Source organism: Suncus etruscus, chromosome 9 (assembly GCF_024139225.1).
Source record: "Suncus etruscus isolate mSunEtr1 chromosome 9, mSunEtr1.pri.cur, whole genome shotgun sequence".
Classification (NCBI taxonomy): Eukaryota; Metazoa; Chordata; class Mammalia; order Eulipotyphla; family Soricidae; genus Suncus; species Suncus etruscus.
Window position 1 is genome coordinate 99,762,358 of NC_064856.1, and position 72,089 is coordinate 99,834,446.

Sequence of the window (72,089 nt, forward strand, 5' to 3'; positions counted from 1 at the left end):
ATAGTGTAGGGTTTAAATACTTGCCTTGCACTGACCACTGACTCCAGTTCAATTTCTGCACCACAAATGGGCCCTGAGTACTCCCCAGGAAGGTCCACAAAAGTAGAGCCAGGAATAAAACTTAGCATCACTGAGTATGGCCCCAAATAGATAAACAGAATAATAATTAGTACATATAAACGTTTTTTAATGATGGTAGTAAAATCAAACATGTACTAATGAGACTTTCAGCAACAAATGTACAATTATGCGTAACATTTATAAGAAAAAAACTTTATTAGTCTAAATTCAATATCAAGCCCTATGAGCTTTCAGGCCTAGGAGTAATTTCTGACATCAGAACCGAGAATGAACACTGAGTGTTGCCTCGTGTGGCCCCAAACTAAAACAAAACCAAACAAAAAAAGTATGAGATAACACTTTACCTGTCTAATCCCAAATCCAAACAAATTAAAAGTCAAATTTTTACTTGTATCTGAATTCAGTCTTATTATTAGCCTATAGTATTGCAGTTATTGGAAGATAATTTTATTCTAGCAACATATTATATTTAATTTTAATTTTTAGTATGCACCCATAGGAAATTTGACTCAGTACTTGCCTTTTAGGGCTGACATGTATTAGATCTCTGGCACCACATATGGTACCTCAAGCATGCCAGGGGTAATCTCTGAGCAATGCCAGATGGGACTTCAAAACAAAGAAAAAATAATATTGCTGTTTTGATCAATTAAAAATAGTAAATTGGAATAAGTGTTTTTTACCTTCTAATTTTTGTTTAATGTATTTTATATATTTATTAATATATATTATATTATATATTATATATATTATATATATTATAATAATAGTCTAAAAATTCTATTAGATTACTAGAAACTATGATGTTTATGATTTATTCTTTACATTGTTTAAAATGCAGGAGTGATACATTTTTAAAGAATTATAAATTTTATAATTTGCTTTTAACAATAATGAACATTATACCTAGATAGCTACAATTCCATTTATTAGCCATATTGCAGTAAGCTTCATTTTGATTTAGTGGAAAATGTGATGCTAAAAATTCTCAGTGATACATTTCAGTTAGTTGTTTTGAAAGTATCATGCTTTACAATTTATGCGAGATAGGTATCCCTACATCAGTTTTAAAATATTGAAAGGGGTCAGCATGATAAAGAAAAAATGACCATGACTCTTATAAATCTTGATTTGGGAATCAACTTCGAATGTATATAAATGTGTATCAAACATACAACCTTACTAGAACTTAGAATACCAAGATATCTTAAATTCAACAGGGAAACAGCTTTAGAATGTAGAGAAAAAAAACAACTTTTATGCAGCAGTAAAAATGGACTGTTGCACACATTTTTTCCCCTTCAGTCTCACAGCTAGGCCTCCCATATGAACACATTTTCATTTTTCTGGAACTAAAAGAAAGTGCAGCAGGCAGGCAAGGTGCTTACCTTAAATGCAGCTAACTTGCTTCATTCTTTGATACCAGAATATGGTACCCTGAACACCATAGGAATGACCCCAGGGCCCAAAGTGAGCACTTATGATGTAGCCCCAAAACAAAAACAAACAATATATATTACCTGTTTTTTTTTAAATAGCATTACTTCCTTCTGTAATTGACTTTATCCCCACAGCCAGTGAAATAAATGAAACATTATTGTTAGTGTGTTTGGTTATATCTCGAAACATTATAAAATAAAGAGAAATGCCAAGTGGTTTCTATGTCTCCCCTAAAAAAACAAACTTAAAAAAATTTTATTTTGTCACAATCAAAAGCATCAAGTTAACTGATCTATACTTTCTTAACATCTCTATAAATTCCCTCCTTTAATTTTCAAATGTTTTGCTTTCTTTCATAAAATAAAACTCATCTTTTAGAGTGTTTTCATTATAATATAATGATATATCATAATGCATTCTGTTACCCTATGCAATAATACATATTTAGTAAATAATCTTAGAATGTCTCTTACCTGTGAAGTAGCAAATGTGTAGTTAAGTTTATTTTTTATTATAGTACCTTTATATTGCTTATATCTATTTTCTCTACTATGATAAAGCCCACAGGAGATGTCCTCATGGGCATTTGTCCCAATTGCCTTTTGACTCAAAATAGCAACCTGAAAGTGAATTCAACAATTAAACAGTATGTGGTTTCAGAATAATTTACAATGAAAATGTAGAAAAAAAGACATTTTAAGAAAAAAATATATTTAGTGTCCAAAAAGTATACACCAGAGTTTTAGTACTTGCCCTGCATATGACTGATCTTTCTTTATTCCCTGGCATAGGATATGTATGGCCCCTGGATCATTTCCAGGAGAAATCCTTGAGCACAGAACCAGGAATAGCACCTAAGTATCACCTGCCTAGCTTGAACACCTCCCAAACAAACATCAATCTATCAAACAAAAATTGTTTTGAAAACAACTAAGTAATCTTAACATTTAAGTCATAATCAAGAGAAATAGGGCCCAGAAAGATAGCACAGCGGCGTTTGCCTTGCAAGCAGCCGATCCAGGACCAAAGGTGGTCAGTTCGAATCCCGGTGTCCCATATGGTCCCCTGTGCCTGCCAGGAGCTATTTCTGAGCAGACAGCCAGGAGTAACCCCTGAGCACCGCCGGGTGTGGCCCAAAAACCAAAAAAAAAAAAAAAAAAAAAAAGAGAGAAATAATACTCGCGTTTCAGGGCTGGAGCGTGGTGCAAGCAGTAAGGCTCCTGCCTTGCCCTCTCTTGCCTAGGACGGACATAAGTTGGATCCCTTACATCCCATATGGTCTCCCAAGCCAGGAGCGATTTCTGAGCTCATAGCCAGGAGTAACCCATGAGTGTCATGGGGCATGGCCCAAAAACAAAACAAACAAACAAACAAAACAAAATAAAAGGAAAGAAAGAATACTGGTCTTTCATGAAGCTCTTTGAGAGTCATTTCCAAATCCTGTTAATGTCAGATATTATATATCATAAGGTAGGTAAGTATGATAAACCATAATAATGTAAGGGCATGCTATATCACTTAGAGGATCTAAGAGACAAAGTTATAATCAGAAAACCCATTATACATCTATTCAAATAATACATTTCTGTGATTTATTCTGTTGATTTTGAGTTTGGGTGCACATCCAGTGGTGCTCAGATTCTACTCCTAAAACAGTGCTCCGGGACCATTCCTTATGTTGTTTGGGTAACCATACAATATTGCACATTGAATCCAGAACTCTAATATGAAACATATGTGCTCTAGTGTAAGATAAATCTCCCCATCTCCAGCACTACACAGCACTTCCTAGAATTGTTTCTATTACTAGATGTCCAGTAAACAAAGATGCACTTTTTTGGTGTTATATCTGTTGTTAAATCCATAACTATTTTAGGCATTGAACCATTTGACAGTGCCCAGAAATGGAATTGCCAGCACTGATCTGTCCACCTGACTCTGACTTGGGTCATGGGGATATCTCTGGTTGATATAAAAACTAGTTGATCAGTTTTTCTGACTCTGAATCTGTAGAGGTGATGATAGTGAGCTCACCATCTTTGCGACTAGGATCTTTCTGGTTTAACGTTGTTAAGAATTCAGAGTTGAAGGTAGAGATTACACAATTGAAAATAAAGCAAAGAAAGATTTTTATTCCTTTTACCAACAACTCCAAACTTTCCAGCCAGGACCACCTTTCAGAGAGGTGACCTTGCCTGGGGTCACAAGTCAGTTTATATAGGGTTTGCACGGGGAAGTTCATATTCGGGAAATAGAAACAGCTTTAAATGGTGTCTTGGGTAGGTTGCTCAGATGCCTTAGGCAGTTTGGTGAGATGGCTTAGGTAGTTCCTGGCTAAGGTAGTTCCTTGAGGTTTATAATTGGATCTTGCAATATGTCACAGAAAAGCAGACATTATTCTCAAGAACAAAGAACTATGCTTCAAGTTATTTCCCTGGTTTGGAGGCCTTTCTCTGTTTCATAGGCCAGGGCAACTCAGGGCCCTTCAGAGTACCATAGTGAATGATAAGTTATCAGCCCTAGAAAAGCCTTTAGATGAGAATTTATCATCACTGGGAAAGCAATCCCCACCCCCCTTTGAATTATATGCACGGGAGAATCTCTAGGGATTCTGGTACATACAACCCAAAGTGAGAAGTGCAGGTAGATGGACTAGAGAGCAACATGAAGCCATTCATAAGTGGGCGCCATGTGCTCTGATATTTATATTCAGTCTAGCTCAAGGGGGCCTAATTATCATGGTGATTATCCACCAGAGGATCAAGTTATTCACCATTGTTGAAGTCTTCTTGGGCCCCTGGATCTGTGTATGGGGCAATAGATGTAAAGTAAATCCCCAACACCAGATTTCCAGTCCCAGGTGAGCTTGTCTGAAGCAAAGTTATGCTCAAATTAATAAACCAGGCCATCAAGAGAGAATCATGGTGTCAGGTCACTTTTGCTTCACTGTCTCTCTTTGAACCAGCAGAACCCCAACTCTCTCTATATTTCCCAGTACAAAATTTAACTGGGAGGGGGAGGGTTGAGTAATATCCAGGTAGATTTTTACAAGTCAAAGGATTATGTGAAAAGAAAGAAATTTGGAAAATGCCTTTGCTCTGGGCAGGAGTGGAATGTAAAATAATACTCTTCAAGACATCTCACTTACAAAGGCTCTGTGATTTAAATAAATAATGGTGCAGAGAAATAGAATAGCAAGTATGGAGCCTCCCTTGCATGTGATGTACTTGGGTTAAATCCCTGGCGTCACTTACCATATTTTCCAACGTCTAAGATGACTTTTGAAACAAAAAAAAATCAACCGAAAATCAGGGGTCGTCTTATCTGCCGAGTATACCTCGAAAATTATTTCTATATGCTGCTAAAAGAAAACAGTCTGGATATTGCCACGAAATGAATTTTCCAACTCGATCCTGCACCAATCACTGCAAGGCTTCTCGGACTGCCTCTCTAACTCAGCCAATCCAAGCAGGCTTTTTATGCATTCAAATTAGACAATGTTCTGGACCCGAATCTACACTGTCAAAAGCCTGCTCAGATTGGCCAGAGTCAGAGAGGAAGTCTATTACAGTAGAACATTTAAACCTTTGCTTGTTGTGATTGGCTCACTGTGGTTATATACAGTTGCAGGACAGGAATGTTCTGTCTTATACAGTGAATATATGCCTAAACCTATGTTAGGGGGTCGTCCTATACGTCCGGTCGTCTTATATGCCTGAAAATAAGGTAAGTCTCTTGAGTCCCCGCAGATATGATCCTTGAGCATAGAACTAGAAGTAAGCCCTGAGCAGATTTAGCCCTCAAACAAAAAAGAAACAACTTATTTTCAGAGCAAAGAAGTATGTGTAAAAGACAAGATCTATTTAGATTTGAGAAAGAGCAATTAAGTAAAATTATTTAAAAAGAGAAAGATAAATGTCAGAGTTCTAATACTGAGATGCAGATAATAAAGCAAAACAACAAACCGAACGAATAAAAACTATCCTTGGGCTCTAGCCATAGCACTGTGATTATTTGACCAAAAGCAGAAAGGTGCATTGAAAGAAAAAGGACCCAGCACTTTGTGATTGAGAAATATTAGTACTGTGATGGTAGATGACAAAGAAAACTCAAAAATAGGTCCCTAAAGGAAATATACAGAGCATTTTGACTAAATTACAGAAGTAAGCAGTCACTATTGAAATCATAATGGAAAATAAGATAGGTATTAAGATAAATAGATTTCAAGTAAACAAACAAAATATAGAACAAACAAAATATAGACCTAAGAGTATTCTCTATTTTTAAGTGACAAAAGTTATGACCCATGAAAATATTTGACCCTAATCTAGTTTTAACTCATTGCTCATCTTTAATAGTTGACATAGATCAATAAGATGATAAACAAATACAGAAGCTTTTAAGAAATGAGCTTGAGCCAGAGAGAAAGAGTTCAAAGTGTTAGAGTGTGTATTTTACATGTTTTATTCCTACATGGACCTCCAAGAATATCCTGGAGAGAGCAAGATCCTGTGAATAATCCATGAGTACTGCTGGGTGTTTTCCACGAGTTTATAAAATTTATGTGCTATATAGATTATTTATTTATTTACTCACTTCTAACTTTGATAACAAACCCAGTGGTGCTCAGAGTTTACTCTTGACTCTGTGCTCAGAGATCACTCCTGGTAAGGATTAAATCCAGGACATCTACATGAAACACAGGCTTCTACTTGCTATACTCCACCAAACCCCACCAGATTTTTTTTTTAATTATTTAGTCATTTTATTAAAGAAAATTTCTTTGTGGTGGGCCTCCCACTGATTCTAGTCCAGCAACACTGGCAGTTCAATGTCAGGTTGCTGGGGTGTCTTTGTGCTGGCAGTTGTATAAACCAATCAGAAATTCTAGGAGACCTCTTGGGTTTCACTATGCACTATTTGGGGGACTATGTGATGCTTGGTATAGAACTGTGGTTATCAGCATGAAGGGCATATACCTTGACTCTTTAATGATTTCTCTGGGAGTAATGCTCCTGGGACTACCTTTAATTAATTTATATTTTATTCAAAATTAAACTCAGTATCAGTGGTGTTCAATTTTTATATTCTACTTTGCTTAATACTTTTGTTTGTTGTTTTTTGGGCCAAGTTTGGTGACTCTCAGGGCTACTCTGGGCAGGCTCAGGGGACCATATATGATGTCAGGGATCAAACGCAGGTTGGCTGCGTGCAAGACAAATGCCCTATGCAATATGCCATCACTCTAGCCCCTTTTAAAGCTCAGATGCTATAACCATAATTTTTATTTTACTATTTTTGTATTATTAGATATAAAGGTGAGAGCTATATGAATTCTTCAATCTTTTTCAATATGAATACATGATAAGATACTATTTTATAGATTATCACATAGAGTTTTTCCCCCTTACCCACCACATAGAGTTTCTAAGACAAATAAACCCTCTATAGATCTTCAAAAGTTAGTCTTCCTCTCTTCCATATTTCAAGTTTTAAGTTTTTCCAGAGTATATAATTAATCTGTAAAATACTGTCCTATGGAATCTGTACTTTATATCATATATTCATTTTCTATCTCTTTTTTTGTCAAGGAGCATAAATTTATTTCTATATTACTTAGATGAGTACTTTCAAATTTAGTTATTTTTATTAAATATTTTTAAATTATGCAGTTTCTTTTTTTCAGTTTGTTATTTTTGTGTACACAAGTCTGAAAAAGGTAAACAAGTTTTATTTTCTACAAGAGAAAATTTTGAGTTTCAGTTAATGTGTATTAATTCAATAGCCCAATGTATAGGTGGGATTATGTCTTATGTCATTAAATTCATTTTCCTGTCTTAAGCATACCCTTTCTTTATTAGTGATTATATTATTATTTAAGTACTTTATAGTATTATTAATGATAGGGTGTTATGCATACAATATTTCCATTCCACCAGCAGAGGATTCACTTTCTTACACCATTATCATAGTGTCTCTCTCCATCCCATCCCTGTATTCTACAGAGGTTAATGATCATTTTATACCAAAGTCTAAAGTGATTTAATATAAACATTTTAATCACACATTTCATTGTTCCCAAAAAGTCACTTGTTTACTGTAAAAAAATTTAAATTCTCTTGCTATTTTTTTGTCCCAAAAGAGAATTATGTTTTTTTCACCTTGAAAGTATCCCTATGGAGTTGAAGAAGAGCTCTATAAGCAGATAAAAGAGTTTGAAGACTTACTGTTCATAGTGTGCCTTAATTGAGCAAGCTGTTTATTTCCCAGGTAAGTGGGGGGTATATGTGATTTATAAAACGTCAGAAACTAAAATCTTAGGTTTCTTTACTAGAGTCTGTTATTTTTTAATTTTCATCTGTGTTAACTCAGAACTGAATTAAAAACTGCATAGAAAAATTATGGGAATATAGCATGTATAACAGAAAATATCTGCATATTTAAGTAAAATTATGTAAGCTAAATTTTTTATTTATCTTACTTAATGAAACTAATTTTTAGATTAAAGAAAACAGATAAAGTCCATATTAGAAAGTCATATTAGAAAATCATTGTAAAGATAAATATTTTGTTTTCAACCAAACACTGGGCATTTGCGATCATAAATTTGAATTTCACAGAAGTATATTAATTATTATAATTATAATTAATATAATTAATTAAGTATATATAATTAATGTGTATATTTAACTTAATTACTTACTAAAGATTAATTTCATTATAAAGATGTTAAATTATAAAGATGTCCTATGAATTTTATGTAAGACATAAAATTTTCTTACGTTTGATATAACAAATGAATGAACTTTATCAATAAATAAAAATATCTTAAAGAATAAAACATAAATCTAGAATTCAGTCTGACTAATCACTAATTATGTGACTTTGAAATAATAATTTATCAGACTAGTTATCAGTTTTCACCTTTCTAAAGAATGCTGAATTAGCTACTAGGGTAATAGACTATACAAATTAAATGACTATAACAAAATTTTTAAGTCTTGCTAGCCACTTCAAATTCAGCATTGGCTCTCAAATTTTCTTTTTTATATATTCCTTATAAACTTATCCATGTAGACACCTATCCCTTTATACTTTTTGACTTTATGATAATTTAACAACTTATTTTGTTCTTTCATATTAGTCCCAATTTTGTTTGAAAACTTTAACATGTCTATCAATAAATGTGTACTATATTTGAGGGGGTCTTTTTCTCAAAGTGAAATAATTGGGTATAATAACAATCAATCAACATTTTCTTAATGTGACTTGGGAGGTACTTGAATGGCATTTATATACTTCTGCAAGGAGGTAGAAACAGTGTTTGATTTGTCTATTATTCTTTCAGTTTCCAAAAGCAAAGTCATAATAGTTATAATATGACATGATTTAAATGAAAAAAAAAAACCTTTATTATTAAATTACCTCCTTGTACTGCATCTAAAATTATAGAAGAGTTATGCAAAAAAATTAATGATATAAGGGAACTGTAAGTACAGTAATATTCTACTAATATATCCCAAATAAAAATAAAGTGAGAGGTATCTATTTGAAGTCACAGACTTTAATCTTATGAGAATGAAATTTAATATACACTGATTCATATAGAAATATTATGTATATCTATAAAAAAGAAATATTTATGGCTTGAGAGAGAAGATAGTGAATAGAGAACTTGCTTTCCCATAACTGATTCAACTCAACTACCCTTGAGTCCTTCCAAATATGATCCCTGAGTAACAAGCTAAGAAGCCCTGTGCTTGGAGCTGGAGAGATATCATGGAGGTAAGGCATTTGCCTTGCATGCAGAAGGACTGTGGTTCAAATCCCGGCATCCCATATGGTTCCCGAGCCTGCCAAGAGCAATTTCTCAGCTTAGAGCCAGGAGGAGTCCCTGAGCACTGCCAGGTGTGACCCAAAAACCAAAAACAAAAACCAAAAACAAACAAAAAAAAAGAAGCCCTGTGCTAGGCCAAGTGTAACCTAAAGTCAATATTTTACAAAGCAGATATTACCTCCTAGTTTGGTATGTCTTTATTTAACAATGTCTTAAGGAAAAAAAGATGACTTTATTATTTTCTTCTAATCACATAGAATTAAGTTATATGTATTTGCTTGAGATATTCTTGACAATTTAATAACACAATTGATTGTATTTTTTAAATTTTATTTCAATTATTTATTGAAATAACATAGGTCTACAAGAGCATAAATATTACATGTTTTATGTGTGAAATATTTCCACATGATAGCTACCATCAAAGTGCCTATATTCGTCAATCAAGGACCAATCTACAAATTAAAGCAAATCATTCATTTCATAGTCCATTACTTCTCTCTGTTTGGAAAAGTAACCTTAATCTGTGCTAGTGCCTTGGGATTTGCTTTTATTGTATATTGTATTTTCTCTTAAGTTGTTTATATACCACTCATAAATGGGTTATTTCTGTATTTTATTCCTCCTGATTTATTTCCAGCAAAAGCCCCTAGAGTTAGAGGCAAACATCCCATAATTTTAATATCAATGATTTATCATTGAGCACTTTGTTTGTTTATACAATATTGGCTATTTTCAATAGTGCAGTAATGAACATAGATCTGCATACAGTTTTATTAATCTATGTTGTATTCTTTGCAATGCTATCTAGGAGTAGGTTGCTAGATCATTTGACAGTTCTATTATCATTTTATTTTGATATTTCTCAATATTGTTTTCCATAAATGCTGAGTTAGTCACAGTCTAAGCAATGTTAAAAAATTCCATGTTCTCTATAACTTTCCATTATAACACACACACACACACACACACACACACACACACACACTTGCTGGTTCTGTACTTTTGTAAATAATCCATTCCCATTGATGAGATTATATATCACATTGTCATTTTGATTGACTTTTCTCTGATAATAAAAGATAATGATCATTTTTTTGGGGGATCTACTGAAGCTACTCCTGGTTCAGTGCTTAGGGATTACACTTGGCAATACTTGGGGGAACTGTGCAGTGCTAGGAATTGAACTAGGGTTTCCATTATAAAAAGTAGGGATGCAGTTATTGGCTTTCCACACAGCCTTAATCATGAGCATTCTTTAATGTTCTTGTTGACAATTTGTACGTCTTCCTTAGAGAATTCATTGATCAGCTTCATTTCCTATTGTTTGATGGGGTTGTTCATTGTTTTATTGTTGAATATCGTGCACTCTTACTATGTCTAATATTTATCTATGGTGTTTAAGATGTATCAAGGTGTTTAAATATATTAATTTTAAAAAGCAAGAGCTGTGATACTGAAAAAAATGTTTCCCACTCTTTTGTTATAATTACTTTTGCACAGTACAGTAGAGTTGATGTAATTCCATTTATTTTCATATTTGTTGCTCTTGTTAATGAAGTATAGTTAGTAACATGCCTTTGAAGCCAATATCACAGTGATATGCCTATAAATAAAATATATTTGAATGTGTCCCATATACTTAGTAATCACAATGTTATTGGAAAATTGTGCCTAAAAATATTGGTCAATCTAGATATTATTTAGTTTAGGAGGATAGTTAATGGTTCAAAATATTCTTTTACTGAGTCAGGTGTTAATAGAATTTTAAAGTCTGATATAATGCTCTATACCTTCCACAATTTCTCATGTCAGACTGAAGTACAAGTAATAATTGTGATATCCCTGAATTGTCTCCTGCCTTTTCCAATGAAATGTATTTGATATTAAATTTTGTAGTAGACCACCTAGTGATAAATTTCTAAATTCACTCACATATTATATTAATTTCTTTGCCATTTTTCTCCATCTCTACATTTATTTTTTCCTGCCACATTTAGTAAATATTTTTACATATAAAATAAGAAAATGATAGGGTATTACAAAAAGAAACAGAACCTAATAGACAGGAAAACAGAGAGAAAGGGATAATATCTTATTAAGGAAATAATTCTTGTGATGCACCAAAATTCACACACATTTATTGACTATTTAATATTAATATTTAATATTAATATTAAACATTTTTAAATGTTCCAGTTCCTGTGAATGATAAATCATTTATTTCTCAAATATACTTTGGCTTGCATACTCTGAAAGTATAAAATAGTATTACATGCTGAAATTTAGACATGCAATAACTTAGTTTTAATCATGAAAAATTTCTGTTTGTTTTTTGGAGTCTCCATACCTGGCTATACTTAGGCCTTACTCCTGGAAATATTCTCAGGGATCACTCCTGGTTGCATTTGGGAGACAATATGATGTTCAAGGGATCCAATTGTCATGGGGAGTTTTATTGCAATACAAGTTACCCTTCAATGGTTTGTTTGTTATTCTGTTTACTTTAGTCATATTGTAAATTAATGAGAAACTATCTTTTAGAATAGAAACATTGCTAGAAACTAAACGCTAATTTTTAGCAAATGCAACAATGTGCTATTTTAGCAATACATACTATAAAGAATGTTGTTATTTATTAGTCCATATTATTTAAACATATTTTTAATAATCTCATAATCCCTTTTCATGACTTTATTTAGACATCATGATCTACAAAGGTGTTTATGTTTGCTTCAGATACTCAATGTTCCAAGAACAAAACTCACCTTTTGTCAGCCATTGTCCCCAGTTTTTCGCTCACCACTCACTCCTGCTCCATTAACATCCACAAAATAATTTATTCATAGTGCCTTCTACAGCTATATGCTAATAGAATTATTAGCATTATTAAAATACTGCAGTAAAAGAAAAAGTTTGAACGTTTTTTCTCTCACACTAGATTCAGTTATTGTCTGAGAATCTATTAATTTAGTTAGTTGAGTTTTCTGTGTTTTTTTTTCAATTGAGCATAATTGTTGTTTATGCCAATTTCCCATCTAATTTTGTGTGCTCCTGATAGCCTATCAGTATTTTTGAATTTTTAAATGTCACACCAGGAGCTACAGGTTCTGTAGAACAGGGATGATTTTCAACCAGTCACCCCTCCCAGAGGGACTCAACAGTTTTTGAACCAAAGACCTATGTATCTGGAATATTTGGCTTGACATCTCTGCAAAAATTAGTCAAAAGTTTGGGCTATTTGTATGGTTTTCATGACTATGGGATAAGGGTGCTGCTGCAAGGGGCTTTGGCAAGGTGGGGACTCAGCTTGAACCTACCTGAGGGTACCCCAATATTGTTATCTCTTCCAAGATTAGTGGTAAAGCTGAGAAGTTGGACTATTGCTTACATAAAGTGGCTCTGGGTTGTAATAATTTAATAATTATCAAAACTAAACATATAAACAATATGTTTATTATTTGACTCAAAATATACTTTAGGTATTTAGGGAATAATGTATATATGGATGGAAAAACATTCACTTTGAAGTTAAAATATGAGAAAAACATTAAGTATAAAAACTGCAGATGCCATGGGGCTGGGCGGTGGCGCTAGAGGTAAGGTGCCTGCCTTGCCTGCACTAGCCTTGGACGGACCTTGGTTCGATCCCCCGGCGTCCTATATGGTCCCCCAAGCCAGGAGCAACTTCTGAGTGCATAGCCAGGAGTAACCCCTGAGCATCACCAGGTGTGGCCCAAAAACATAAAACAAACAAACAAACAAAAAACTGCAGATGCCAAAAACTTAAAGAATAATAATAATATAACACAGAGAAAAAATACAAAACATTGCTCTGTTTTGGTTTATTTTTTTTTTTTTGCCCAAGAATAATATCTGTTGTATGATGTTAAGAAAACAATACTAGCTAAAAACTAGGACATAGAAAGCTTCTTTTCTACTCCAAATGGAAAAATGGAACTATAGACCCACAACCATTTTTTTACTTTTTCTTTTAAACTGAAGTAATTTTCTAGGTTAACAAGATGTTACAGTGGATAAGGTAATTACTGTGCATTAAACTTACCAAGGTTCAATCTCCAAAACAAATGATAGTCTCCAGAGTTCTGACAGAAGTGATTTCTGAGTGAAGTGTTGGGCATTAACAGTGTGGTCAAAAAAAAATCTCAAAAACATTAAAATTAAATAATTTTTAACATTTTATTATTAGACCACAAATTAGCCTTTAATAAATATGTGTAATAGTCCATCAGTATATTGCATGCTTATCATGTCAAATCCAATATGTTAATGTTCTATTCATTGATACTTCTGACATTTATAATGACATATAAAACAGAAATATTATAAAAATATATATTTTATATAATATAATTTTATTAAATATAATATAAAATATATATTAAAAAATAAATGTGCTTGTATTGGTATATGTTTAACTTGACAGATTTAGTTCATAACTGAATAAAATAATATCTCTAGTATTTTTATGCAGGTCAATGCATTTGCTTGGATGCAGATTTATCATCGCTACCTTCACCATCAAGAATTTTCAGATAACTGTTAAAAAAACATTTTTTTAAATGTTCTCTAAAATTTAAAACTTAAACTGAAATGTCAGGAATGCCATTAGATGTAAATTTACGTAAAATGCAGTTGAAAAATGGTAGTGAAGTCACTGTGTTTATATTGATGGGCTTCACAGATGATTTTGAGATGCAAGTCTTACTATTTCTACTATTTCTTGCAATCTATACCTTTACACTGATAGGAAATTTGGGTCTGGTTGTGTTGGTCATTGGGGATACTCGACTTCACACTCCTATGTATTATTTTCTGAGTGTTTTGTCATTTTTGGATGCCTGCTATTCCTCAGTTGTCACCCCCAAAATGTTGGTCAATTTCCTATCAGAAAATAAAGGCATTTCCTATGTTGGATGTGCAATGGAGATGTTCCTTTTTGTGACTTTCGGGACCACAGAATGCTTTCTCCTAGCTGCAATGGCTTATGATCGCTATGTAGCCATCTACAACCCTTTGTTGTATTCAGTGAGCATGTCACCCAGAGTCTATGTGTCACTCATGATTTCTTCTTACATTGGGGGCATCATGCATGCTTCTGTACACACAGTGGCCACATTCACTCTCTCTTTCTGTGATTCCAATGAAATTAGGCATGTCTTTTGTGACATCCCTCCACTACTTGCTATTTCTTGTTCTGATACTCACATTAATCAACTCTTACTTTTCTACTTTGTGGGATCCATCGAGATAGTCACCATTTTGATTGTCCTGGTCTCCTATAGTTTCATTCTGTTGGCAATTCTGAGAATGAATTCTGCTGAAGGGAGAAGAAAAGTCTTTTCTACATGTGGTTCTCACCTCACTGGAGTATCAGTCTATCATGGGACAATCCTCTTCATGTATGTGAGACCAAGCTCCAGCTATGCTTTGGATCATGACATGATAGTGTCAATATTTTACACCATTGTGATCCCCATGCTGAATCCCATCATCTACAGTTTAAGAAACAAAGATGTCAAAGAAGCAGCAAAAAGAGTCTTCGGGAAAATTTGGTGCATCAATAAAATATATTTTTCATATTGACAGTTAAAGTTGAAAACATAATGAACTATGATCATTGTATACTTATTAAAATTTAAAAGTCTTTGGTTTATTATTGTTTATTAATTTTAACTTTCTATACAAAAATTATCATCTCTATGAGGAAGTCTATTGATTAAAAATAAATAAACAAGAACTGGACAAGATGTAGAAAGAGAACTAACATTATTTAGATAATTTGATTGCCAGATAAACTCATTGCTTAAATAATAGACAAGAAAAATTTGGTGTATATACACAACAAACTATTTTTAAACTTTAATAAAAAGAAAATTATCTTACTAATAGTCACTTTGCAATATTTAGAGGTTATAATATTTAGTAAAATGAGCCACATACAGATAAATACAATTTTAATCATTTCTGGAATATAAAGTAAACAAATGCAGCTAAGAATGCAAAAAGGGGGGGCAGTATGATAGCACTGTGATAGAGCATTTGCCTTTCATGTGGCCGATCCAGGACAAGGCTTGATTCAATCCCTGGCAACCCATATTGTCCTCTGAGCCTGCGAGGAGTGATTTCTGAACACAGAGCCAAAAGTAATAACTGAGTGCCACCAGGTGTGGCCAAAAAAAAATGAAAAGAATGCAAAATGAGGGGCTGGAGCAATAGCTCACGGAAGAATGGAGTTTGCTCTGCATGTGGCTGACCTGAGTTTGATCCCTGGCATCCCATGTGGTCTCCCAAGTCTACCAGGAGTGAGTTTTGAGTGTAGAGCTAGAATAAACTCTGACCAAAGTCAGGTGGGGCCCCAAAACCATAAAAAAAAGGTAAAATGAGGGGCTGGAATGGTGGCGCTAGAGTAAGGTGTCTGTCTTGCAAGTATGGTTCGATCTCCAGGCATCCCATATGGTCCCCCACCCCAAGCCAGGAGCGATTTCTGAGTGCATAGCCAGGAGTAACCCCTGAGTGTCAAATGGATGTGGCCCCAAAAAACAAAAACAGAAAATGTAAAATGAACTCCAAGTTCAACATATACTTAACAAAAAGGAAGAGCAGCATGGGTTGGGTATGGGTATAAATCAAGGAAAAATAAATTAAAATCTGGTGAATAAGAGATTTAAACATATAGTGAAAACGTTAAAGTGATAGTTGCCCATACTGAATTTTAATATAAAAATATTAGAATAAATTAGAATGTTTTTATTGTATGTCAGGAGCAAATGAATAAAATCCCATGTGTTGCCTGTAAGAGGCTTGAACATAATTCTCATTACCACAAGCTCCCTCCGCTCCATATGGAGCAAGGCCTCACCAGTGCACAAGGGGTAGCTTCTAAATGGTTCCTAAAAATCCCACTAAAAGGTTCCTAAAAATGTGACAATATTTATAATGTAATCAGATTGGTGATGCACTGATTATCTTGCTTTTTCATACAAGAAGGCAACCCAGTTTCTATCCTTAATACCGCCAACGGTGTTCTGAGCATCACTTGAAGTGATCCCTGAGCACAGGTTGACAAAGAAGATCTGAGCAGCACAAATGGTGGCTCCCAGACTATCTATCTACATATAATTGAATATTGCTTCAATTTAAATAATACCAAAATAATTCCCAGATCATCTACCAATGAAGTTTCCATGTGTGCAGAATAAACTATCATCCATCTGTTTCTTAATTCATTCTGCCCTCCACCTTTATACACACATAAGCATGTTCATAGGTATATAAATATGCTGATAATTGTAAGATTATCAAATGCCGTATTTCCAACCTCAGGTGCTGAATAAGGATCACACATAATAATACAAACCAGGCTGAGGGTGAAACATGTATATTCTGTAATCTTCTACTTCATATGAAGAGCCCCTTGCCTACAAGAATGGTCATTTTTATTGAGTACAGAGACCATCCCCAGGTGGGAGAGTAAGGACAGAGTAAGGACAGATCCTTACTGGCTATCCTGAAGTTTACATGTAAGACAATCTCTGTTTTGGGGTAAAACCAAGTTGTAAACAAAAAGATACAAAGGAACCAGGGATGATCTTTGTTTTTGGTGAAATCAAGTTGTAAACAAACAAATACAAAGAAATCAGGAATGATTTTTGGGTAAAATAAGGTATAACTTAACAATATATAACTTAACAATACTCATACTTTGTGTGAGCTTCCATAAAATTATCTCTCTCTCTCTCTCTCTCTCTCTCTCTCTCTCTCTCTCTCTCTCTCTCTCTCTCTCTCTCTCTCTCTCTCTCTCTCTCTTTTTTTTGTTTCTTGGGTCGGGGTTCCTCCTGACTCTATGCTCAGAAATCACTCCTGGCAGACCAGGGGAACTATATGGGCTGCCGGGTTTCAAACCACCATTCTTCTGCATGCAAGGCAAATGCTCTACCTCCATGCTATCTCTTCGGCCCCGATATACTGATATTTTCTACATCACAATTTATCTTACTATTCTTACATCTAGATGTCTAAAACCAAAACAAAGAAATAATTCTTTTTTTTCTTTTTTTTTTTTTTTTTTGGATTTTGGGCCACACCTGGTGACGCTTAGGAGTTACTCCTGGCTATGCGCTCAGAAATCGCTCCTGGTTTGGGGGACCATATGGGACGCCAGGGGATGAAACCAAGGTCCATCCTGGGTCAGCTGTGTGCAAGGCAAATGCCCTACCTCTGCACCATCACTTCAGCCTCAAATAATTTATTTTCTGAGGTCCCTATTTTTTCACTAGTAGTTATCTCTTTCTTTTTCTGTTCTACACAGTCATTTCTTTATTTTTGTGTCCTGATTTTTCTTCTTATAACATCTGTCTTATTAACTAAGACCAAGCTAAATATCTAATTTTAAGTTCATTATCTCTACAAAATTTCTATCACCAAATAATGTTGCAATATCATTTATAACAAGTTAGTCTTGGCATAAATAATTTTATACATGAACATTTTATTCAAGTAAAGGTACATTCTTTAAACTGCATACATGTACAGACATGCAGATATAATATACTACTTTTACACAAAATTTACATTTGATTTAAAATATATTCTTTTAATTTTCTATATCCACATGAATAAAAACCAGACTACCATAATTACAATTATAAATGACGTGATAACTATGTTTCATCAACTTAAGCATACACCACCCAATCCTTAACAAAATCCTTAACAAAACCAATACCTAAGTTTCATCAACTTAAGCATACACCACCCAATCCTTAACAAAATCCTTAACAAAACCATACCTAGGTTATCAACTCACTTTCCACTGTATCTTGAGATCTCTGCTTTGCCAGCCATCACATTATAGCAAATTCAAGAACAAGATGTATTATGTCCAAATTCATGATGTTATTAGAATGCTAATTTTTGAAATATGTTTTATTACAGTTTGGGCATTGAATCCAAAATTATTTTATCATAAAATATAAGTGATTGGCAAATTGGTTTCTTCCACAGTGACCTCAATTCCATTTGAAGGGTTCTTCCTAATATCTTGGTCCTGACTCAGATAGAGCTGTTTGATACCACAGCAGTTCCTAAAACCCCTCAGTGCCCACTTTAAAAAGTGAAGTTCGGGGACCGAAGAGATAGCATGGAAGTAATGCATTTGCCTTGCATGCAGAATGTCCGTGGTTTGAATCCCGACATCCCATAAGGTCCCCTGAGCCTGCTGGGAGCGATTTCTGAGCATAGAGGCAAGAGGAAGCCCTGAGCGCTGCCAGATGTGACCCCCCCCAAAAAAAAAGTGAAGTTCAGAAAATATTTATAATTGGGTTCATGATTCCTCCTGCCTCCAACAAACCTCAATTTCATTTCAAAGAGGTGATACATTCAAAGCTAATTTGGAAGGCTTACATTTTGCCCTTTATTCCTATATGACTTTACTAACAGATGACAATTTTGAATATAAGAATATATTTAAATTATAAGAATTCCAAAGGCATTCTTTCTTAGAAAATAAAGAAAACATAAGACAACTTCCTCATTGAGGGATATTTAAATGTAATGAAACTTCAACAGTACAAAAGCATATTTTATTGCAAGATATTATTCCTATCTCCACACACAATATTTCCACATTCATTGTCTCCTTACTGAAAGTTTTTACAAACTGCAATACATAGGATTACTTTCTACTGATGTGTTCATTTGAACAAGATGATCATTGTTCATTAAATAAGACGAGCATATATAAGACAAATGCCTTTCCTGCTGTGCTATCACTCTAGCTCTCTAATATTTTTAATTATTTTTAACTATTGTAACTTGAAGAATATGGTTATAAAAGTGTTAACATTTTAACAGTTATCTTTTGATGTATAATTTGTATACATCTTCACTGAATTACTCCATCCTTATCCTGGACATTTGTAGTCAACCTCTTTTATACCCCTTTTCTCTTCAATGCTTAGAAGTTTAAGAATTTTGTTTTCTTGTTTTTTGGTTTTGGGGCTACACCCAGTGTAGCTCAATGTTACTCATGGCTCTGCTCTCAGAAATTGCTCCTGGCAGGCTTGGGGGACTATAAGGGATGTCGGAGATCAAACCCAGGTCCATCCTTGGTTGGCCATGTGCAAAGAAAAAACACACTACCACTGAGCCATCTCTCTGGCCCCTAGAAGTTTTAGTTTTGTTATCCAAGGCTATTTAATTTTGTCATTTGATATTATTTTATGTTTTCTTTCTTGGTGTACCAAAGATAAGTTACTTTGTTAAGTGTTTGTCTCTTTTCCTCTGATTTATTTCACTTAAAAGGATGTCCTCCCGTTCCATTCATGCTAATTGGAAGATTTTATGTTTTCTTACAGTTGCTTAATATTCCATTGCTTATACAGTTTGTACCTTCCTTAGTCATTTATCTGCCACCTAACATGAGCATAATTGGCCTAAAGCTATCAGAAACTAAGGGATGAGAAATATTGTTTTCTGCTTCAAACAACATATTTTTACTCTAAAATGTTGGGAAATAGTACTTTTTTCTAAGATGTAACTGTACATACCCAAATGACACCTCATATATATATGTACACACATATATACATATATATATATGTGTATATTTCTATCACCACCAGCTTTGCCATGTGTAGTCCCTTGTTCACCTTCTAAAGAAAAGTAATTTTGTGCATTTTTTAATATTTTTGTTTGTTTTTGAACACACCAGTGACGCTCAGGGGTTACTCCTGACTATGTGCTCAGAAATCAGTCCTGGCTTGGGGGACCATATGGGTCACTGGGGGATCAAACCCTGGTCTGTTCTAGGTTAGCACATGCAAGGTAAACACCCTAACACTGTGTCACCACTCAGGCCCCCTTTTTAACATTTTTAATTCTTGTTATATTGATCCAAAAGACTATATAGTTTTCAGAAATTAAGTTTTACCTCTCTTCAAAATATATGTCACCAAATCACACCTAACACCAAAGTATCAATATCTCCTCACAAGTCATTAGGGTCATTCCCTCTTTGGGTCACTTTCTTACTTCTTCTCTTTATATTTTATATATATATATATATATATATATATATATATATATATATATAATACTTTAGCTTTATATTCAGAGTACAAAAAAGTGTTTTAATTTTTCTTTGTGTGTTACCTTGTTTTGTTTTACACTATCCCATAGGGAAATTATCTGATAGTTTTTATTCTCCTTCTGTTTTGTTTTACTAAATTTGACCCATCCAATATCATCAATTTCATTCATGTACTGGCAAAAAGGCAAGATTCATTTTTTCTTCAAACTAAGTAGCTTTTGTTTTTGGATTTTGGGCCACATTCAGCTATGCGCAAGGGGGTTGCTCTTGGCTCTGTTTTCAGAAATATTTTCTGGCAGACTCAGGGAATGATATGGGATGCCAGGAATCGAACTTTGGGTGGCTCTGTGCAAGACAAACATCTTACCAGCTGTGCTATTGCTCTGACCTCTGAGTAGAAATATTTATATATTTATATATGTGACACATATTATTTATGTAGCCATCTGTCTGAGAGTTGCAGAATAAATACTCCTTGTGGGAAGATAGTATTATACAATAAACTTCTTATCTACTTATAATGGATATAATGTGAAGTGTTTTAAAATAAGTTAAATAATAAATTAAAAGTTTGAGTTTGTTGAAGGTTGATTACATTTTCTGTAACATGCTAAATAAACAAGTATATTTCTATTTTAAATATAATTTGATATATCCTTATAAACTTTATAGATTATGCATTGTATGTATTTATATGTGTGAGCATAATAAATTGTTTCTAAAATAACTGTGTGTGATATATTTGTATGACTAACTTCTGTATAAGACATGTATTATGAATATATACTATATGAATGTACTAGTTATGAATTTTCTCTAAAGTATAATTTTGTTTGTATTTACTGAAGTTTAAGTAACTCAGATAGTATTATATAGGATAGGGATAATTTTTGAAATTTCAGAATGACCTCTTTCAATAATTAGTGGAAATACATTAAATTGAGCCAGTAATAAAAGCATTTTGACAACTTTGAAAATAAAAGCCTAGAAAAGAAATGAGTACTATATTAATAAACTTAAAAAATTAGCTTTTAATTCTACTTGAGAACTTGTTATAAACTATATGAGGATGTATCAATCCACAAAATCCTAAAGACATAATTTTTGTTCAGTGTGAGTGAAAATCAAATTAACAAAATAATGACATCAGGAATTATTTACGTAAGTGGATTTTAATATGCATCAGTTTAAACAGTAAATTTCATTAAAATATGAATATAATATTTCTATAATTTTGAATCTAATTCTGATGATTTTTTAATCTTTTGAACATTTCTTTCCTAAAAAGTACAGGAATTATAAAATGAAACCAAGATTTCTCCCTCTACTTTTTTAGTTAAATATATAAAGTTATATTCAACATTCGAAACTAATGCAATTCTGAAAATGTGTTTTCCTTATAAACCTATGTCCCTCAGCAATTTTTTCATGGCTTCTTTGACATCTTTGTTTCTTAAACTGTAGATAATAGGATTTAACATGGGGATCACAATAGTATAAAATACTGACACTACCATGTCATGAACAGAAGCATTGCCTGAACTGGGTCTCACATATGTGAAAAGAATGGTCCCATGATAAATCGACACTCCGGTGAGGTGAGATCCACAGGTGGAAAAGACTTTTCGTCTTCCTTCAGCAGAACGCATTCTCAGAATTGCCAACAAGATGAAAGCATAGGAGATTAAAACAATCAAGATGGTAACCACCTCAACTGCTCCCACAAGGTAGAAGAGTAAAAGCTGGTTCGCATGAGTATCAGAACAAGAAATAGCAAGGAGTGGAGGGATGTCACAAAAGACATGTCTTATTTCATTAGATGCACAGTAGGATAGGCTAAAGGTGGCCACTGTATGTACTGAAGCATGCATGACACCAGCAACGTAAGAAGCAATAATGAGTGACACATAGACTCTGGGTGACATGCTCACTGAATACAGGAGAGGGTTATAGATGGCTTCGTAGCGATCATATGCCATTGCCGCCAGGAGAAAGCATTCTGTGCTCCCCAAAGACACAAAGAGCAGCATCTGTGCTGCGCAGCCATAAAATGAAATAGTTTTATTCTCTGACAGGAAGTTGACCAACATTTTGGGGGTGACAACTGTAGAATAGCATGCATCCAAAAATGACAAAACACTGAGAAAATAGTACATGGGGTTGTGAAGTCGAGAATCTCCAATGACCAACACTACGAGACCCAAATTGCCTATCAGTGTAAAGAGATAGATTGCCAGAAATAGCAGAAATAGTAAGACTTGCATCTCAAAATCATTTGTGAAGCCTGTTAAGATAAACACAGTGACTTCAGTCCCATTTTTCAGCTGAGCCTTGTGAAAATCTAAATTGGATGCCATCTCTGACCTTTTCAGTTTTGCATATAGGTTCAAAGGAAATATGTTTGAAGTAATCTCAAGTTTCTTCTCGTTTGTCCATAAGTCAGAAATAATGATTTTCTCTGTAATAATGATATATGTAGTAATGATGACATTGGACACAACGGGATCCGTTTTTCAGTCTACATAAATTAAGGAGTAGATTCCATTCATTAGATAATTACATTTTCATATCAAAATTATCTGTCAGTTTTAATCTTTTGTCTTCCAATTAATTTTCTGCATATTTAAGTATGCACTTTTCATCTTAAATTCTCTTAATATTCACAAAAAAGTTCATATAGCAATATTTGATCCAAAAGTATCATGATGAAAATTGTATAATTGGTACCAGTTTTCAATTCATAATATATATTAATTCTAGTTTTAATTCAATATTCACAAATGTTCAATGAGCATAAGCATATCTATGTCTTAAGAATGTGTTGAATTAAAGAAAGAAATAATAAATGTCATTTAATTATCAATCTTTATGTAGAAAGTTGGAACAAGTTAGCTTTACATCTCAATTTTTTTATCTTTTACATCTCAACACAGTTGTGACAGGTTATTAAAAGCATTTTATATGAACTTTTCCAAAAAAAAGTTTCTTTTCCCTTTTTTCTGACTATCACACAATTTCCTCATTTTCCTTCTTAGAGAAATGGTGAACAGAGTAGCAGAGGCCTGGACATAAATAGATTTTGCTAGCAAAAATAAATAAAATGTACCCATGGTGTTATTTTTATTTTTTATTTCATGCATGTCCAGCAAATGATGACAATCACATTGGCAGTTTTTGTTAATTCATAATAAAATTTACCATGGATTCACTTATGTCTACTTCAGGTTATTGAATTTTTATTTTTCTATTAATAACAATGTGAGTCTTACTCTTAAATTATTATTTTTATCCACGTAGTATGTAGATATATTTTTGATGGAGTTATGTGAAAGGTTTATTGTATGTCTAATGTAAGTCATTGTGGATATTTTATCTTTTAAATATTAACTTCTTTAAGGAGCTTATAAAACACCCATAAACTATGCTCTCTGATGATAAACAATGAAGTTCTGTTTAGGGCTTTTTTCCTAAGAGATAGAATGCATCATTTTAGATATTTACATAATTTTACTGCATTTATGTTTGATTTGTGATTCTATTATTTTCTTTTACCTCATACTATGTCCATTTCAGTGTAATAGGAATAAAGCAAAAAGAATGATTTTCAAAAAGCTAATCACTTGTTTTTTTTTTTTTTGGTTTTTTTTTTTTTTTTTGGTTTTTGGGCCACACCTGGCGTTGCTCAGGGGTTACTCCTGGCTGTCTGCTCAGAAATAGCTCCTGGCAGGCATGGGGGAGCATATGGGACACCCGGATTTGAACCAACCACCTTTGGTCCTGGATCGGCTGCTTGCAAGGCAAACGCCGCTGTGCTATCTCTCCGGGCCCATAGTCACTTGTATTTTTTTTTTTTTTTGGTTTTTCAGGCCGCACCCGTTTGATGCTCAGGGGTTACTCCTGGCTAAGTGCTCAGAAATTGCCCCTGGCTTGGGGGACCAAATGGGACGCTGGGGGATCGAACCACGGTCGCGATCTTTCTTGGCTAGCGCTTGCAAGGCAGACACCTTACCTCTAGCGCCACCTCGCCAGCCCCGTCACTTGTATTTTAACTGAAACATTTTACTGAACCACTCTGAAGCACATAATAACATATTTAAAATTATGTCAGTAAGTTGACTTTTAGTTTTTGCTTTATTTTATTTTTTGTTTAAAAATGTTTAAATAATTTAAGAATCTTCCAGGAAACACACTGCTGAATGGAAACTTACAAATAATTGGTGTTCATTACATCAAATATGTTGCCGTTTAATTATATTGAGGAGAAAAAAAAACACTAATGATCTAAAAACTACTGTTTAATAAAAGAAATGGTGACAGATTTGTGAAATAATGTTCTAATGTAGATAGTAAAGAGCCACATCATATCAAGTCATGCTCCTTTGAGTAATAGAAAATTATAGGGTAAATTATCAAAATTTATAATTTTGAAAATAAGAAAATTGTTACAGATTTAGAATTAGTAACTGATATAATTAATTTCTAATTTATATACATTTAGTATCCTTATTACTCATAGGATACATAGAGTAATAATTTTTGTTTGATTTTTAATGTTATAAAAATTTATGATGCATCAACATATAGTATGATGCATTTTAGAACATTGTTTGGGAAACATAAATATATCTATTTTTTATATTTCATTATGTCTCTGTCTTCATCCCACACATTAATCTTTTTGTTTCTTTATTTCTCTTTTTCTATGATTGACTCTTTTTCTTTGTATGATTACATACAAATTTATTTATTAGACTGACTAAAGAAAAAGAAATTAAGTTTACATGAAGATACACAGTGGAAGAAATAAAAGTATAAGAAAAATTAAAAAAGATATAGTAATAGGCAAATTCTTATAATAACCTATTAAACATACTGAGGATATATTTCTGTGACTGTTATAGTCTGAATTTAATTGAAGGGCCCCAGAAAAGACAATTTGGAAATGTAAAAACATTTTATTTACATCATAAAACTTGATATTAAGATGTCAAAACAAATGTCAGAAAAAAGGAAAGAAAGGTTCTTCTTTAAAAACATAAAAAAGTAAAACTGGGGCTGGAGAGATAGCATGGAGGTAAGGCATCGACCTTACATACAGAAGGTCAGTGGTTCAAATCCAGGCATCCCCTTTGTTCCCCTGAGTCTGCCAGGAGCGATTTCTGAGCACAGAGCCAGGAATAACCCCTGAGCACTGCCAGGTGAGACCCAAAAACAAAACAAAACAAAACAAAACAAAACAAAACAAAACAAACAAACAAAAAAAACTAATACTAATAATGAACAAATTATTCTTGTTAAATTATATTATATTGTTCAAAAACATGAACATGGTCATTTCAGTGTTTACTATTAAGATCTATGATATTAGTGCAGTGTTCTATTAAAATATAAACATTAAAATATCAATTTTAAGTTTTACTAAGCTTCAGTAAAAGTTATAGGTAAGCTTAAATAAAAATATTTCAATAAAATTTTTGAACAATTAAGAGGTATCACCAGATACAAATATTTATTTTTAGAACAAAACTGTTTGTTACATAAAAATTTTTTAAAAAAACTAAGCAGCTAAATACTATATTAAAGTTAAACACTATGAATATTAGTATTTTATATTATAAGAAGTTTGAGAAGTGAATTTTTGTCAAAGAGCATGTTCATACACATGGTCTATGAGCATGTCAGTGTCATCACAGTATGTTTATAAACATGTCCTTAATATTTTTGTCAATGTAATTTCTTAGTGACATTTGATTCAAATTTTCTTTTTGTACAGTGCAAGGAGATTATCTATGAAAATAGACAGGATTTATTATAAATCGATCCTTAACTATAGGAAATTTGGTATCGTGATATAGAATAAACATGAGGTATATCTACGTTGGTCCATACTCAGTTTTTTATTAGCTGCTATTTATGAAAATCAGAACTAATTGTGTTTCAATTTCCTCAGACACTAGAAAGTTTGTAAGTTAAAAAAAACACACAATCAGTCTGGAAGAAAAACAATAAAGTCAGTCCCTCATCAACTTTTGAGTTTCATAGTTCAAAACCTTAAAGAACAGTCTTTCAAACAGGAAGTTTTATAAGAGGAAAAAGTTAAATTACCAGAGACAATTCAATGTGCAAAAAAATGTTGAAATATTGTTCATGTTATCATAGAAATACACATCTTATTATAGAAGTGAAACCTGAAGACCAACTATACATACATGATTTTCAAAGTTATCACAAAGCTTTTAAGGCACACAGGACTCCATGCAAGATTCCTGTCACTCTTGCTCTACATTTTCATTTTGTCTTATCTTACCTCATTTTGCTCTGCCAAAATTCTACAAATGTCACCCAGATAAAGACAAAACAGTAATGCATTTTAAATTCAATGCACATTGAAAAATGATGCTACTTTAAAACATTAGTTAGTGACATGTTATTACTCTTGTTTTTGTCTGTGTCAAAGAATATTATTATTCCTAGATATCATACACCCAACATTTAGCAAATTGTTAATTTTTCACTAAATAATGTTCTTAAATTTTAATATCAGACATCAATTATATTACTGACTATCTGACCATAATATTTCATCAAAATATTAAAATTCTAAGTGTTAGTTTTATTAATAAATATGAACAGGGTATCTGTTATCTCTTCTACTATTTTTCCTGAAAAACATGTGATTCAATTTTAAATACAAATTGTGGAGCCAAGTAGAACTCACATGGTCTCTTAAATAAAGAATAATGTATTTGCTCTATATTCAAAAACCAAAAGCATATTTTGAGTAAGTTGTAACCTTAAAAGTTTATGTAAAATCTTTCTCTTACCTGTGGAAATAAATTGACCATGTAACTGAGGTAAGCTATGACTAATATAACTTTAGATTCGTACCATTGCTCATAAGTTGCTTATAAAGTTCACAGTGATGCCCCAAGAGCAAACAGACTAATTTTTGGACATACATTTTTTAGGATGATGTGTTTATAAGATTAAATAAGATAATGCTTCTGGATAATGAGCTACATGTTAAAAGTGATTAATTGAATGCACTTTGGCCTCTGGTCAAAAGATGATCTCAGTGGAATAAAAAAAAAAAAAAAGGATGATGACTTTAGACTGACTTTTGACCTAGATTCTATATGGTTATTAAGAAAGTAAGCTAATAGTTTACTTTAATTCTCAAAATATATTATTTGTTTTCCTGAATATAGAACTTTTGTAAATCTCTGAGTAGAAGGAAATAATATATTAAATAATTATTTGTAGAAAAAACATGATCACTTTACGAATTTTACAATTGAGAATAAAAATAATTTATTGAGTTTTCCAAAACTAGAAATTTTGTTTTATAAAAGAAAAACTGAAGTGATATTATTCCTCTTATCAACAGCTTTAGCATTTTTAAATGTTTCTTGGTAAAGTAATTTTGTAAATTGAGAAATTAAATATTTTCTGGGGCCCGGAGAGATGGCACAGCAGCGTTTGCCTTGCAAGCAGCCGATCCAGGACCAAAGGTGGTTGGTTCGAATCCCGGTATCTCATATGGTCCCCCGTGCCTGCCAGGAGCTATTTCTGAGCAGAAAGCCAGGAGTAACCCCTGAGCATCGCTGGGTGTGGCCCAAACACACACACAAAAAGAAATTAAATATTTCTCTTCATAAAATATAATACAACATATATTAATATAATATAATATATAATTATGATATGATATGATATGATATTATAACTAAGAGTTTATTTGGAATGTAATTTACTGTTTCAGAATTTTAGATAAACCTCAACAAAAAAAATTAAAATGATTTAATGCCTCCTTTAAGGGAGCCCAACCTCACAGATTTAGGTTGTATCTAAAATACAAATGGTTTTTGTATAACCTCCTGAGAGCTCCAGGAGGTATCATTTAGCCCAAAGCCAGAATTAAGCCCTAACCACCATAGAATAAAGCCTTCAATACAAAATAAATAAAAATCTCAGTTCCTGTCAAACTATCCTACAGCAGCTATAACATGAGATTTGCTAAACTGCCTAAAAATGTGAGCCTTACTCTTAAATATCCATCTATGAGTCCCACTATTGGCCTAAATGGATATGAAAAGGTTGCTATCCCATTGCAGCTATAACATGAGATCCTGATGGCTAAAACAATACTGCTTGTATAAGGGTTAATATCAAGCAATATAGTTAGGTAGGAGAAATATGATGAACCTCCTTTCTCCTCCCAAACTCAGATCTGTCTTATATTAAGCAAATAAAAACTGATTTAACCGGACATTATTTAGCAGTGGATACTCTGCAAAATTGAAGATGACCTGCATTCAGAGTTCAGAGAAGATATTTTACTTCTATTTTATATTGCAGGTTAAAATAATTTGTATATATGGGACAAGATGGATATTACAGTAATAAGACACTTGCCCTGCATGTGGCTCACCTGAGTTTGATCACATGTTGCCTGCCAAGAGTGATTCCTGAGTGCAGAACCAGAAGTGATCCCTATGCACTGACAGATATGAAAAAAGATGCCAAGGAGGGTCACTGAGACAATGATGGACGGAAGTAGACACACTTGGTGGAGGCTATAGTGTGGGAATATGTAGCTATCAATACAAACAGAACTCACACTCTGCTTTACCCAAAGCAGAAACTTTGCCCTAGCTTCTTTTCACCTTCACCCACTCTTTATTGTGATGCAAAGACCCACCTCCTTGCAGGGGTCCTCAAACTTTTTAAACAGAGACCAATTCCAGTTCACTGTCTCTCAGACCATTGAAGAGCCGAATTCTAGTTTAAAATGATACTATAAACAATAGTGACTCACAGGCCATTTACGACCCTTGCCCTGGACTAAAAGGAAGAATTAAGAGGCAGAAGGAGGAGAGTTGGAGAATGCAGTGCACATCCCAAAAAGACGCAACATGATTTCAGGAAAGTCAACAGTTAAGCAGGACTTGTAGCAGTGTCAAAAACAAAAAATTGGTACAGATAAATGTCTTTGGCAGGTTGTATGCGGCCTATGATCCATAGTTTGAGGATCCCTTCCAGGAAATGGGTTTTGCATGAATCCATACCATTAATGGTATTGTAAATAATGATCTTCAGATTAGTAAAATAAAATAAAAGTTTAAAAAGGTTTAAGAACTCATATCCAGTATCACTGGGCATCCACAGAGTAATTGACTATGATGGTTAGAAGTAAACCTAATTTCTATAATTATTTTGTAGCTTATGAGTGAAGGTAGTGAAAACCTGTTCCCTAAAATGCCTATTTTAGATTAAATTCGTGTCCTCAATCATTTTTTGAAGTTTCTGCTTACAAACTAGAGTGCATCATGAATTTGTCTAATATCTGCCAGCGGACATATATTAATTTCTTATGAATTTGTGAATTAGAACACTTCCATATTAGAAAGTCTTACCTTCAGTTTGACTCAACAAAGACTCATTTCTTTCTGGGATTGTACCAGAAATTGTACATAAATACTCAGATTAGTACACAATCAGTTCTTTTGTATAGAGAATATCTTGATGGAAAATTGTCATTTACATATGAGGATAAAATTGATCAGAACTCATTTAACATTCTTCTGAAGTACATTGTTCTTTTGCATCTACTGGAATATGAGGATTAACATATACACATATTTTTGCCAAGTCACTAGTTTAAAAGTTCAAGTTAGTGAGTTTACGAATTACAACTCTCTGATATGTAAATGGAATAATTTACTAAAATATTTCTACTGAGATTACTATCTTAATACTCTACACATTATTTCCAAAATTTATTGTAATTATTTCCAAAATTTATTGTAATTAATTTCATCTTTAGTTAATAAAAAGTAGCTCTCATTTAGCTTATACTTTCTTTTGTGTGTATGTGTGTGTGTGTGTGTGTGTGTGTGTGTGTGTGTGTGTGTGTGTGTGTAGTTTTTGGGTCACACCGGCAGTGCTCAGGGTTTTTTTCTGGCTCTGTGTTCAGAAATTGCTCCTGGCAGGCACGGGGGACCATATGGGACGCTGAGATTTGAACCGATGACCTTCTGCATGAAATGTAAACGCCTTACCTCCATGCTATCTCTCCGGCCCCAGCTTATACTTTATATTCAATATGTTTGTGGTGACTTTTCAGATAGAATATATAATAACTTCTCAGATAAAGTAAAACTCTGATAATTGTGTTAAAATATGTGTATTCACATTGTAATGTAAGATATACATCAAAAAAACAGATACATGGCCATTTCCAGGGCGGGTCTCCAGAACGTGAAAACCGGCGGGCTTTCGCAGAAGCCAGCTGCCCTGTTTGGGACATCAGACAGGGAAAAGCAACGAATCTGCACCTGCCCAGTGGAGCCCAACTGTGAGTGCTCCTTGTAAATGTTTCTCTACTGTCCTCTTGCGTGAAACTCTTGGGAGTGGGGCAAAAGAGGCTCCAGCAGAGCTCCACTTCGCTACGCGGCCGTGCGCTCTTTCTAAGAAAAGAACACCATCGTAACAAGAAGAAAAAATCACACTAAGAACTGAGCTATAACACAGAAGCAAGCATTCCTATTCGGACTGTCTTCTCCGTTGAATGCTTGGGCCTAAGATTTGATCCAGAGTGAGGCTTCACCCACGGAGGACTCCCCTCCCTTAGAGACAAGTCAGCCCATCCAGAAAGGGCGGAGCCAGAGAAGTGTGCTGCCTACATCATATAGCCATCACCACAACACGTAGAAAAACCCAAAATACAAGTGTGACAATGGGGAAACAACGCAGGCCAGCATCAGACATAGAGAATGAAGAGGACAATTCTGATGACCAGATAATGGCCAACCAACTAATCAACCTCTCAGATAAGGACTTTAGACTAGCAATATGGAATATGTTCAAAGAACTCAAAGAAACCATGAATCAAGTTGAACAGAACACTATTAAGAACCAAGAAAATATGAAGACAGAAATCACAAAACTCCAAACTGAAATAACATATCAATTAACAGGCCTGAAAAAGTCAGTAAACGAAGTGAATGACAAAATGGATAAGCTCTGGGACAGGGTATCAGAAGCTGAGAATAGACTTGGTGCTGTGGAAGATGAGATACATAACAATTCCATACAGCAGGAGAGATTGGACAAAAAACTTAAAGCAAATGAGCAGACAACGGAAAAATTAGTCAAAGAATGGGAACAGATGAAAATAGAAGTCTATGATAAGATCAACAGAAACAACTTAAGAATCATTGGAGTCCCAGAGACCCAGGAAGAAAATTCCCAGGAAGAATCAATGGTCAAGAACATCATTAAAGAGAAACTTCCAGAGCTAAAGAATATAGGTGATCAAATCCTACATGCTCGAAGAGTACCAACCAAAAGAGACCCCAGAAAAAACACCCCAAGACACATCCTAGTCACAATGACAAATCCCACAGATAGAGACAGAATTCTGAAAACAGCAAGATCAAAAGGGGAAATTACGTTCAAGCAAGCGTCCTTGAGATTTACAGCAGACCTGTCACCAGAAACACTCAATGCCAGAAAGCAGTGGTAGGATATTGTGACAAGACTGAATGAAATGAATGCTTCACCCAGAATACTATACCCAGCAAAACTCACTTTCCGATTTGACGGAAGAATACATGGTTTCACAGACAAAAAGCAGCTCAGAAACTTTACAGACTCCAAACCAGTCTTAAGAGAAAAACTGAAAGACCTAATTTAAGACAAGACTAACCAAGAGACACACCAAATTTCGATATAAAGATGGAATTAAATCCCAGGACAATTCTTTCTCTCAATGGCAATGGACTAAATGCACCAGTCAAGAGACACAGAGTGGCTAAATGGATCAAAAAACTCAATCCAACCTTCTGCTGCCTACAAGACACGCACCTGAATAGTCAGAACAAACATAGACTCAAAATAAAAGGCTGGAGAAAAATTATCCAAGCAAACAACACCCATAAAAAAGCTGGAGTGGCCATACTAATATCAGATAATGCAAACTTTATACTCAGGAAGGTTGTAAGGGACAAAGATGGACATTTTATATTAATCAAGGGGTATGTAGAGCAGGAAGAAATAACTCTCCTAAACATATATGCACCGAATGAGGGGCCAGCAAAATATTTAATACAACTGTTGACAAATCTGAAAAATAATATCAATAACAACACAATAATTGTGGGGGACCTCAACACGGCTTTGTCAACACTGGATAGGTCAACCAGACTGAAACCCAACAAGAATATACTAGACCTGAGGAGAGAATTGGAAGAAAGAGGCTTAGTGGATATATATATAGGACACTCCACCCCCAGAAACCTGGATACATATTCTTCTCCAATGTACATGGGACATTCTCCAGGATAGACTACATGCTGGCACATAAAACATACCTCCATAATATCAAGAGGATAGAAATTTTGCAGACTGCCTTTGCTGACCACAAGGCTCTGAAATTATTTGTGAATTCCAAAGGGACTCAGAAGAAAAACCTTAACACCTGGAAATTAAACAGCCTCATACTCAATAACCAGTGGGTCCAAGATGAAATCAAGGAGGAAATCAAAAGGTTCCTGGAAACAAATGACAATCAAGACACAAACTATCAGAACTTATGGGACACAGCAAAAGCAGTACTGAGAGGAAAATTTATAGCTTTGCAAGCACACATCAGGAAGGAAGAAGGAGCTTACCTGAGTAGCCTAATGACACAGCTAATAGAACTAGAAAATGCTCAACAAAAGGACCCAAAAATAGGAAGACAGAAGAAAATAACAAAGCTGAGAGCAGAAATCAATGAAGTGGAAACCCAAAAAACAATCCGAAAGATCAACGAAAGCAGAAGTTGGTTCTTTGAAAAAATAAACAAGATTGATAGACCACTGGCAAACCTAACAAAGAAAGAGAGAGAGAGAAACTTGATAACTCGTATTAGGAATGAAAAAGGAGAGATCACTACTGATATGAGAGAGATTCAGAGGGTAATCAGAAACTACTTTGAGAAACTCTACGCCACTAAAAATGAGAACCTGGAAGAAATGGATAAATTCTTGGAATCTTATAATCTTCCACGGTTGAAGGAAGAGGATGTAGCATATCTAAACAACCTCATCACCATTGATGAAATTAGAATGGTAATCAAAGGTCTGCCGAAAAACAAAAGCCCAGGCCCAGATGGATTCACTAATGAATTCTTTCAAACTTTCCAAGAGGAACTACTACCAATCCTGGCAAGACTCTTTCATGAAATTGAACAAACGGAAACACTTCCAAATAGCTTTTATGAAGCCAATATCACCTTGATACCTAAACCAGACAGAGATGCTACAAAAAAAGAAAATTACAGACCAATATCGCTGATGAATGCAGATGCAAAGATCCTCAACAAAATCCTGGCAAATAGGATTCAATGCCTCATTAAGAAGATCATCCACTATGATCAAGTAGGTTTCATCCCAGGAATGCAAGGCTGGTTTAACATCCGTAAATCTATCAACATCATACACAACATCAATAACAAGAAAAATAAAAACCACATGATCATATCAATAGATGCAGAGAAAGCATTTGATAAGGTGCAACACCCATTCTTGATCAAAACTCTCAGCAAGATGGGAATGGAAGGAACCTTTCTCAATCTAGTTGAAGCCATCTACCACAAGCCAACGGCAAATATTATCCTCAACGGAGAAAAACTAAAAGCCTTCCCTCTAAATTCTGGTACAAGACAAGGCTGTCCTTTCTCACCACTCGTATTCAACATAGCACTGGAACTACTTGCTATAGCGATTAGGCAAGAAAAGGATATCAAGGGAACCCAGATAGGAAAGGAAGAAGTCAAGCTCTCACTGTTTGCAGATGACATGATACTCTACTTAGAAAACCCTAAAGACTCTACCAAAAAGCTTCTAGAAACAATAGACTCATATAGCAAGGTGGCAGGCTACAAAATTAACACACAAAAATCAATGGCCTTTCTATACACCAACAGTAATAAGGAAGAAATGGACATTAAGAAAACAACCCCATTCACAATAGTGCCACACAAACTCAAATATCTTGGAATCAACTTGACTAAAAATGTGAAGGACCTATACAGAGAAAACTATAAAACTCTGCTCCAAGAAATAAGAGAGGACACGTGGAAATGGAAATGCATACCCTGCTCGTGGATTGGCAGGATTAACATCATCAAAATGGCAATACTCCCCAAGGCATTATACAGATTTAATGCTATCCCTCTAAAGATACCCATGACATTCTTCAAAGAAGTTAATCAGACACTTTTGAAATTCATTTGGAACAATAAACACCCTCGAATAGCCAAAGCAATCATTGGGAAAAAGAATATGGGAGGAATTACTTTCCCCAACTTTAAACTGTACTACAAAGCAATAGTTATCAAAACAGCATGGTATTGGAATAAGGACAGGCCCTCAGATCAGTGGAATAGGCTTGAATACTCAGAAAATTTTCCCCAGACATACAATCAACTAATTTTTGATAAAGGAGCAGGAAACCCTAAATGGAGCAGGGAAAGCCTCTTCAACAAGTGGTGTTGGCACAATTGGATAGCTGCTTGCAAAAAATTGAACTTAGACCCCCAGCTATCATCATGTACGAAGGTAAAATCCAAATGGATTAAAGACCTCGATATCAGCCCCAAAACCATAAGATATATAGAACAGCACATAGGCAAGACACTCCAGGACATTACAGGCATCTTCAAGGAGGAAACTGCACTCTCCAAGCAAGTGAAAGCAGAGATTAACAGATGGGAATATATTAAGCTGAGAAGCTTCTGCACCTCAAAGGAAATAGTGCCCAGGATACAAGAGCCACCCACTGAGTGGGAGAAACTATTCACCCAATACCCATCAGATAAGGGGCTAATCTCCAAAATATACAAGGCACTGACAGAACTTTACAAGAAAAAAACATCTAATCCCATCAAAAAATGGGGAGAAGAAATGAACAGACACTTTGACAAAAAAGAAATACGAATGGCCAAAAGACACATGAAAAAGTGCTCCACATCACTAATCATCAGGGAGATGCAAATCAAAACAACGATGAGATACCACCTCACACCACAGAGAATGGCACACATCACAAAGAATGAGAATAAACAGTGTTGGCGGGGATGTGGAGAGAAAGGAACTCTTATCCACTGCTGGTGGGAATGCCGTCTAGTTCAACCTTTATGGAAAGCGATATGGAGATTCCTCCAAAAACTTGAAATCGAGCTCCCATACGATCCAGCTATACCACTCCTAGGAATATACCCTAAGAACACAAAAATACAGTACAAAAACCCCTTCCTTACACCCATATTCATTGCAGCACTATTTACCATAGCAAGACTCTGGAAACAACCAAGATGCCCTTCAACAGATGAATGGCTAAAGAAACTGTGGTACATATACACAATGGAATATTATGCAGCTGTCAGGAGAGATGAAGTCATGAAATTTTCCTATACATGGATGTACACGGAATCTATTATGCTGAGTGAAATAGGCCAGAGAGAGAGAGAAAAACACAGAATGGTCTCACTCATCTATGGGTTTTAAGAAAAATGAAAGACATTCTTGCAATAATAATTTTTAGACACAAAAGAGAAAAGAGCTGGAAGTTCCAGCTCACCACAGGAAGCTCACCACAAAGAGTGATGAGTTTAACTAGAGAAATAACTACATTCTGAACTTTCCTAATAATGAGAATGTATGAGGGAAATGGAGAGCCTGTTTAAAGTACAGGCAGGGGTTAGGTGGGGAGGAGGGAGACTTGGGACATTGGTGGTGGGAATGTTGCACGGGTGATGGGTGGCGTTCTTTACATGACTGAAACCCAAACACAATCATGTATGTAATCAAGGTGTTTAAATAAAATAAAAAAAAACAGATACATGATTTATGTGAATATAAAATATTTATTGTTAATTTTTATATCACATACTTTATGTAATGTTAAGCTATGATCAATAGGAAATGAACCTTGTTGTGTCTTGTTAATATGTTTCTTTTCAGTGGGTAACACATAGTTATGTGAGGCATCAACTAATAGCTTATTAATTACAAAATGAGTTTCAAGTCAGAGACACAAAGCACTCTACTCAATCCAAAGGAAAGGTATAGAAAATTAAAAGTCATTTCTTTGAGAAAGTGCACACTACTATAGACACAATTATGAATAAAAAAAATCCTAATGATACAATAAAATGGCACTTTATTCACACAAGGGCAGTCTTTTTTCAGAAAATTTCATTAGCTTTATAAAGTATGTTCACTTGGAGCATCTAATATCTGAACCATTCTTCATTTATGTCTATTAGAATTTTTGGTATTTAAAATTTCTCCAAATCAAAATTAAACAACTGGTTTTTTGACCACCTAATTAAAAAATTACATTACATTTTGAATTTCTCTTTTATAACATAACTCACTTATCATCAGTTAAAGTCAAAGACACTGATCCAAGTTTAAGGAAAAACAATCTCAAAGGGTAAAATCTTTTTATCCTACATGTCTTTGGTCACCCCATTAGAACTGCTACTTCATTGTCATTATAGAAAAAGGAATTAGATGTCTATAAGCCAGTCACCAGTAACATGAAAACCACTGTCATAAATATAGCATAAAAACCGTGAGATCCAGTAATATGAGAATATCTTACATGACTTAGCGTGGTTTTATTATTTTCATTCTAATTAAACTCATTTGGAAAAGCATTGAAAGATTGTCTAATATTTTCTTGATTTTTTTAAATTGTACTCAATATCCTATCTCAACTCTAAGGAAATTTTTTCACTAGGATACTTGCCTTGCACATGACTAATGAAGCAGGATACCCAGAATCACATATGATCCTTTGAGTATTGCCAGAAAAGACCAAGAACTGAATTAGGAGTAGTCCCTTACAACTGCTGTGTGTATCCAAACATAAAAAATTAAGGGCATAACTTGATATTAGTTACTTAATTTTTATTTATTTTAATATTAATTTTATAAATATTACATAAACATCACAGTGAAATTTATCATATTTTTGTCTGTTCTTTGAGATCATCCATGGCTTTACTTATAAGAATTTATGGGGTACCAGGGATTAAACCTGGGTCAGATGCATGCAAGGCAAGTGCTATATCTGCTAGACTATATTGTCAATGTCTAGAGCTCTTATTTTGACACTATCAGATCATTTTTGTTGCTTTAGAGGAGTATATAATAAGTAAATTAAAAAGTAGTAACATTATATCTAAAATATTTTTATTATCCTATCATATCTGAGAGAATTATATATATATAAATATATATATAGAGAGAGAGGTTTTCTGAAATTTTCTGAAATTCATTTTATTTTTCTATCCTTACCTAATTCTACATAGATTTTTGTTTTCTTCTTCTTTCTTTGGTTTTTGGGTCACACCTGGCAGTGCTCAGGAGTTACTCCTGGCTCTGCACTCAGTAATTGGTCCTGGCACGCACGGGGATGATATGGAATGCTGGGATTTGAACCACCATCCATCTTGAATCAGCTCTATGCAAGGCAAACACCCTACCATTGTGCTATCTGTCTAGTCCCTACATAGCTTTTCTAATAGCAACCTAAATATAAAAACTAATAAGTATCATGTAACAAATCCTAACAGATTTATTGCATTTTCTCGAATTTTCAAATGTCATTTATTTCTGAATAATCCTCTATATATGTGCATGAAAATAAAATTAAATTTGACTCTATCTGATCAGAATTTGATGTTATTTGCATTACTTTATTTTCTTTAATAAGTTTTATTGAAAGCTTACTGTAATAAAAATCCATTTAAGGTGTTATTTTTTATATAAAGGCATTTAAATGTACTAAAATGATACATAATAAATAAGATAAATAATTAAGAGAAAAAACATTTAACAGATTGAAAGCAACCAGCTTTGTTTAAAACATGTACATTAAGCATATTTTAAATTAAAATATTCCAATATAACAATAATAAAGGAAATTTTATAGAATATATCACTTGTTCGAACATACATTTTAATCTAAACTATGTTAAAACTAAGGACTATAACAGGAACAAACCTATTACTTGAGAAAGACATATCTTTATTTCCTAGAAAATGTTTACCAAATATTTGCTTGTCTATATTCCTAAGAAATCGTTGGTTCTGATGTGTGTTTCTATACTTCTGTCCGTTTATTATAAATTTAGAATAGCTCTAAGTTACAAATGCCTTTTTGAATCAATATTAAGCCTACTTAATACATGAGCTTAAATTTGGCTTTTTATTATTAATAAAATGTGGGTCAATTTAGTTATTAAAGCATCCAAATATTCTAAAAGAAAATAATAAGGGTTCGGAGCAATAGCACAGTGGTAGGACATTTGCCTTGCAGCAGCTGACCCAGGACAAATCTGGGTCAATGTGGGTTCCCCACACCGGGAGCGATTTTTGAGGGCATAACCAGGAGTAACCCCTGTGCGTCACTGGGTCTGGCCCCCAAACAAAAGCAAAACAAAAAACAAAAGCAAAAGAAAAAGAAAATAATAAATTATCTTTCCCTGAGTAAAATGTTAATATTCAAACTTACATGAGTTACACTTATTTATTTCTAAAACTGAAGAATGATTTTTATAGAAAGAAATAATAGATAAGTGAAAACACACTCAGCTTGTGTCAATTATTTAAGCTCCTTTATGAAAAGTATAATTCATTGTATTATTATTTCCATAGAATAAACATAGAGAAAATCATTATTAGTATATTTTGCATGTTGTTAGTTAATTTGATAGGTACACAACTATCTAAAAGCCAACTTGTACATTTGGCTAATCCTTCATCATAAGTGAACTCATCAGTTTTACTTCAAGCTGAAAAAATGGACAAGAATATGTTATACACTTTGAGTATGTAATGCATGTGCTAGTTGCTATGAAATGTAAAAATACCAAAAAGGGTCTTCTTGCAATTATATTACATTTTCAACAAGAAATAAGTGATAAAATGCACATTTCTTTTTAAAGTGTCTCATGAGCTTAATCTTTAATATCTTTCTGTGTACATTTTCAATAACATTACCTAGCCTTTTCAATAATTAGTCAGTATTGATGCAGAATATAAGATTTACCACATCCAGTAATCATTTTGTGCTTATATCAAGGAGAATACAATGAACTGGGTTTAAAATAAAATATTTTTCAAGGTAAAAGTTTCTTCAAATCTAAATATTTCATTTATTTATTTATTTATTTATTTATTTATTTTTGGTTTGGGGCCCATACCTGACAGTGCTAAGAGTTTACTCTTGGCTCTGTGCTCAGGAATTATTCTTGGTGGGCTCAGGGGAACATATGGGATGCTGGGGATCAAACCTGGGTAGGCCACATGCAAGGTAAGTACTCTACCTGCTGTCCTATCTCCCCTACCCCCCAATTTTCTTTTTAATGCCATGTGCTTAACAGAAACCTTACTGGAACTAGGAAAGTAGGACACTCCATCTATGTCCACAAACTCTGTGGAATGTGTCACAGATAAATCATATTTATCCATATTGCTCATTAAACCTAGAATTTAAAGTTCATATTTAGGAAGGTACAGTATAGGTTTTTAGAAAAAAATGGCTATTTTTGACACACCACTTTTTTCCTGTAATCCCATAATAATAATAATAAATCCAACATCTACAAATTATTAAAATTTAACTATCATCACAGAAATTGAATCTGATACATTGCATAAACTGATTTCTCTCTCCAGACTTCCAATGAGCTTACCTAACCAGAGATTACATGCCTAGTACCCTCAATTCTCCAGTTATTTAAATTAACTATGGTTAATTCTCTTTTCTTTGCTCTCAGGCTATCAGTTATCATTACATATTTTTATAAAATTAGGTGTGTATATTTTAATATACAAGCTCTATGTCCAGTTTATTTATGGCAGAGAAACCAAAATGTAAAAGGTCCATTTAATAATCAGTAAATAATATGTTAGTGTTATGTCAGAAGACCAGGAAACATGCTCAGGAATGAATCCAATCATTACTCAGACACCTGTTTAGATCCTGTGCATCAATATCTTGAAAACTTTTATTATGAAAATAAAATGTCTGAAATCAATGACATATAAATAAAGTGCATCTAACTCTAAATTCTTATTAAATGTAATTGTACCATTTGAGTTACTCTATATTTATAATATATAGTAATAACATGCACCAACCACCCAGATGATTTTGATTATAACTTCTGTATAATTTTCATGGAAAAATTTTCTGATGTATGACTCTAAGGAAAGCATTTTTCACATCTTTGTTCCTGAGACTATAGATCAGTGGATTGAGCATTGGGATAACAATGGTATAGAACACCGAGGCCACCTGTGCCTGGGTCAGGGATAAGGAGTTATCTGGCTGCAAATACGTAAAAGTCAGGGAGCCATAAAAGATAGTTACCCCAATGAGATGAGATGCACATGTGGAAAGGCCTTCTTCCTGCCTGCTGCAGATCAGATCTTAAGGATGGCTGAGATAATAGCAATGTAAGTGATAGTGATGATGAGAAATGTAAAAATAATAGTGAACCCAGCTAAAACAAAGATAGTCATCTCAGTACTGAATGTATCAACACAGGACAGAGTCATAAGAGCTGTGGTGTCACAGAAGAAATGGTTGATGTTGGAGCCACAGTAGGGCAAGCTGCTGATTAAACAGGTAGGAATGATTGAATTTGTGAAAGCAATTGCAAAGGAAATCACTGCCTACTGGTTGCAAACTCTCTGTGACATAACTACTGAATACAATAAGGGATTACAGATGGCTACATAGCGGTCATAGGCCATGGAGCCAAGAAGAATACATTCACTATTGGCTAAACTCACAAAAAAGTACATCTGAACAAAGCATCCAGCAAAGGAGATAGTTTTATAATTGGATTGAAAATTTACCAGTGCTTTGGGTGTTATTGTAGAGGAATAGAATATGTCAATGAAAGCTAAGTTACTAAGAAAAAAGTACATAGGTGTATGCAGCTTAGAGTCCATTCTGATCAAGATGATGAGACCAAGGTTTCCCAATACAGTGAATAGGTAAATAAAGAGAAATATTAAGAAAAGGCTGACTTGTAGTTCAGGGTGATTAGAAAATCCAGAGAGTCTAAAGAAGATCACCTGTGTGAAATTGTTCTCATCCATACTCTCAACTCAGGCCATTGACACACAGCTGTTGAAAGAAAAAAGCAGTAATAGAAAGAATCCAAGTTAGTTGATCTAATTAGTTCATTGCTTGATCCAGATGTTATTTAATAATATCAGGTTGAAAATAAATGTTGAATGGCTTGAAACTATTTGACAATTATGAATGATTTATTTTTCTCCCAAGTCACAATTCTAAAAATTAAAATTAGTGATTATAATTGTAATCCCTGATATGTATTAGAATAGTTCTCTAAAAGATTCATAATAAAGTTTTTCATTTTCTAAACTAGTCTACACTGGCTCCAAAATTTACTGCAATTAATTTCATTTTAAGTTAATGAAATATATCTTTCATTTAGGCTATATTTTCTATTTAATATATTTGAGGTGACTTCTTAGATGTAATATATAATTTCACCTCAGATAGGATAAAGCTTCATGAAATTGTCTTAAAATATGTGCCTTCACATTGTATTGTAAGATATATATCAAGTAAGAAATAGAAACATGAATTATATGTTAATATAACTTTTTTATATTTATACTTTTATATCTTTTATATTTTATTTATATATATTTATAATTGTATAAATTTTATATATTTCTTTTATTTATATATATTTTATATTTATATTTTTACACTTGTATACATACTTTACATAATTATGATCAAGAAGAAGTCGGGGCTGGAGAGATAGCATGGAGGTAAGGCGTTTGCCTTTCATGAAGAAGGTCATCAGTTCGAATCCCGGCGTCCCATATGGTCCCCCGTGCCTGCCAGGAGCAATTTCTGAGCATGGAGCCAGGAGTTTCCCCTGAGCACTGCCGGGTGTGACCCAAAAACCACACACACACACACAAAAAAAGAAGAAGTCAACCTTGTACCTTGTTGGAATGTTTCTCTCTAGCATGTAACACATGATTATGGCATCTAGTAAAAACTCATTTATTACCAAATGAGTTTCAAAGCAATGCACAAAGCATTCTCCTCAATGGAAATGGAAAGTTCCAGAAATGTAAAAATAATTTATTTGAGGAAGCACACAGAACTATAGGCACAATTATGTAAAAGAAAAAAATTCTAAAATTAAACTTACCTGTTACAGGATTCAAAGGAAAAAGAGCATTCTCTTTCAGCTATCTTTTCTGCTTACCTACATGCATTTTGTGATTAGACAATGTACAATAAATAATATTGTACAATTCACCATCACCTATTGCCATCTAATTCTCCATGCCTCATTTACTAGAGCAAAACTCAATATGTGTCAGTACAATGGCTGAGAATCAAAGTTATCTTTGCTGTTTTGTGAATATATTAGTGCTGTTAGTGTATGTCCAGAATCTTGAAAAAAGTACCACTATTAATATTAACATTAAATATGCTGGGAGTTTTGGCATCATTTCTAAATATTATATATTATTTTAAATTAATATGATTAACATATGAGAAAATGATAAGATAATTTAATTCTAATGCTTCTTGAGAATTAAATTCTTACTTTTGTGAAAATCTGGAGTCATAGCCAGTTTTATTTCTGTTCTTAGTATTTTTCTAAGGCAGTCCCATAAAAGTATTTTTTTCTGATATTGTCTTGAATTGCAGTGTGTTAAACAGTTGTTTTATATGTGCAACTAATCATCAAATACTCAAAATTCTATAGTAAAGGGATTAGTCATTAGAGTCTTTGATCTCTTGGGATTTGAAATTTAATTATACCCAAGGTCCATTTTTAATTTGTCTGAAAGAATTCCTAAAAAGAAATGTTTCAAAATTTACAATATCAAGGAAGCCTAGATTCACATGATGTTTTCATTGAAGTTTTATCCATTGTAGCCCAGAAATGTTATTTAAAGAAGATTAATAACTTAGAGTTACATATAATTCCCCTTCCAGCAAATTGATTCAGAACATAAAAATGTTTTTATATCACTTCATCTCACTTTTATAAGAACTGAATCACATAAGTTCATATAGTCTTTGAACATTTATTCAGAGATTTATGTTATATATTTAGTAAATATTTTAGAAAATACAAATATTTATTTCATTTAAATAGTATTTTTGTCATTTTGTTACAGTTAGCAATCACTAAATTTGCTTATCTGAGATATGAGAAGCTATTTCCTGTATACATCATAATTAAATATTTACCTTATGTGCTTATATTTAATTTTCTAATATATATATTATAATAATTTGTATGATAGTTTATATTTTTGGTAGTAGGACCATTTATTTGATTCCTCAATTTGTGCTACCTTTGGTCTTATAACTAACATCTAGAACCTTTATTTAGAAAATATGACATGACTATACAGAAAGATTAAATAGTGAAAAATATCAATGGAAAAAATAAGGGGATATATTACAAGTTTATTTTAAAACTAAGAAGTAGTAATAAAGAGAAGACATGTATTCCAGTACAGGTACAAATAAAAATTAATTTTGAGTATTGTGTTTGAAGAATAATTAGAGGAATAGTATTTTTAAGTGTGTTGATATGCAAAATGTTAAAGTAAAAAATGTATGTCTCTCATTTATACTGTATTTGTTATTTTGGCTTATAATACTTCCATGATTACTTTGAGAAAATGTAACATAGGAAACATAAATTGCTTTTTGGATCCAATTCCATGCTGGAAATAATTCTGTACCAGGACTTTCTAGACACTGTCATGTGTTTCAGTGGTAAGGAACATGATGAGACAATCTTTCAACATCTTCCAACTACCCTCAACCAATCAGATCCATTTAACAAGTTATATTTGGGATTCTACTTGACTGGCAATATACTGAAGATTTTATGGAACTTCCTAACCCTTTTCTCATTAGTAAAGTGCACATCCAGTTTTCATTGATTTTATAGTGACTATAAGTTTCCAAAAAAAACACTTTTGGGGGTTGATTGATTTATTAGAATGTATTATAAATTTAAGGGGAAATATTTAAAAATATGTACTGGCTTATCAAATAAACAGATATTAAGGATGAATAAAGGTAGAGGCTAAGTGGGAGAATGTACATGCCTTTACCATTGTACACAACTATTTCTGTCTCTAGGAATTTACTAATCCAAAAACCTCTTTTAATTGTATCAGTTTTGGTGGTAGTTATTTTATTAAAGAGTAATTAAAGTGACAATTGAGTAAATCATTGGCCATTAGTGATTGGTTTAATATTGAGTACCTCTATTTTCTGAATTTTTGTGAAGATACTTTAGAGTCTAATTATGCTGACTACATGAATAATTTTCTCAACAAGTGTTCATTCAGAGTTGAGGTCTAAGTCACCTTTTCAACAGAACAAATAATGGTGGTGGTGGTGGTGGTGGTTGTTGTTGTTCTTCTTCTTCCTCTTCCTCTTCTTCTTCTTCCTCCTCCTTCCTCTTCCTCTTCTTCTTCTTCCTCCTCCTCCTTCTTCCTCCTCCTCCTTCCTCTTCCTCTTCTTCTTCCTCTTCTTCTTCCTCCTCCTCCTCTTCTTCCTCCTCCTCCTCCTCCTCTTCCTCCTCCTCCTCCTTTTCCTCCTCCTCCTCCTCCTCCTCTTCCTCCTCCTCCTCCTCCTCCTCCTCCTCCTCCTCCTCCTCCTCCTCCTCCTTCTTCTTCTTCTTCTTCTTCTTCTTCTTCTTCTTCTTCTTCTTCTTATTCTTATTCTTATTCTTTAAATAAATCTTTAAACAAACAAGCATGTTTGCAGTTGAGGTTCAGTTATAAACAGAACACCCCCACATCACGAGTGCAACATTTCCACCACCAATCCCCCTTCCTTCCCCACCCCTACCTGTACTCATGACAGGCATTCTACATCTCTCATTCTTTAACATGTCATGTTAGTTGTTAGTGTAGTTATTTCCCTAACAGTTCGCTCTTAGTGGTCTGCTGAACTCAAATTGTGAGACGGTCCTTCCAGCCCTTAACTCTATTGTCTCTGGGCCCTATTACAGCAATGTTCTTTCAAATGATGGTTCTTATTAGGTAGAAAGTGCCCAGAGTTTTAGAGGTTCCATGTCAAGAGTGTATTGAAAGCATTGATGTATTTTTTAGTACAAATCACAGCATCACTGAGTCATAGAGATCCGAAGAATTAAAAAGAATTGATGAGAAATATTTTTTAAATTTTGAAATCTGACTGGAGCAATAGAACTAGAACAACATTTATGGTGCTAGCATAGACTGTGGCTGATCGGTTTGATTCCTAACAACCCATGTGGTCTTCAGAGCACTGTCTTAAGTAATTATAGAATGCCAGTCCCTAAGCACTGTCTGCTGTGACACCTCCCAAAATAACTTGAAAACAGAATATTAAAAGAAATTAAAATTCTCTAAAGTTAGTTACTTTCTTTTCATGCATTTAAAAACAAAATAGTAAAATTCTCCAAAAGTTGGGCCAGAGAAATAAAATGGTCTTTTAACCATAGTGAACTCAGTTCAATCCCTAACACCATTTTATGGTCCTGAAAACACAAAACTGGTAGTAAATTCTGTATATTCTAGCAATGGCCCAAAGGAAAATAAAACAAAGTTTTGTATAAATGTGACTAGAATTTATATATTACCTTTGTTTGGGGGGAAAAGTTATTGCATTTAATATGTATGAAAAGCTTTTTTTTTGTTTGTTTTGTTTTGTTTTAGGTCACACCCAGTGATGTTCGGGGGTTATGGTTATGTTCTGGCTATGTGCTCAGAAATCGTTCCTGGCTTGGTGGACCATGTGAGATGCCGGGGGATCGAATCATAATCTGTCCTAGGCTAGCATGAGCAAGGTAGACACCTTACCACTTGTGCCACCACCCCAATATGTATTAGAAGCTTTTAACCCAATTTAGTAGTCTAATGAAACATTCTAAAAATGTCATATATTATAGTATGCTTTATATCATAATTTTCATTTATGTCCAATGTCTGAGTACTGATGGTTTTGATTTCTGCAGGAAATTAATAGAAAGAAAAACAGAGAAAAAGATGGATCTCTATCTATCTATCTATCTATCTTTCTGTATATATGTATGTATATAGAGTCCATACTGAAGTGTCATGTATTTATAAAGTTGTATAATATGAAACTAGAGTAGAGAACCACTGTAGTGATACAAATGAAAATATGAGTAGCATATTGTTTGACTTTAATTTATTATACTATGTGACAAAAAGTGGTATGCATTTGCTCCTAGACACCAGTGACACAACATGATTTAAATAGGGGCCAGAGAGATAGTATAGTAGGTATTTTCCTTGCCTATGCCAACTGACTTTGATTCCTAGTACCCCAAAATGGTTCCGCTAGCCACACCAGAAATGATCAATGAGCTGAGACAGAAGTAAGCCTTGATCATTGGGTGTGACTCAAAAATATAAATAAATAAAATAGAACAGTTGAAATGGAAAATTACAAATCTAAATAACATTTTAGGACATGTATCTCTACAGAAGACCACATGGAACTACCTATGTTCAATTCAGCTGACTATTGTTGGAACTTAGCAATTAGAATTGTAGCTAGCTACAATAGCTACCTTTTTTGTTGCTTCAGTAGAGATTCTTCTGTTTAAATATATGAGTGTGTGTTGTTAATCTAAATTTGGGAGCTCATGTTACCTCTCATCATTAGTATTTTAATTTTAATTCTCTAGGTCTTTTGTTTTCTGGGCCACACCCAAAAGTGTTTAGGGTTTACTTCTGGTTTTGATCACAGGAATTACTCCTAGTAGCCTTGAGAGACCAAATGAGATAGAGGGAAATGGACTCAGTTCTATTGCATGCAGGCCAAATGCTATTATTGCTGCACTATTGCCTCCAATTCTCTGTGGTAAATTTAAATAAACTTATCACTAGGACTAAACTCAATGACATGAAATGATCTATTATCTTAATTTCTGCTCTGTGAAATTACTTAGACAAATTTTAAATGAATGATGCAAGTATTGGAATCAGTAAACCCCAAAAAACATTATTTTTGGTATGCGATTATGGTTAGCTGTAAGTAAACAACAATTAACAGACACAACTAATTTATTTGTAATCCCTTTACAGTAAACTAAATTAATTGGGAATGTGGCTTATAGAAAGAGCAAAGCCTAGCATAGAAAAAACTTTTCAGCGAAGGAAAATTGCTTTGCAATGTGACAAATCTTTGTTTACCAGAAATATTTCTTGTGAATTGTTTTCTATGTTGTGGTGTTTCTGGACCTATTCCATTCTCAATGGCTTAGAAAAATTTTATACTCAATTAATAAATGTATTTAGTCTCACCTGTCTTTGAGGGACATCCACACATATAAAGTTGAGTTTGTTTTCCTCCAGTTAATATGCCGTATGTAAATTTGAAATTAAACCATTTGAAAAACTTATGAGAGTTCATGGAGACTATCTATGGGGAAGTTTATCTTCACAAATAAATAGATATATATGCATGTAGTGATCATATCCCATGAATTACTTTCAATCATATCTAAAAATAAAGACCAAATAGTCTGCTTTATTAAAAAAGGTTTTTAATTTCTATTAAAAAACTATGTTTTAAATTATTGTAAATAACATTACTTTGATAAGCCAATAGGACTACATCAAATTATATGATGGCTGTGCTACAAAACAAACAATAACAAGAGTGTTTTTATATAAATGAGAACAATAATAACTTTTCCAAGATTATTGAAACTATCCATACAATACAATTTTGTGTACACATATTTCCATAAGTTAGCTATTTAGAGAAGAATTTTTTTGTATGGGCCATACCTGGTAATGCTCAAGCATTACCTGGCTCTGCGCTCAGAGATCAATGCTTACAGATTCAGGGGACCATATGGGATGTCAGGGATCAAAACCAAGATGGCTGCCTAAATGTCTACCAGCTGTACTATCACCCCAGGAAAGAACATTTTGAAAGTGTTTTCATTACTATACTATATAGATTAGAAAAAAAAACATGTTAAAGAATTAAATAAACATGTGTACACTATTACAAAAAGGAAGGATTCGTGGAAAAAGTAAAATCCTACACCATAAACATTTATTACTGTGTGCACAAATAGGCAAATGGCCAAAAAATGTTTACACATTGAATATTGTATTTGGTAGGTGTTGTGAAAATCACAAAATCATAATGTCTTATATCACTAACTTATTTCTTAAAGAGAAACAATGTCTTATGTTTCTAAAAAAATATATCATGAAAGTAAATTTTAATTCCTTTCAAAAAGTATTTCAAATGATGTTATATCTTTGATAATTAGTCAGTGATTCTTCCAACATCTGAACAGTTTTGAGGGATTAGTTTGTCTAGTGATCCTTTAGTAATGACTAGGAGAAATTGAGCTTTTTTTTATCAAAGAGAAACAAAGACATTATAGACAGAGACAGAGAGAGGGAGAGAGAGAGGGAGAGAGAGAGAGAGAGAGAGAGAGAGAGAGAGAGAGAGAGAGAGAGAGAGCAGATAAATTGCTTGTCTTTCAAAGGCCCAACTAGATTTCATCTCTGGCATCCCATATGGTCCCCTGAGGACCAACAAGAGTCATTCCTCAGTGTAGAGATAAGAGAATATCCTGAGCATTGGTGAGAGTGGCCCCAAGACAAAATAAAGGGCCGGAGAGATAGCATGGAGGTAAGGCATTTGCCTTTCATGCAGAAGGTCATCGGTTTGAATCCCGGCATCCCATATGGTCCCCCGTGCCTGCCAGGAGCAATTTCTGAGCATGGAGCCAGGAGTAACCCCTGAGCACTGCCGGGTGTGACCCAAAAACCACAAAAAAAAAAAAAGACAAAATAAAAAGAAAATAAGACAGTGCAAATGTTTCATTTAGTTCCACATATTTAGCAGAGGCCCTGACAGATTAAAATAAAAGAGAATATATCTATTTCATCAAAATATCACAGGAATATGTTACAAATAGTGTAATTTAAGTTGGTTTTTAATCTAATTAATATAAAACACATACATCTAGAACTTCAAGATCTTTAAATGTGGGAGCACATATGTATTGCTTCATAAAATTTATTTTTTCTATAACTTTAGATCATGATACATCAAAGCCTAAAGTTAAATTATGATAAATTTAGCCACTATGGAGTAAAGAAGCCTATAACATTAAATATCTCACCTTTATTATCTAACTCTCTAATCACCAATTTTGTTATAGTTCTTTCCCCACTTCCAACCACTCTTCTGCTTGCTATCATCTTCTCTTTCCTTCACTCAGCCTCTCAGCAATCATGACAATTAGTAAATATTACTTGGAGTATAACCTATACATTTCTTAACAATCCACACAAATTTGCTAATGACAGAAACTATACATTATGTTTAGCTATTTTAATAATTGTTGAACATTATATAAACTTAAGAAAAATGTTCAAGAATGCATTCAGTCACTAAACAGATATCTAACCTGGTGTATTGTGTCAGAGACTGAATAATTCGTATTTGCTTAAATAAATGTCAAATGACTTGATGATCATCTCCTATAAGCCAATGAATGATGAATCATTTCTAAGTTATGATTGTAACTTATAACTTCATTAGATTATGTGTTGTGGTTTATACCAGTTCTTCAGTACCTGGATGCATGCTTCCTGCAAGAGTTTTTTTTTGACTATGTCCTCCATAGATTTTTCATGGCAATAGAATGTCTAAGTAGAACTCTTAGGAGAGCATCTTTAACGTCTTTGTTCCTGAGACTGTAGATCAGTGGATTGAGCATTGGGATGACAATGGTATAGAACACAGAGGCCACCTGTGCCTTTGTCAAGGATAAGGAGGTATCAGGCTGCAAATAGGTGAAAATCAGGGTACCATAGAAGATAGTAACCCCCGTGAGGTGAGATGCACATGTGGAAAAGGCCTTCTTCCTGCCTGCTGCAGATGGGATCCTCAGGATGGCTGAGATGATGGCAGTGTAAGTGACAATGATAATGAGGAGTGGAAACACAATGCTGAACCCAGCTAACATAAAGATCATTATTTCGGTGTTGAATGTGTCAACACAGGAAAGAGCCAAAAGTGCTGTGGTGTCACAGAAAAAGTGGTTGATATCAGAACCACAATACGGCAAGCTACTTATCACACAGATTGATATTGCAGAAATCGTAAAAGCAATCACAAATGGCAGTACTGCCAACCAGTTACAAACTGTTTGTGACATAATTACTGAATACAGTAAGGGATTGCAGATTGCTATATAGCGATCATAGGCCATGGAGCCAAGAAGAAAAGATTCATTACCTGCCAAACCCACAAAAATGTACATTTGAAAAAAACAGCCCACAAATGAGATGGTTTTCTGGTGGGATTGGAAATTTACCAGTGCCTTGGGTGTAATTGTAGAGGAATAACACAGGTCAATCAATGCTAAATGGCTAAGAAAAAAGTACATGGGAGTATGAAGCTTAGAGTCCATTTTGATTGAGACAATAAGACCGAGGTTCCCCAAAACAGTGAACAGATAGATAAAGAGGAATATTAAGAATAGGCTGATTTGGAGTTCAGGATGATTAGAGAATCCAGAGAGAATGAAGAAGGTCACCTGTGTGAAATTTTTCTCAACCATTCTTGTCAGCTTGGGTCTTTGATACAGCTGCTGAGTAATATGAAAAATAGTTAGAAATAATTTCCATCTATAATTTCAATAACCATATCACTTCAATCATATGTCATTCAAGAACAGTGTACTAGAAAGTAATGTTTAATGACTTAGTTAACAACACTTATAGGTGTTTTTAGGTGTTTAGTAAGGCATTAATGGCATACCTGATAGTTCCTCAGAATTGGCATACCTGATAGCTCCTCAGGTTTTATTATACTGTATATAAATTATATCTATGAACTCTATTGATATCTTTGTTTAACTGAAATGGATAAAACCTAGAAGCATCCTAATTTTATGTAAAGATAAAATATCTATACTTATTTTTCTGTTATATAATATTTGGACAAGAGAAATATGCTTTCTTTCTAACTGCTGCAGATTGGATCTTAAGGGAAGCGGAGATAAGAGCAATGTAAGTGGCAATAATAAGGAATGGAAAATTTATAGTGCACCCAGCTAAAACAAAGACCATTACTTCAGTACTGAATGTATCATTACAGGACAGAGCAATAAGAGCTCAATAAGTGGTGTCACAGAAGAAATGATTGGTGTTGGAGCCACAGTTGGACAAGTTGCTGATCAAACAAGTTGATGTTATAGAATTTGTGAAAACTATTTTAAAGAAAATTACTGCCAATCAGTTACAAACTCTCTTGATATAACTACTGAATACAGTAAGGGGTTGAAAATTACTATATATTGGTCATAGACCATGAAGCCAAAAAATTTTATGACTTGATAGACTAACAAAAGACTATATTTTAATATAACAACCAGCAAAGGAGATGGCTTTATGATCCAATTGGAAATTGGATGTTATTGTAGGGGAATAGAATATATCAGTGAAAGCTAAATTGCTAAGAAAAAATGAAAACCTATATATGTAGCTAAGAGTCTATTCTTATTAACATGATGAGTCCAAGGTATCCCAAACAATGAATATATAGATAAGGTGAAATATTAAAAAAGGTTGACTTGTATTTCAGAGGGAAATAACAAATCAACAGTCTGCAGAATGTCACCTGAATGAAATTATTCTCAGCCATTCTTTAAGCTAACTTTCATACAATTGCAGAAAAAAAAAATGCATTAAGAGGAAGAATACAAGCCCACAGAGCTATTGATTTCCTGGGTTACCTGGATGCTATTTAATAATAGTAGGTTGAAACAAATATTAATTTGTTTGAACTTATTTAGTTTATTATTTTTTAAGTTTTTTAATTTTTACTGCCAATTAATAAAATCACTAGTTTAAATGTTAGTCATTGTATTAAATATAAATCTCTGATATGTATGTGGAACAACTTATTAATAAATATTTACTAGTTTTATTATCCTCTGCAACAGACTACACTAGTTCCAAACTGCACTGTAATTAAATTCATCTTAAGTTAATAAGATTTAATTTTTTCTTATAACTATATTATATAGTTAATGTCTTTGTAGTGACTTCCCAGCATATATAATAGCTTCCTGGAAAGAATAAAACTTTATTAAATTGTGCTAAAATAATTTGTATTATAAGATATATATCATGCAAATATAGAAACATATTAATTGTATGCTAACTTAAAAAAAATTTTTTTTTGGTTTTTGGGCCACACCCGGTGGTGCTCAGGGGTTACTCCTGGCTGTCTGCTCAGAAATAGCTCCTGGCAGGCACGGGAGATCATATGGAACACCGGGATTCGAACCAACCACCTTTGGTCCTGGATCGGCTGCTTGCAAGGCAAATGCCGCTGTGCTATCTCTCCAGGCCCTAATATAAAATTCTTATGCTCACATTCTTATACATACTCTATGTAATTGTGAGCTAAGGTCAAGAGGAAGCAAACATTGGCAGCATGCTTCTTTCCAACATGTGAATACATAGTTATCAATGATATCTCGTGATAGTTCATTTATTACCAAATGACAGTTTCAAGCCAGTGACACAAAACATTCTTCACCATGCCAATGGAATGGTACGAAATGTAAATGTAATATCTCAGATGGAAGCACATATTACTCTAGACACAATGATGGAAAGGAAAAAAAGATCCTAAAATTAGACTTACCTGAAACACAGGATCCAAATGTCAAAATCCTTTTCTTTCTCATATCTTTCCTGCTTATCTATATTTGTTCTTGGATTATACAATGTAGAAGAAAACATATTATGAAGTAATGACTATATACATCATTACCTATTTACATACATTATCTGTACCTAGTTAACTAGAGTAAGCCTTATGGAGTATTAATATAATAGCTTAGAAGTTATCTCTACTATTTATGTGAATATAAATTGTTAGTATAGACACAGTACCCTGCAAAAAACTCTATTAATATGATGATCCTCTTGATGAATAATATACTCAGAGTCTGACTAGTATTTTTATAAAATGTATGTTCTCTTCAATTAATATCATATAAATATGAAAAATTGAAAAGACAATTGTATAATTCTAATGATGCTTGAGAATCAAACTCATTTTTGTGAAAACCTGGAGTCATATTTAGCTTTAATTTTGTTCTTAGTCTTTTTCTAAAGTAGTACTAGGATAAGTATTGTTTCTCAATATTGTCTTGACTTGTAATGTGCTAAGCAGTTGTTTTCTATCTGTATAGAATCTTCAAAATATCAAGCTTTTATGGTAAATGGATTAGTCAATTAGTCTTTGATCTCTTGAGATTTGAAGCTTAATTGTACCCAAGGTCCATTTTTAATTTGTCTGGAATGAATTTTCAGTAGAATTGTTTTCAAATTCACATCACTTACTTCTGTGACTATTAGTGGAAGAAAAATTGAATAATAGAGGTATGTTGAGGTTAGTAATCATATTGACATTGCTGTTATCAGATATTCATGTGCCTATATATCACCTCACTGAAGCCATCATGTAAAAATAGAGTTCTTTGATGATTTCTGTTTTCCCTAAATTTCAGATAAATATCCTAATAATTATAATGGAGCTTTTTTGTAAGCGGTATTAGAGTTTCACATATATTTTGAAACTGTGTTGCTGCCCACATCCAAATGCATGCATGTATGGATGCATGCAAACAATTCAGACAATGAACCAGAAATTCAAAATTTCAATCATGTGCAAGTATCAGTTTCCTTTTTAACATATAGATTGTACCTGGAAACATATCAGTTTATATTATTTTTTATTATTTTTTACTTATTTTTATTATTTTGATTTTGGTTTAAAGTAAAGCACTATATAAGGAACTGGAAATCGAAACCAGATTCTTCCAAGACAATGACAATTCTGGCTCCTATTTATTTTATTTTATTTTTTGAATCAAATAAGGTTGTGATCAGGGCTTACTCTGTGATAAGGGCTTACTCTGTGCTCAAGGATTACTCCTAAAAATGCTTTGGGTATCATATGTGGCATAAGGAATGGAAGCAAGATCAGACATGTGCAAGGCCAGCACTTTAAGTCCTCTTTCCTTATTATTCTGCATCTTCTAAGTAAAGATTATAGCTTAGCAAATCTTATATTGGTATATTAAAGTTATATTTTTAATTGGTGCATAGCTATGGAGTATTGAAAACTGTGCCAAACAATAGCTTCAGATATTATTAGAGATATTTAGGCATTTCTCTTTAAAAATTTAATATTCTTTTAAAATAATTTGAAGTAGTATTTCAATATTAATAAAGGATCCAGTCAGAATCTTCATTGAAGTATGTGAGTATTCAAGTCTAATTCTACTTCTTATAGGAGAAAGTAGAATTTTTATTTTAAAAAATAAAATATATTGTAGATGTGACATGTCATTTTAAAAAGATCAAAACATAGATTTACATTTTTACCTCTTGCAAGTTATTTCAGAACAAAGATTGGAGATTTTTTTTTGTAAAACTGAATCATTATATCTGATCTACATCATATATAATTCATATAGAATTTAAGTAATTATCTATATATTTATGTTGTCTGTATATTGGGTAAATATTTTAGGATATATAAATATTTAGCCATTAATATTATTTTTTATCATTTTAAATACTACCCTCAATAATCACTAAATTTACTTATTTGATGTATTTTCTATTGAAAAATATTTTCTATTTGCAACATAATTTTATATTTACTTTTACTTTTGTGTTTATATTCAGTTATTCTAATAAATCTATTAATAACAATTTTGTACTATAGATTATATTTTGGTAGAGGAACTATTTATTTAACTTCTCAGCTTGTTCTAACATTGCTAACAAAACTATTATCTAGAACAAATGATATTAATAGAATAAAAGAATGGTGAAAAACTGAATTGGAAAAAAATCAGGGTATGTATTATAATTTTTTATGACTAAGAAGTGTCATATAGAAAATAAATAATATGTTTTAGCACAGAAACAAAGTAAAATTGAATTTAACGTCTTGAATTGAGGAACTTTAATAACTTTAGAAGAAAAGCAGATGTAGGGGTGTTGATATGCAAACTATAATAATAAATGTTTATCATCCATCCTGTATTTGTTATCTTAACTTATTAAATAAAATGTTTGTGTTCAGTAAAAGGAGAGTCATATTAGACTTCACAACACTAATATCTTTTAAGTAAAGAAAACTATATATGTTCAAATAAACAACCATAAACAAAATAGTGCATTATTCAATCCTTTATTTTTTTCACTAAATAGAAGAGTATGGGGTCACACTTAATTCTGAATTTTCTAATTTATTGTGCACAAATGATTCCTAATAGATTGTTATATAGTTAATGATAGTAGATATAACTTTTTATACAATTTCAGCTTTCTCACTTCTCATTTCTCTAGGACTGTTTTTTTTTCTCTAGGCGGGTTTTCCATTATAAAACTTTTTTAATGAAAACTTTATTGATATTCACATTATATATCTTTCATTCATGTATATCTCTCCAATGGCTTAAAACAATACTTTCTCATAAATTCTTTCATGAACATATTTTAGAGTGAGAGAGATAGTACAGGAAGTAAGGTAGTTACCTTGTAATTGGCTGCCACTTGTTAATAGCTTGTTAGAAAATGGTTAGAAATGATGACTAACACTTTCAAAATATTCTTGTATAAGTGTTATTCAATAAAGGAATTTTTTGAATCTTTTTTTCATACTTTTACTATGAACATTTTCTGACAATTTATTAGTAGCACTGAATGCCCATGATAAAATAACACTTTATGAAACATGTTAGGATTAGGTGATTTCTCCTAGAAACTTTTTGTCTTCTTTTCCAATCAATATACCTCAAGTTCATCTATTTTAGTTTTTGTAGACTCTACCTAAAGGAATGTAAGAGGAGTTGAATCATATTTTCTTTCTTTCTAATCAAACTTTTCTCACCAGACACTGCCTTCCCATCAATGATAGTCATGTCACTTTTTTTTTTTTTTTTGCTTCAGGTTTTGTGTCATTTAAAGAGCCAGAAAAACTTATTCCAGATGTTTCTAAACCATGGCAGTAGTCATACTTTGTATTTATTCATTCAAGACACTGAACAGAAAACTCAAGATATCAATAAAATTAATGTTTTTGTTTCACGTACTACACATGAGCCAGAATTTGTAAAAACTTCAGTTTACGTTAATGTTATATTTTTATTTAATTAATTGTATTTATTTATTTTGTTTTGGGGGCCACAACCAGAGATTCTAAGTGTGTACTTCCGGCTTTTACTCATAGAAAATTTTTGGCATGTCCCAAACCATATGGGAGAGCTAGAAATTGAAACAGGATCTTCCAAAGCCTTACCAACCACACTGGCCTCTACTAATTTTGCTAATTTACTATTTTTTATTTGAGGAGTCACTTATACTGGATCAATAGTACAACAGGAAGGGTGATTGACTTGCTTGTGGATGACCCAGTTCAATCACCAGCAATAAGGACTTCTGAGCACTGTAAGGGGGAATTCTGAGTGCAGAGCTAGAAATAACCACTAAGCACCATCTGCCATAAATCTCCCCAAAACAATTTGCAACAGAAAAAAGAAATTAAATTCTCTAAAGTTAGTTACTTTATGTCATGTGTTTAAACAGAAAATAGAAAAATTCCCTAAAAGTTGGGCCAAAGAAATCAGATGTTTGATGAGAATAATTGAACCAAGTTTAATTCTTGGCATCACATATGTTCCCTTGAACACAAAGCCAGAAATAACTGAAACCCCAAAGCATAAATATATATATATATATATATTGTTTGAATTTTCTAGAGTTTGTATTTTTATATTATTTTTGTTGTTTAGAAAAATCTTTCCACTTAATATATTTTAAAAACTTAATTATGAGAATATACTGGCATTTTTTATCTTTAGCTATTTATACATAAAACACTCCTCTGAACCTGATTTTATGTAATATCCTGAAATTCTATTGCACTTTTTCAAGATGTCAAATAGAAAACTTGATTTATTTCTGAATTATCTTCTGTCTTTGTATATTGACATAATGTGGTTCTGACCCTACTTGAAAACAGCACTTTTATTCAATGTATTTTAATTTTCATTAAATAATTTTTCTGAAATTTCTTCAGTATTTGTAATAAAACAATACTTAAATGATATTTGCACAGGTATCAATATAGAACACAAAATAAAGAAATTCAAATAATAAACAAATATAATAGACTAAGAACTACAATAGAAAGTCTTTATTTTGAATTATAATAAAGTATTTTGAATTAAATTATCTTTGTCCTTTAATATTCTAAAAGAAATATTCTAGATAATATTGTCTACTATAGTATTATCTACATCATAATTTCTATCGATGGTAATCCTCTAGGTTATTTGATGATTCTGATTTCTGCAAGAAGCAAATAAAAAGGAAAACAAAAAAACTATCAATATAGACAAAAGTTTTTCAAAATGAATAAATAGCATTTATTATACTGGAAAATTGTACAATATGTATCTAAAGGAGAGAATGACTTCAATGATACACAGGAAAATATATAGCATATCGCAAATGTATATATAAACATTGCATCAATTTAATCAAAATTTAGTGTCACTTCTTAGTAAGAAAAGTGGTATGCATTTGGTCTTAGAAGTTAGTAACATAACATGATTAAATAGACGCCATATAGATAGTATAATAAAGAGGGCAGTTACCTTACACCAGGCTGACTAAATTTGATCCCCAGAAACCCAAAAGGTTTTCCACCAATTAATATGTCACATAAAATTTTATATATTAAATTATTCAAAGAACTTACAAAGAATAGGAACATTTTCCTCAATTTAACAAATAGAAACATATGCGTACAATGATCTCTTTTTTTTTTTTTTTTTTTTGGTTTTTGGGCCACACCGGTAACGCTCAGGGGTTACTCCTGGCTATGCGCTTAGAAATCGCTCCTGGCTTGGGGGACCATATGGGACGCCAGGGGATCGAATCATGGTCCGTCCAAGGCTAGCGCAGGCAAGGCAGGCACCTTACCTCTAGTGCCACCGCCCGGCCCCCAATAATCTCTTCTTAACTATTTCTACAAATGAAGACCATGATTAGCTTTATTAGAAAAGTTTTATTTATTTTAATTTTTATCAAGGCACCACACTTAACAGAATACTGTTAATAATAGTATTTTAATGAAAAGTGAAACTGCATCAAATTAAGAAGTGTATGAGTCACAAAAGAAACAATAGGAAAATTGTTTTTAGAGAAATGAAAATAATTATTATTTTGCCCAGATTTAAAATTATTCATAAAATATAAAATTTTGTGTACACATATTTCTATAAATTATCCATTTAGAACATAACATTTGAAAAAAATTGTTTTCATTACCAGTTCATGTGGATTATATAATAAGAAATCTATTGAAAATGCAAATAAATATATATTCACACTTACCTAAATGGCAAAGAAAAAAAATCCATGGAAAAGAATAATCCTTTCACCAGAATGAAATTTTTACTATGTCCATAAATAGTCAAATGGCAAGAAAAATGCTTACATATTGAATACTAAATGTAATTGGCAGGTGTTTCTGAAAAGCATGTGATAATCGTAAGTTCATTTTTCATATCACCATCTTCTTTCTTAAAGAGAAGGAATGTAAAATACAGATTTTCTTCCTAAATATCTCATGAAAGTAAACTTTAATTACTTTTAGAAAGTATTTCAAATGAATTTCTATTTGTTAACTAGTGAATGCTACTTACAGAAATTGAACAGTGTTGAGGGACATACCATGGCTAATGATTATTTTGTGATGACAGGGAAAATGCCTTGGGTTTTGTATTTTTTTCTTAACAAAAACATAAATATGTGTGATGTTGGAGATGTAGTATAGCTATGAGGTGCTTCCTTTCAGACTGTCAGCCTGGGTTTGTTCCCTGAATTCTATCTGGTACCCTGACCCCTTCCAGGAGTGATACTTGAGTGCAGAATCAGGAGTAAGGTCTGAGCACTGCCAGATGTATCCCAAAAAACAACAGCAAAACTACTTACATATTTTTCATTTAGTACTATATACATAATAAAGACCAAAAGATTTAGAAAAGTGAGAATATATCTATATCTTCAAAATGGCTCAGAAATAGGTGACAGTTACTATGTCTTTAATACACATCAGAAACATACATATACATCTTGAAGTTTAAGTCTTTAAGTTGAGGGGACCATATATTTTGCTTCATAACATTTTTCTCTGTAATTATAAATCACAATAAATCAAATGTTACAGGTATGTTATGAAAATTTTAACCACCAAAGAGAACAGAAATTCACAATTTCAAGTCATTCTCCTGGAAATTCAATTTCCCCAAATATCCTTTTCTCTTGTCCCACCTGCAGATAAATCCTGTCTCAGTTACTTTTGCTAACTTCTCTTTCCTCTACTCAACCTATTCATGATCATAATTTTCTACTCAAATTTGCTGATGACAAAAGAAAACAAACCATATATGAGTCAATTTAAAAATTGTTGAACATGATATAAATTTAAGAAAGAATGTTCAAGAATGCATTCAGTTGCTAACCAGATACGAGTTTGGGTCTGTGTGTCTGCAACTGAACAATGTATTTGCTCACATAAATGTGAAATGATTTGATTCAACATCATATATAAATAAAATAATAATAAAGCATTTCTAAAGCATAACTGTAAATAATGACTTAATTTTAACCTGTGTTGTGGTTCATTCCAGCTTCTTGGTAGTTGGAGCAATTAAATGCATGCTCACTGCAAGAGCATTCTGATTATTACTTTCATAGATTTTTTATGGCAGTAAAATGTCTGAGTATGACTCTCAGGAGAGCATCTTTCACATCTTTGTTCCTGAGACTGTAGATCAGTGGATTGAGCATTGGGATAACAATGGTATAAAACACAGAGGCCACCTGTGCCTGGGTCAGGGATAAGGAATTATCAGGCTGCAAATATGTGAAAATCAGGGTCCCATAGAAGATAGTTACCCCAGTGAGGTGAGATGCACATGTGGAAAAGGCCTTTTTTCTGCCTGCTGCTGATGGGATCCTCAGAATGGCTGAAATGATGGCGGTGTAAGTGACAACGATAATGAAAAGGGTAAACACAATGCTGAACCCAGCTAACACAAAGATCATTATCTCTGTGTTAAATGTGTCAACACAGGAAAGAGCCAAAAGTGCTGTGGTGTCACAGAAAAAGTGGTTGATATTGGAACCACAATAGGGCAAGCTACTAATCACATAAATAGATATTACGGCATTTGTGAAAGCAATCACGTATGGCATTACTGCCAGCCAGTTACAAACTGTCTGTGACATAATTACTGAATACAGTAAAGGATTGCAAATAGCTACATAGCGGTCATAGGCCATGGAGCCAAGAAGAAAGCATTCACTACCTGCCAAACCCACAAAAAAGCACATTTGAACAAAACAGCCCTCGAAGGAGATGGTTTTCTGGTGGGATTGGAAACTTAACAGAGCCTTGGGTGTTATTGTAGAGGTATAAAATATATCAATAAAAGCTAAATTACTAAGAAAAAAGTACATGGGTGTATGAAGTTTAGAGTCCATTCTAATTAACATGATGAGACCAAGGTTCCCCAAAACAGTGAACAGATAGATCAAGAGAAATATTAAGAAAAGGCTGACTTGTAGTTCAGGGTGATTAGAAAATCCAGACAGAATGAAGTAGGTCACTTGCGTGAAATTTTTCTCATCCATTCTTGTCTACTCAGGTCTTTGCTACAGCTGCTGAGTAAATTAAACAATAGTTAGGAACTATTCCAATCTACCTTCTACTAATCACTGCATTTAGTGCAAACATCATTAAAAAGTACTATGCTAAAAAGAAGTGTTTAATGACTTAATCTGTTAAGAACACTTACAGATTTTTTTATAGATGCTTAGTAAGACATGAATAGGAATACTTTATTTCAGCTCCCCTGAAAAATGGAAGTTTTGTTAAATTACATATAAATTGTAAACTTATTATTATGTACTATATTTTTATGTGTTAATATAAAATGATAAAATAGAAGTCTTCTGTTTCCATATCATAAGAAGTATTTATACTTACTTTATTATAATATGTGACCAAGAAGAAAATTCAATTACAATTTACGAAAACTGTATTTTTGTGCCTTCCCAACATTCAGCACATGGTTATATATAGCCAATTTATTACCAAAGGATAATTTATGTCAGGGATAAAGCAACTAATGACAGTAAAATTATTGGATATTTCACATTTCAAATAAAGTATTAATGTATGAGGGAATTTCATTTCTTTTTGAGGAACTTCTTTGACTAATTCGGGTGGCACAAATAAAATATGCATAACTGAGGATTGAAATGGGTGCATGTTTCATTTAGATATTTATCACTACTTTTGTGATTTAAAATAATAATATTTCAATAATGTACATAAGCATGTCAAGTCTTCCACGTTCATCATTATTCCTATCTCCCCACTTGGCTCTTTACCACTATTTGCTCCATGAGAGCATAAAATCTTGCATGTTTTAAGGGCATTTTTCTCAATCCTAACTGGAAGTTGAAGAAATGTAAAAATAGTTTCTCTCCGGGAGGCACACTCCGATATAAAAGCAGTTATGGAAAGAGAAAGAAAGTAAAAATAAACTTACCTACAATACAAGATCCAAAAAATTGCTATTTCTCTTTAATCCTATCTTTTTTGCTACTTATGTTCTTCTTTAATAACTTGACAGTAAAAAGAAAAATCATAGTGCAATAGTCACTGCTTTCACCATCACACTACACATCTAAATTTATTTTGCTCATCAATAAAGGTAAATCATTTAAAGTGACTTAAAACTTCTTGATTGTTGCTGTTTAGCTCACAGCATGATTTCAGTTTCCTATAAAAAGGATTTCTGTTAAAATAATGATAATAATAAAAATATGAGGAGTTTTGGTAGCATGTCTTGGCAATGTTTATATTACCTTCCATTAATATGACAAAAAGGAATAAAGATGATAAAATATTATATATTTAATGCCCCTTATAATTTAAAATCAAATTTTAAATAAAATCAGTATTAATGAGATCGCCGTCTGTTTAGACTTTTCTAGAATAATCCCATGACAAACTATTGTCTTCCAATATTGTCTCAAAATTTTGTATGTTGTGCAGCTGTTTTATATCAGCATCTATTCCTAAAGTACTCAAACTTCTATCATAAATAAATTAGTCAATTAGCATCTTTGATCTCTTGAGATATAAAATTTAATTGTACCCAAGGTCCACTGTTAATTTATCTGAAACACATCTTATGTGGAAAAGTTCCAACGTTCATTATACTGATTTTGTACATATATAGATTTTTGGTATGCTAGAATATCAGTAATATAATTATTAGGATATAGAAACCATGATTACTTTAACATGCCTACCATACACAAGTTTATGCATAACTCACAGGAAATATTATGAAAATATAAAACACTTGATGTTGGAGAATTTGAAGTAATCACTGTCTTGACTGAATGAATATCCAAGATAAGTCTCCAAAGAGAAGTAAACTCTCTATATATAGATTTAATATTTTAGCGTGTGTTGAAATTTTGTACACCAAAATCCATCTATGCTTAGGTGATCATTTAACAATTTAGAACAACTGTAGATTTTACATGACAAAATATTATAATATGCAGGAGAATGCACAAGACACTTGAAGTATAAATTAAACTCATATTTTCAGCTTCTTATTCATCAGATGCAGAAACTCAGTTTATATCATTATTTTTTTTCGTATTGTAAGCAGCTTTCTAAGTTAAGCCTCTTATAACAATGCTGGTTTGGTAAATTATACATTGATCCTTAAATTATTCTTTTGAATGATTGACATCTATAGGCTATTGAAATACTCTCCTAAGTAGTAGAGTCACTGATCTTCACTACAGAGAAACTGTGCTATTCATGTCAATTTTTATGCTCCATTAGTATAAGTTTTTCAAAGTATTTCAATATTGCAATTAACAAAACTAATCAGATATTTCATTGCAGAAGAGGAACACACAACTTAGTCCTTCTTGTCATATTACAGATTAAAAAAATAAAATCTGTAACAGATTGAACTCATACTCATTTTAATATATTTTACACATACTCAAATTAATATATTTTTCTCCTTTAAAATGTGACACAGAGGGCTCCGGAGAGATAGTCAAGATGTAGAGCACTTGTCTTGAATATGGTCAAACCAGAAGTAATCCCAGAGCACAGTGGCAGGAGTAGGCCTTGAGCACAGCAGGGTTTAGTCTCCAAGAAACAAACATAAAAAATGAGAGGCCAGAGCTATAGCATAGCAGAGGGGATGTTTGCCTTATATGCAAATGACCCAGTTCAATCCTCAGCATCCTATATGGTCTCTTGAGTCAGACAGGAGTGATTTCAGGCTCAGATCCAGGAGTTATCCTTAAGTGCCACCAGGTGTGGTCCAAACCCCACAACTCCAAAAGTATCTTTAAGATATAAAACTTAGGACCTAAGAGAGAGCACAGCAGCAGGGCATTTGCCTTGCATGTGACTAACTCAGGATGAACCCAGATTTGATTCCCAGAATCCCATATGGTCCCCTGAGCCTGCCAGGAGCGACTTCTGAGTGCAGAGCCAGGAGTAACCCCTGAGTGCCATGGGGTGTGGCACAGCCCCCAATTATAAAAATAAAATTTAGGTTATTTATCTAACAAACTAATTTATATTATTTATATTAATAGTATACACATGCATACATTATATTGGAATTAAACATTGATAGCTATTTTCATTATAATTATAGTCTACACTAATATTTTATATTTAATTTATACTTTTAACAGATAAGTGTAAGTATATTTAATTTTATCATCATTAATATCACTATGATGATCATTAATTATTTAACTTTTATTTTGACCACACAATAATCAGAGATTGCTCCTGGTTCTGTACCCAGGGTTTACTTACAGCAGGATTCAAGCAACTAAAAAGGAAGCAGAGATTGAGTCAATTTAATCACATGTGAGACAAGTGTTTTCTTACTGATACTATCTCCCCCGCTCCAAATTTAGATACTTAAGGTAAGAAAAAAAAAATCAAGTTTTGTATTGTAATTTATATAATCATTTTCCCTTTGTACTTATAATTTATATTGTGTCATTCTCATTTTAAGAGAGATAGATAATATAGTACACGTCAAATAAAGGTCTGACTACGTTTCATATAAGACTAAATATTTTATCTTAGCTTATAAAATGAAAATGCTGTTTTGCCAGATTTTAAATTAGTGGTTTATAAGATACTTATTGGCCAAAATATATTTAATAATTATATATATGCACGAACATTAATTTATTCCTTTAATAATAGATTTTCTCATAAAGAGAACAGATTATAACCCCATTAAGTTCAAATTTCTTGAATCCTAATAAATGTCAAAGAAACAAGTCGTTATTAGTTATTCTTAGCTCAGATCTGATTCTTTATTCTAAAATAATGTCTTTCACTTGTCAAATTTTTATATATTAGATTTTTAAGCAAGACCAGGTATATGTGTGTATATACAGTGTGCAATATATATGTAATCTCTTTCCTTCTCCTCCTCTTCTCTTACCTTATATATATGTATATATACATATAAAACGGTGTATACATATATAGGTAGATACATTTACTGATAATAAATCATAAATAAATTTTAAAACCATACATGGTACATACAATTTTACATAAACAAATAGTGGTTTAATTTTGTCCTCACAAGGTAGAGTAAATTCAATACTTTTCAAAGCTGATAAACATTACGCTTTTATAATGTTTGTGGTGAAAATTCCAAATCGCATTAAATATATAATTACATGAGCAGAAATTAGTTTAAATCTGTTTCTGAAATTATGAGAGGTTCTATCCTGGTGCTAAGTCCAAATTCACTAATGATCTTTCAAGAAAGTCAGTTTTTTAAATATCTTTATTTAAACATCTTGATTGCAAATATGATTGTGATTAGGTTTCAGTCATGTAAAGAACGCCCCCCTTCACCAGTGCAACATTCCTACCACAATTGTCCAAATCTCCCTCCATCCCATCCCACCCCCACCTGTACTCTGCGGGGTCCTGCAAGCCCCCCCGGAGGGGCCCGGCCAGCAGGAATTAGTCGAGAGGCTCACGGACGACCACACCTTTATTTAGCAGGGCTAGAAGCACAACCACACCTGTAAAAAATCTGAGAGAGGTTAGTAATAATGACCGTAGGCGATCAGACCGTTCTAAGGCGACTTTATTAGGGTCCAACATCTCTTATATAGAGAAGGAGAAGGGGGCAGGTAAAAGATGGTGTCAATCATACATTTTGGCGCGAAAACCATGAGACAAAGGCAGTAAATCATCTTCCAGAAGGGAGGGAGAAGCAGTGACAATTTTACAATCACTCCTAAGTCAGCAGCTTTCAAGGAATTGCCCTATGACCCTAAAGTAGGGTTTGTAGCCCACTTTCCGGAACTCTCAGCAGTTTTTATGGTGGGGCAAGCTCTGTTACATAGGGCGATGAGGTTTAGCTATTAACTCAGGAATGTAAGTTAAGGGGAGACTTGGCTCCATGGTATCAGGCAGTGTCTTCCTCCCCTAGGCTGAGAAGTTACTTATTACTTGAAGGTTGCCTTTTTCCTGTTGGTATATGGGCTTATAGCAAACAGCACTTAGCACTGAAAAAATGGCAGGGAGTTTTGCAAAAGTAACCACTGAGTCAGTCACAGTAGCCAACAGTACTCTAGACAGGCTTTCCAGTTCCCTCATTCATTCACATGGTTATGGTAGTTCTCAGTGTAGTTATTTCTATAACTGTACTCACCACTCTTTGTGGTGAGCTTCATGAAGTGAGCTGGAAGTTCCATCCCTCTTCTCATTGTCTCTGAGGATTGTTGCAAAAATGACTTTTATTTTTCTTAAAACCCATAGATGAGTGAGACTATTCTGCATCTATCTCTCTCCCTCTGACTTATTTCACTCAGCATGATAGATTCCATGTACATCCATGTATAGGAAAATTTCATGACTTCATATCTCCTGATAGCTGCATAATATTCCATTGTGCATATGTACCACAGTTTCTTTAGTCAGATTTTAAACCTGTCACTTGATGATTTAGGAACTTCTTTTAATAGCAAATGCCTAGCAATTTTTGATTCAACTGAGTATTGATTCATGAACTGAACTTAGCTTTGGGCATCAATTTGAAAGGGAATATTTTTGAAACAGTTCCTTTAGTCATTTCACGTAATTAATCACAACTCTTATAAATATCTACTTAATAATATTATTTTCAATTATAGAAGAGCTAAAACTGCAAACATTTCTAAAGAACAATTTCCACTATATTCTTCTACATGTTAAACTTTTAGTAAAATTTTTCATTTTACTTTTAAGATTAAAGATATTAAAATTTTTCCTTGATATGATATCATAAATTATTTTTAAATCTGAAAAAAAACAAATGTTTAAACATTATAAATCATTATGAAACATGAAATGTTTAATCCTGGTTGTGTCAAAATTTATTTATCAGTTTTAAAATTTTGTGAAAGCTTTAATCTATAAAAAACATTTTACTCCGGTTTTAACATTAATATTTTACATGCAATATTTTTTATTTTAGACATGTAAGGAAAGCTATTTCAGAATCTACTAATTTAAAGCAAGCAGATTTAAAATATATGCAATGTATACAAGTAACAAATGTATACAAATAACAAAAGAAACAACTTTTGTTATAGCACAGGACATTCAAAGCAAACAGGCATGACGCGGCATATTTATAGTCTTAAAATCAGATGAATTTGAAAATAACGTTAATATTTTTAAGTTAGAATTATGTTTGAAAATATACTGTCAAGGCACATTTAAAAAGTTAATGATTTTGATAGTATCAAAAAACTCAATGATTTGAAATGATACCTTTTGGAGCTATATGTAACTACCAATGGATCCCACATTTGTAAAAGTAATATACTCATTGCCACCAGCTTTAACATTTGCTACACACTCAATATTCTTTTTGGGGCGTAGGGTCCACACCCAGCAGCGCTCAGAGTTACTCCTGGCTATACGGTCAAAATCGCTCCTGGAAGGCTCAGGGGACCATATAGAATGACAGGATTCAAACCACCATCCTTTTGCATGCAAGGCAAACATCTTACCTCCATGCTACTATCTTTTCGGCCCACACTCATCATTCTAGACATTATTTCTACATAACTGATGACTTTTTTTTGGTATTGAGAATGATTGAAAATAGATTAACATCCATGACATCAGCACTGAAGTTACATGAAGAGGTATTTAATGAATATTAGTTTGGACATCTTGAAGAGCATAGAAAGGTACAAGTTATTTTTATTTATAAAATGTTGAACTTTATGTCAACTTAAATTTTTCTTGGGAAATATTCTAGAAATCACAGGAACTACACACTGAAACAAAGATTTTTTGTTGTTGTTGTTGGTTTGGGCCACAGCCTGTGACGCTCAGGGGTTACTCCTGGCTATGTGCTAAGAAATCGCTCCTGGCTTGGGAGACCATATGACTACACGGTCTGTCCTAGGTCAGAAGCATGCAAGGCAAATGCCTTACAATTACACCATTGCTCTGGCCCTGAAACAAAATTCTTTTCTGATTTCTTAGTTTAGAGCTGCAGATTTATAACTGATATTCTGAGCACGTTAGTTCAATGCTGAAAAAAAAGGTGCTTCTTTTATAAACCAATTTCTCTCAATAATTTTTCATGGCTTCATTAGCATCTTTCTTCCTTACACTATGTCATAGGATTTAGCATGGGAATTGTATAAAATATCAACACATATCGTATCATGACCCAAAATATAACTAGAATTTGGTTGCACATACATGAATAGGATTGCCCCATGATAAATTGACACTCCTGTGAGGTGATTGCCACATGTAGAAAGATTTTTATTCTTCCTTCATCAGAATTTATCCTCAGAATTGCAAGGAGAATGAAAACATAGGAGATCAGATCAGGATGGTAACTACCTCAATAGAACCCACAAAATATAAGAGCAGAATTTTCAGAAGATAAGAGATGTGTATAATAAGATTATTGTAGGGCAGAGTAATGGCATTATGTAGGGTGCTTGTCTCACACTCAGTAGACCTGATTTTAACCACTGCAGCCACTTGTGGTCCCCCATGTGCATCAGAAGTGATCTGTAAATATAGGGCTAAGAGTATGCCCTGAGAACCACCACGTAGGGTCTATTAAAAAAAACCAAATAAGTCAAATAATAATAAAGATAATTAAGTATAGTTAAAATGGTATATAAGTAAAACAGAATACCTGAAATACAACCACAAAAATGGATTAAGTTAATTTTACAGGTGGTATACTCCATAAAAGCTTTGTTAGTCTAAAACCACTACTAGTTATACTTGGCCAAGTATGAGAATCTGATACATTAGTAATTCTATTCTAGCACTGGGAAAAACAGAGTTGCTTTATCTGTTAAGATACAGAGCTCTATCAGATATTGCAGATACTATCAGATACTATCAAACTCTGAGTATTGTGCCTACTAGGAATGCCTCATGTCCTGTTATTTCTTGGGCTTACCAATTGTTTTTAAGCATTTTATAATAAAATCTTATGGAGGGTAAGTATATTTTAATTAACATTTTATTTTTATATATTTTTATTCCACCAAAAATAAGTATTAACTCACTTGTACTCAAAGCACATCTATAACGATTGGAATACAGCCTAAAACATTATATAAACCTAACATTAAAAATGTTTTAGGAAAATTGTAGGATGCATTTGACACCGGTTGCAGCTCACAATAGAAGACAGAGAACGAGGAGTACAGAGACAATTTACTAAGACTCAGAGTTGAGTTTCTAAAGTTAAAGGGACTTGGACCTCTGAGCATGATGTAGGCACAGAGCTCATACAGTATTAGCTTAAATATTCATGGCACATACCATTTTTTTCAAGGCACATATAAGCATAGCAGATGTTATATTAGCCATACATCTTGTTTATGAGCCCTGTTTGCTTATTTTCTTATGGTCCCTGTCCTCCCTGGGACCCAGATTTTTCCTAATCCCATTCCAGGCACGGACCATGCCTGGTCTCCTTTTTGTTTTCCTATGTCCAGGCCTGAACTGTGTAATGGTACCACTCTGGTTCACAGCTTGACACAAGGGCAACCAACTATTGCCTAGACCACTGTTTTGCTGTTTGATGTTTCTTGAAATCAACTCCATAGATAACCCTTGTAGGTATTCCAAGTTTGTGACCAGTAATTCACCCTTCTCTTGCTGTAAAGTTATCAACCAAAGACAGAGGCAGAAACTCACTTAAAGATATAGACACTGAAAATAAGTCTAATTAAGAGAGAAGACAGGGCTTTTACTAATTACTATCAGCTAAAAAAACTTTGCTATTGTTCAGATTCTACATCATGTGACATTGCTTATCTACTTGGATACACCTGCTTTAGGGAGATATGCTTGGCAATTTAAATGACTTGGGAAAGCTATCATCAATACTATATAATTTGGGTCTGTACACCATGAAGTTTTCTTCAAATAATAGAATAAAAATATGATTCAAATCCTCTTAGATTGAAAACTAAAATAGATGGACTTGATATATATTGACTGGAAAAAAGATAAATACTCCCTAGGAGAAATTATCTAGCCCTAAACTGTCTTATAAAGTGTTATTATATCTTGAGCATTCAATATCTATCAATATTGTCAATATTGTATGGTAATAATTATACTCATAATAATAATAATAATATATGTTATATAATATAATGATATAATAATACTCAAGGAATCCAGAGTTCAGTACTTTCTGGACAGTATAGAGACCCCACATGAGAAAGAGAGGTGACACGATTTCTAAACCCAGAAACATTATTTAAAATTAAACTAATCTAAAAGCCATACAGTACAGAATTAAGGAGCAAGTATAATGAATTTTTGCATCCATTGGCATAGGTTCATAGTTTCATTTTTAGTGGTGTCTCTTTACTTCGGGAATAAGGTAATGCTTGCCTCAAAGCTGCTATTTGAGGGAATTCCTATTTTTTACATTGTCTGACAGACCTGAAAAAGATTAAGAGTAGGGCTTTTTGAAAGTTTTGGGAGAATTTCAGTGAACCCCAAGTACCACCTGGGTTGGGAGAATTTCAGTGACACCAAGTACCACCTGGGTTGGTCTAGTTGCCATTGTAGCCTGCCACTTTACTATGCAAATATATTGTTTCTAGAAGCTTTTTGGTAGAGTCTTAGAATTTTCTAAATATAATGTCAATCTATAATCAATGATAGCTTGATTTCTTCCTTTCCTATCTGACGGCCTTGATATCTTTTGCTTGCCTAATTTCTTGGCAAATACTTCCAGTACTATGTTAAATAGGAGTGGTGAGAGGGGGCAGCCTTGGCTTTTGCCAAATTTTAGTGGAAAGGCTTTTAATTTATTCCCATTGGTATAGTATTTGCATAGCTTGTGGTAAACGGCCTTGACTATATTGAGTAAAGTTCCTTCCATTCCCATCTTATTGACAGTTTTAATCACTTTAATCAAAAATGGGTGTTGGACCTTATCAAATGTTTTCTCTGCATCTATTGACATAGATTGACATCTATTGATCTTGTGGTTTTTATTTTTTCCTTTTGTTGGTATGTTATATATTAAACCATCCTTGCACCTCTGTAATGAGTCTTACTTGGTCATGGTGTATGACCTTCACTAAAGGAGCAAAGAAATATAAGTGAAGCAAGGAAAGCCTCTTCAATAAATGGTATTGAGAAACTGGTCAGCTATATGCATAATAAGCCAACTCAGACCTCTCTTTAACATCATGTGCAAATGTAAAATCAAAATTAATTAAAAACCATGATATCAGACCTGAAACTATAACGTAAAAAAAAATTTGTAGGCAAAACACGTCATGATTGATACTAAAGGCATTTTTAAGGAGGAAACAGCACTGTCCAAGCAAGTGAAGGCAAAGATAAACAAATGGAACTACATAAAACTTAGAAGCTTGTATATTTCAAAGGAAACCTTTATTAGGGTACAAAGACCAAAGACCACCCACCTAACAGGAGAAAATATTCACCAATACCTATCTAATAAGGGGTTGTTATATAAGATACTGACAGAATTTAATTAGAAGACAACCTAATCACATCAAAAATGGGCAGAAGAAATGAACAGACATTTACTCAAAGAAGAAATACAGATAGCCAAAAGGCACATAAAAATGCTCCACATCACTAATCATCAGGGAGATGATTAGAGACACCAACAATGAGGCATCATCTCACAGCCCATAGACTGGCTCACATCACAAAAACAAGAATAATCAGCATAGGTGTGGATACGGGAGAAAGGAACTCTCATTCACTAGT

General features: G+C 33.2%; 4 protein-coding genes and 1 pseudogene across 4 annotated transcripts; 1 reads left to right on the top strand and 4 right to left on the bottom strand.

Annotated features, from left to right (window-relative positions):
* The first annotated feature begins 13,972 nt into the window (after window positions 1-13,972).
* LOC126017695 (olfactory receptor 5T1-like) lies at window positions 13,973-14,965 on the top strand. The gene has a single exon (XM_049779745.1). The coding sequence runs from the start codon at window positions 13,973-13,975 to the stop codon at window positions 14,963-14,965; it is 993 nt and encodes a 330-aa protein (XP_049635702.1).
* A 6,903-nt stretch (window positions 14,966-21,868) lies between these two features.
* LOC126018679 (olfactory receptor 5T1-like) lies at window positions 21,869-40,003 on the bottom strand. Its single transcript, XM_049780778.1, has 2 exons — window positions 39,925-40,003; window positions 21,869-22,929 (listed from the first exon to the last, which is right to left on the bottom strand). Exons 1-2 carry the CDS (start codon window positions 40,001-40,003, stop codon window positions 21,869-21,871), a joined length of 1,140 nt encoding a protein of 379 aa, XP_049636735.1.
* Window positions 40,004-40,712: 709 nt separating this feature from the next.
* LOC126017785 (olfactory receptor 8I2-like) lies at window positions 40,713-41,644 on the bottom strand (annotated as a pseudogene).
* An 8,594-nt stretch (window positions 41,645-50,238) lies between these two features.
* Window positions 50,239-51,192, bottom strand: LOC126018680 (olfactory receptor 8I2-like). The gene has a single exon (XM_049780779.1). The coding sequence runs from the start codon at window positions 51,190-51,192 to the stop codon at window positions 50,239-50,241; it is 954 nt and encodes a 317-aa protein (XP_049636736.1).
* A 9,235-nt stretch (window positions 51,193-60,427) lies between these two features.
* Window positions 60,428-61,372, bottom strand: LOC126018682 (olfactory receptor 8I2-like). The gene has a single exon (XM_049780780.1). It carries the CDS (start codon window positions 61,370-61,372, stop codon window positions 60,428-60,430), a length of 945 nt encoding a protein of 314 aa, XP_049636737.1.
* Window positions 61,373-72,089: the final 10,717 nt, after the last annotated feature.

Coding starts and splice junctions, on each gene's coding strand:
- LOC126017695 (XM_049779745.1), top strand. CDS start 13,973: ATGTCAGGAATGCCATTAGATGTAAATTTACGTAAAATGCAGTTGAAA.
- LOC126018679 (XM_049780778.1), bottom strand. CDS start 40,003: ATGGATAAATATGATTTATCTGTGACACATTCCACAGAGTTTGTGGAC. Junction 22,930..39,924: donor GTCCTACTTTCCTAGTTCCA/GTAAGGTTTCTG, acceptor TCATTATTACAG/AGAAAATCATTATTTCTGAC.
- LOC126018680 (XM_049780779.1), bottom strand. CDS start 51,192: ATGGTTGAGAAAAATTTCACACAGGTGACCTTCTTCATTCTCTCTGGA.
- LOC126018682 (XM_049780780.1), bottom strand. CDS start 61,372: ATGGATGAGAAAAATTTCACGCAAGTGACCTACTTCATTCTGTCTGGA.